The 69455-nt window shown below is 46.9% G+C and overlaps 1 protein-coding gene across 1 annotated transcript; it reads right to left on the bottom strand.

Annotated features, from left to right (window-relative positions):
- Window positions 1-9282: 9282 nt before the first annotated feature.
- On the bottom strand, window positions 9283-64483 carry Casq2 (calsequestrin 2). Its single transcript, XM_057793594.1, has 11 exons — window positions 64108-64483; window positions 45995-46079; window positions 42732-42832; window positions 38954-39065; window positions 34871-34944; window positions 29011-29141; window positions 27771-27816; window positions 21086-21140; window positions 12615-12715; window positions 10646-10720; window positions 9283-9696 (listed from the first exon to the last, which is right to left on the bottom strand). The coding sequence occupies exons 1-11, from the start codon at window positions 64381-64383 to the stop codon at window positions 9469-9471; spliced, it is 1284 nt and encodes a 427-aa protein (XP_057649577.1). The 5' UTR covers window positions 64384-64483; the 3' UTR covers window positions 9283-9468.
- Between the last annotated feature and the right edge of the window lie 4972 nt (window positions 64484-69455).

Below are 69455 nucleotides of genomic sequence, written 5' to 3'. Positions count from 1 at the left end.
TACTGAAAACATTGTATTTTGTCACAAGGGGAAGAGTGCTGGCACCGTCCAGGGGTGCTGAGCCAGGATCTGCAGGTTGTGTACCCCTGTCCTCCCCGCAGGGTCTTAATTAGGGATCCTTTCATTTGCAGGTGACAAAGAGATGAGAGAAGAGACTTGCAGGGGACTCTTGCCTGGTAAATGGGATTTCAGACACATCCTTAGAGCCAGGTCCCTCTGCCCACCCTACCCTGGAGCAGGAGCTCAGTGGTTTGGCATTTCTGGGTGTGGAGGAGGGACCTGGAGACAACCACCGTGAGTGGGAACCTGAGGCGGAGGATTCCTCGGGAGAACGATCATTTCTTTCACTTTGTGTTTACCGTTTGGTCCTGTGGGAAACTTCTCCATGAGGCTGACCCACTGGGATACATAATGGGAGGAACTGAAGAAGCCCCTCCTCCCGGGAGAGCCCTAACCTGCTGGAGTTGAGCTGCTGTGGCATTGCTCCCTGCAGCCAGGGCCATTTCCCTCCAACATCTACTCCCCGCTGGACCAGAGCAAGAGGCTAACCTGGGCCTTGTGCACAGGGACCAGAGCTGGCTTTTCTAGGTGGGAGGGTCAAGTTAGCCCAGCGGGGGTATGGGGATGTGGTGCTCATGTGGTCACTGCGCTGGGAGTTAAGATGAATTCCCAAGGGTAAACAAGGTGAGAAAAACTACCGAATGAAATGAGAGCCTAGGACACCGAGACCCCCATTCTGTCCCTTTCTGCCTAGATCGCCCAATTTGCTTTACCATGAAGTGCACCTCTTTGATGAACGTTTGTGGAGTGGAGTTTCTCAATACCATAGAGATTCCTGGAGCCTGAGGCAATGCAGGCAAGGTGGCTTTCTCAGAAAGGCCAATGACTTGTTCTCACCGAGACGAAATAAAGACACTTTTGTCTTAATTCCTGGGGACAAATGTAACAACCTCCCAGGCTTTTATCTTGAGTCTCTGATTCTTTTGGCCCTGAAATGACATATGGATCACAGCATTTGAGCATGTAATTTGTCTGGTTTTGCTTGTGTTTCTCTGAGCATTCAGGCATAGCCAAGTACATTCACTGTGAATTTACTTACCGTGCGGGAGAGTGATTCTCAGCCTTCCTAATGCTGTGACCCTTTAATACAGTTCCTCATGTTGGGGTGAGTCCCAACTATACAATTATTTTTGTTATGACTTCATAGTTGTAATTTTGCTTCTGTTATGAATTATAATGTAAATATCTGTGTTTTCCAATGGCCTTAGGTGACCCCTGTAAGATGGTCATTAGATAAGCCTCCACAGGTCACAATCCACGGGGCAAGAACCACTGATGTCGGAGTTCTCTTTTTTTAATTATTATTTTATTACTTAAAAAAATACCAATCCATATTCCCACTCCCCTCCTCCCACTCCCTCCACAGATCCTCCCACTCTACCCCTCTCCAATCCTAAGAGAGGGCAATGCACCCCACCCTGTGGAAAGTCCAGTGCCCTCCCTACTACATCTAGGTTGAGCAAAGTACACATCCAAAGATAATAGGATCCCAAGAAGCCAGTACATGCAGTAGAGACAAATCCCAGTGCCACTATCAGTGGCCCTCAGTCTGCCCCAACTGTCAACCACATTCAGAGGAACTTGGTTGTTCCCATGCTTGTTCACTCCCAGTCCAGTTGGAGTTGGTGAGCTCCCATTAGCTCAGGCAAACTGTCTCAGTGGATGAACCCCTCATGGTCTTGAATTCCTTGTTCATACTCTCACTCCTTCCACTCTTCAGCTGGATCTTGGGAGCTCAGTCCAGTGCTCCGATGCGGGTCTGCCTCTGTTTCCATCTGTTGTTGGATGAAGGTTCTATGGTGATATTTAAGATATTCATCAGTCTCACTACAGGGTAAGGACAGTTCAGACACCCTCTCTATTGCTTAGGGTCTTAGCTGGGGTCTTCCTTGTGGATTCCTGGGCATTTTTCTAGAGCCAGGTTTCTTTTCAAACCCCCAGTCTATGAAAACATCAAATGACAGACCTCTGTCCAGGGGATTAGTTATGGCATTGAGACACCTGACCAATGCTGACAAGTTCAGTTCAACTTGCATTATAAATAATGTAGCCGGAAGCATGAGTTTTTTTGTCATAGAAGCCAGGAAGGGAGATGTGAACATCACTGTCAGGTGCTATTGCCCCTCAGTTCTAGTCTTAAAAGAATAGTCATTTTGTATAAATGTGGGCATAAGAAAATCCAGTGCTAATAATCTTATTTTTATGATGGTTACTCCAAGCTTTAAATTGTCAGCTCCTCTGGAACCCCCAAATTATGACCTGCTGAACCAAAGTTCATTTCTAAGCAGCCACTGATGAGAACAACTGTTTCTCAGAGCGCAGGAAACCAGTAAGGATGCAGCAGTGACAGACACTGTTCCATCAGGGGAAATGAACTGAACTCTGGTGAGGACCAGAGTCCTTATCTGTCTGGGCCAGGCCTTAGAAGATGATATCTGACAGTTGCTTTTGTTAGCAGTGATTTTCATCTCTGAATTTTGAACCCAGCATCTATCCTTATCTCGTAAACAATACAAACCATGTGGCATGGACCATATCCTTTTTGAATAGTTAGTATTGTCCTTTGTAACCAAGAAGGGCAGTTTCTGCCTAGTCTGTATCTAGGGTTGCCAGATACCGTGTGTATATGACCATGGTGGTTTGAAAGGAAATGATCCTCAAAGGGAGTGGCACTGTTAGGAGGTGTGGCCTTGTTGGAGTGGGTGTGGCCTTGTTGGAGTAGGTGTGGTCTTGTTGGAAGAAGTGTGTCTCTGTGGAGGCAGGCTTTGAGGTCTCACATATGCTCAAGATACCACCCAGAGTCTCAGTCTACTTCCTGTTACCTGTAAGATGTAGGGTACCCAGCTGCTTCTCCAGCATCATGTCTGCCTGCATGCCTCCATGATGCATCATGACCATAATGGACCAGAGACCTCTGAACCTGTAAGCCACCCCAGTTAAATGTTTTTCCTTTATGAAAATTGCCATGGTCATGGTACCTCTTCACAGCAGTAGAAACCCTAAGACAGTGATGATGCCTCAATGCACACCGCCACATTGATTGGGTCCCGTGCTCTAACAGGACATTTCTGAATATGTAACTGAATGAACTGCATGACTCATAGCCATGTACACAAGTCCTGTTGTTTCTCTAAGGTTTGTTTTGTGAAATGCCCTCTTGTGTTGATGCTGGTGACAGGGTTGGTGTCTACTACTGACTGGAAGCTCAGAGCAGTGAGCTGTCACAATCAAAGGGACACTGCTGTTTGTTACATATGTCCAGTGTTATGAACACATTTTTCCTATATAATTTGTCATTAAAAATTTATCTCTTGCAGGAAGGTGACTCTAGTCCCTCGTAGGCCATTTGGTCTTTCTGTTGTTTGTACATGCCACTGGCTAACATACCCAGGAGAGAAATCAGAAGCCATGATTGACAGTTTTCTCCCTCACATAGCAAATCCATCAAGACTTGTCCTTGCCCTACAACTTTCTCAATTTAATTACCTCTCTCCATGTCCATGCATAGCACCCTAGTTCAGGGCTTGGCTTCTGCAATGACATTAGCTACCCTAGTTTCTCTCCAGTCTTTCTTTTTAAAAATTTTGAAATAATAGCATTATTGTTATTATTAGTATGTTTACACATGATGTGTATGTGACCAGTGCCACACATGGTACCTAGTAGCTAATGTTATTTGGGTTTTTTTCGGGTCCCCCATCAGTGCCCTTATCCCTTCCTAATTCACTATAAAACATTTTACACATCAGGTATGCTAAAAACTTGGAAGATAAATTGAGACCCCAAGTTGCGTATTGTCTCCCTTTCTGATGTGACTAGTTCAAGTTTAAGCTCTGCGATCTTTTTTTTTTTTTTTTTTTTTTTTTTTTTTTTTTTTTTTTTTTGGTTTTTCGAGACAGGGTTTCTCTGTAACTTTGGAGCCTGTCCTGGAACTAGCTCTTGTAGACCAGGCTGGCCTCGAACTCCCAGAGATCCGCCTGCCTCTGCCTCCCGAGTGCTGGGATTAAAGGCGTGCGCCACCACCGCCCGGCTCCTCTGCGATCTTTTCAGGGAACATTTTTTTTTTATCTTGATTTGATTTTCTGCAGCCTCGCGTTTGTATGAAAATCAAGTGGAGTATGAGAGAGGAGGAAGGGCAGTGAAGGGCGATGATCACTGTGTCAACCATGAACAGTCACTGGCCAATTTATGGGGAGGAAAAGTCTAAATGAATACAGAATGAAAGATGAAATCCTGAGGCTGCTCCAAAACCTGGAGAGGAAGCCAACTTTTCGAGTAAATCGAGTAAAAAACCATATTTGAGACAGGAAAGTGGGGGGAGGGGGGAACCGTCACACCGTGGATAGGGGTGAGAGGCACTCAGACAATTGTGTTTGGTAATTGGTTTTAAATTATTGACTTACTTGAGATGAGGGAACTAGATTATTTGATGAAAAATGTTGATGCTTGCTGCTCTGCATCAGCTACCCTTCGCTTGCCTGGAATGTTGATAGCGCACAAATTCCTACCAGTTGCATGGACGGGGATCAGAGAAAGCAATAGATTCGAAGATACTTATCGTATAGATTAATGATAAGCTATTTCCTTGGGCCACCAGCCCAGATGTTCACAGTTCAGAAGTTCACAAGCAAACCCTGCTGGGGGAACAAATTAAAGCCACATGCAGACAGGGGCCAATGGCTGTAGCTGCAGAGCGTGGAGGAATCTTGAGAAGGCAATGTAATGAGCATCAGGGCAACAGTAGGTAAAGAGCAAGAGCATGAGGCTGGACCGGCTGGCGGTAGACGGCACAGACAGGATGCCATTCCCCGTTAGTGCCAGGATGGTGTGCGAACATCCTCTCGTTACCCAGGCTCATGTTGCCATGGATTATCCAAAATGATAGTTGACTTTTGGCTCTGCTGCCTGGGTCCATGTCCAAATGTGTTTCTGTGGTCTCAGATTTCATATTGCAGGAAATATGAAGATGCATTTTTCGGAACTGAAGCTGGGCACGTCAAACATTTTCCCTCTATCGTTTCTCCGTTCAGCTACCTGCTCATTCTTACCTTCCCTAATCTACGTGCAATGAGGGTTAGGGGTCTATTGATCTATAGACTATTTAAAACGTCTGACTTTTTAATGAGTGAGTGAGTGAGAGCACAAAGTACACTCAACACCAAAGCACCGACGGCAAACTAATCACACGTGATTATTTAGGAGTGTTAGGGGCTGATCGGGGTCCTAGAGTTATCCCTCAGACTTGAAGTTATCGCTAAAGATTTCAGATTGTAAAAATATCACATTGATTCTAAAGATTCCTCTTAATCCGTCTTGCAAATATTTCGGTCTGCGAGGTAGCTGTGGCCATTTCATCCCCAGACAGCACGGCACTTCCATGCTCGTTCCCAGGATGCGACTGTGTCCCTTGCACGAGGGAAAAGATCTTCGTGCACCACAAACGTCCTCACGGATCCAAGGGTATCGTATGGTCCTGTTTCTGTAGTAGGTGGCTCTCCTAAGCCAATCCAGGCAACTGATACCATGCTGCCAAAAGCCCTTTGGTTAAGATTCCCTTTCAATCATCACTAGGTTTATTTTGTGTATTCTTAATATGTTAAAGTCGATGTGTATCATGCTTGTAAAGTGGTCTTGAAATTTATAACTTGTCTACCCAAACTTGGGCAGAGGAGAAATGAGTAAACAAGTCTCTCTCCTAAGGTTGCTATCAGACCTATAGGTGAGGAACCCATGCAATGAAAGTGAGAGGTCATTTAGTCTGCTCACGACATGACAGTGACTCCTCACCGGGTGACAAATATGGAGACTGGAGAGGCCACAATCTCTCCTAGAAAAGACGAGCACTTTTCAAGTCTAAGATGGCATTTCATTGACTTACACCGAAAAGGATTCTTTGTTCCAGATTCTACATTGAATCTTCCTCTTTTTTCTTTTAGCAGAATAGCAGATCTTGTGTTTTTAATTAGCCCACATTTCTAGTGTCATCTGAGTTGGTTATGAACTCGGGATGGGAAGTTGAACAGATTCATCCAAGCAATAAAATCAGTTGCGGGAAATTCGTGTGAGTCTGTCTTTTCAGACACGCTCTGGGGGAAAAGGAATGCAGTGTTTTGATCTGTAATGTCAATCCTTTTAAGTCGCAACTACAGTTGTATCTATGTCCCTTCAAAGTGTTTGTGCAATCCTTGAGCCCTCTGTGTCCTTCTGTATTAAGGACAATAACCAGACGCATCTCCTAATCTGCTCTAAGGATTAGCTGCAGTCACATATGTAAAGCACTCAACGTCATGCTCTGGTCATGAAACAAAACACTCCATATGTATCCGCTCAGAGGGTTCCAGCTGCTCACTGAACTGTCCAGGCAGAAGCAGCTGGCTCCCAGGGATGCTAAAACAGGAATACCAGAGCACAGTTTCAGATGTGCATGTTTCTAGGTCTTTGAGAACAGCACTAAACTGAGAAATAGATTGTGTTCCCATCAAACCCCCACTCCTTGGCTACTTCAGAGCTCAGCGTCAGAGACTTCTTGGGACAATCACCTCCCCAAGAGTTTGCTTGAAGTGTGACTGGGCCTGGGTGGGTGGAACACACAGCACAGCCTGCTTAGTTTTGTGAGGGGAGAAAATTATACTGAGGCCCTGCATTCTAGACTGAACTGGGCACCCCCAAGATCATAAGGAAGTGTTGACTTCTGATATAACTGCATTTGACGACAACACCCTTTCAGGTGACAATCAAAGTCAAATAAAATCATATTGGTGAGACCTTAGTTTGATAGGACAGGTGTCCTAGAAGAGAATCAGAACTCCTGTCTATTATCTATCTATCTACCTATCTGTCTATCATCTATCTATCTATCTACCTATCTGTCTATCATCTATCTATCTATTATCTATCTATCATCTATCTATCATCTATCAATCATCTATCATCTATCTATCTATTATCTATCTATCATCTATCATCTATCTATCTATCTATCTATCTATCTATCTATCTATCTATCATCTATCTATCTGTCTATCATCTATCTATCTATCTATCTATCTATCTATCTATCTATCTATCTCTATCTATCATCTATCTATCCATCTCTATCTTCCAAGTGCAAACAAGATGAGAAGCCAGGAAAAGAGGCCTCAGCAGGAACCAACACAGCTCGCAACTTGACATCGGACTAAACTCTGGGAAAGCAGACTTTTTTTTGTTGCTTAAACCTCCCAGACTGGGGCTTTCTGTTATAAGACAGATGTGAATATCATCAAAGATTGAAAGTTCCATTCTCAATTCACAGGTGGGGCTTTGAGAGGTGACTGGATCACGAGGGTACCAACCCGTCTTAGTCCATTGATGAGTTCATAGGTGCGTGGACTATTAGGAGGCGGGAAAGTATGTCACCAGAGGGAGGGGCAATAGAGGATAGTTTGGAATCCTGGTTCCTCCCTCTTTCTCTAGGGTTCCTGATGCAGAGAGGCCAGAAGTTTCCTCTGCTATAAATGCTGCCACCATGAAATTCTTCCTTAACTCCAGCCCCAGGCAATGGAGACAGCAGAACTAAAACTAAAGATTAACACTGATACCGTGAGCTGAAGTGAAATTCCTTCTTTTAGGTTGTTTCTCTTGAGTATTTTGCTATGGCAACAAAAGCTACCTATTACAGTGTGGGACACGTGATATGCTACCCAACACACCCGGGTAGGCAATGACCGCTGCTCTGACTGGCCAGTTATGCACATATTAACTAAATAAATAGGATGCGCTTAGTGACAGGCAAAGCACCAAGTGCTTGGGATACAGAGATAAGGACATGGCTTGTTTCTTAAAGCCTGTATCTAGTGGAAGCACAGCTGTGCAACATGTTGTCATTTGAATGAGAAGTGCTGTGACCACAGGTGTGCCCCATGGCATGGGAGCACGTTCAGTCAGCTACACAATTACAGAGCTAGTAAAAGCACTCATGGAAGCTGGGACTTCATGAAAAGGACCAGTGTGTGTGTGGGGGGGGGGGACGAGAGTGGGTTCAGGCTTTGTTGTGTTGAGTTGAAGTCCTCAGCTTGCGTGCCAGTGGATCAGAGACCAAGGTCAGAGCCCAAAGATCAAGGTTAGAGACCCTTCGTGGAGGTCATGAACACACAGGTGGTAGGTGATGATGGCATACATGATAGTACCTGGAGATGTGAACGGAGAGACCCCGTGAAGTGCTGGTCATGGAAGGGCAGACAGAGGAGCAGAGGGCTAGAACTGGAACCCAGCAAAAACAAACAAACTCTGAAAGGCCAGGGTAGGATTATCAAGACAGCCTCGATCTTTTCAAAACACAAGTTTAATGTCCGTCGGTTTATTACTATTCCATAAAAGGACTGCCCCAGTTTCAGAAACAAAGCCACACAGAGTGTTCTCCACATTAACAGATTTTGAAAATAAATTAGAACACTTACTTAGCAACGAAAACTACCAAGCATAATGTTACTTTCAGACAATTCAAAAGGCACTTGGGGATTTTTTTTTTCCTCTTTGCCTCAGGGCATCGTGAACTCTAATTATCGCTGCCCTGGTCAACTGCTGAGTGCTGATGAATGGGGAGCTAATTGACCGTTGGATAAAGCAATTCTAACTCAGAATGGGACAGCTCACTAGCAGGGACAGAGAAGGGGCATTCAGTTCCCAGATCACAGGAGGCAACCAGCAAACTCTTTCAGAGACCCAAACTGTCTCCGTCAGAAAAATGAAAAACCTTCAACCTTCAGCCTCTCCCTACGCTCCCTGCTGGTGAATATAAGAGGCTTGCCAACTGTTGGGATGCTCAGAGAACTAACTGACCCACACACCAGCATCCTAATATTCTAGAAATAATGGTGATGCCCACACATTTCAAGGATTCTAATTGCCATCTAAAGGCTTGGATTCCCCGAGAGATTCTGGGTTTGGGGACTGATTTGAATAATCATGTGTCCTTCCCAGGCTCTGGTTAGAAATCCTCTCTCTGCTTGTGAACTAATAGCAAGCTGTCAGTTCTGTCAGTGCCAGAATCAAAGACAGTAAGTAAACTTGAGTAGAGGTGTCAGGAGATATGATCCCCAGACTCCCAAACTTCCATGACCACCCGCCCCCCCCCCCCCCCCCCCGGACGCTCTAGCAAAGAACAAGAGCTGTTTGTTCCCCGATGCTTAAAGAAGTCAGCATGGGAATTCCTCCCCCCCCCCCCGCCCCTGCTGAGTGGGACTTCTGGGTTTGGGAAGGCGTTCACTGAAATGTACCACTTCTGCCAAGAACCAACTAGAAAAAGATGCTGGAGAAAGGAAAAGAACTGGCTGGGTGTGGGCACCGCTGCTTGCTGACCCCTTGGGTTGTCTGTACGGTAGGGAGTAGTTGTGATGTCGTTCTCATCAGATGCACTCAGGTCTGGAGCTATTCATCATCGTCATCATCGCTGTCATTGTTATCCTCATCATCAGAATTATCATCATCATCATCATCGTCGTCATCATTGTCGTTATCACCATCATCATCTTCCTCTTCAATGTCATCATCTTCAGTGTTGATCTTTCCAGAAAGCACATCCTCGATCCAGTCTTCCAGCTCCTCAGCTGTGGGCAGGTCGTCATCGTCTGGGATCTCCATCCAGACACTGTCAGCCTGCAGTGACACACAGAATGAACCAAGGCGTGAATGGGTAGAGGGTGAGACACACCAGGACTTTCTAAGGAGCTCTGTTGAGTAGGCCTCCAAGTCTCTCACACCTATCAGGGATATGTACAGATAGACAAACGGAAATGCCAAACTGCAGAACACTCCTGTGCAGTATTCTGTTTTAATAACAGCAAAAGAAATGGGCGTTCTACTACCCAAGAGAATGTAAATGTGCATACACATAAATTAATGAATGAATGAATCAATCTTCTTTCAAATTTCAAAAGTCAAGAAATGTAGAGATTGAGAGAACACTTACCACACGGCAGCAAAGAGACCTTGTTAGCTGGCCTTTATTCACAAAAAGAGCTGTGTGCACTGGGCTGCAGTGGGCCCTCGATTGTGGCTCCTCCCCACTGTTAATGTTGTTGAAGCTGTCCTACTTCTGTCTTGTTATGTATTATATGTCTGGACATCTAAATTTTTTCCCACTCTGTCTGTTCACCCCAGTAGCCCTTCCCACCCTGAGTTCATCCGTGCTGAAACTTCTGTCATCGGGGTCTCCTGACTGGGTGGCTGACTGCTAGCATGGGTTTCTGGACATCAACCTCTCCGTCTCTCTTAGGCAATGGTAGCTCTAGACATGAGTTGCCTGTATAAGAAGGTCTTGTTCTTTGGCTTGGAAAGTGAATACAAGAGAATGTTCTTGGGTGGATAGTTCAAGGTCAATGAGTCAGGTTGGACTAGCTCCATAAGCAAAGACATACACTCCTCGAGAAGATTGGGACTGGCTTGAGCCCAGGCTCAGGCTATACCAGCAAGCTCCTAGAGTTTGGGCAAGACCCAAGAGTTCTACTTGCAGCTGTAGACTCCTGACTGATCTCATAGTTGAGGTTGTATAACAGCCAATAGGGTGGCTGAGACCGCCTGACCAGGATTTGATTGGGATACTCACATCTGTTACATTCACCACCCCGATCTGTGGCTTGAACAAGTCAATTTTGAAAGTCTTCTCCCAGTAAGCGACAAGCTGCAGCAACAAAAAGACCAAGTTAGACAGTGGGCGGAGGGCTGGACTCACCTGCCAGCCTGCTGTAGTAACCCGGTTGTGATTGGTTGAATGCCTTTGAAACAATTGCAGATACTTAGGAAATTGAAGGCTAGCTCCATCTCTAAAGCACTTTACGCCTTAAACAAAAGATGCCACAGCATGAACTATAACAACATCAAACATAAATGCTTCCACCACTCTCAGGGAGACTAGCACAAAGATGGCCAAGGCCAACCCCCAAATTATAACTTGTTGGTAGTTTGTGGGTAACGAAAGAGCCATTTCTCTCTACCTCCCTTTAAATGTTCCATTCTTAGAAGCCCTTATCTTGTGCCTCTCTGTCACATGAGATGCCTGGGAAAACATTGATAGGCTGTAACTTGGCATAAGATGCAAACACAAGCCAGGTTTCTTCAGCGCAGTGTGGGCTCCGTCTGGACAGATCTCTGGCTGGGGCAGACCAGTGGAGCTAGTGGAGTCCATGAAGCTAAGAAAATGGAGCTGTTCAGGGGCAGAGGCTTCCCTAGTAAATGCGGGGCCTGCACGGAGTTGGTGTTATGGATCTGGAAATTAGAAATGCCTGGAAATTGCTTTGCAAGTACCCAGATAGATGCAGAACTGACCAAAAAAAATGACAGGTCATCTACAAGTTTGCATAATGAGACAGTCGGGGTAAACTGGAAATAACCCAGCAGAAAACAAACCAGCAAAGCAATGCTGTGTGCTTATACGGCCATGGCTTTCTTATGTTTACCCAGAGTTGTGCCATTGACCTTAAATGTTATGGAAGTCTCTGCCTTTGGTTCACTCAACCCCTGTGTGTATAGGATTTGACATTAGTGTTTTCTGTCTAATAACCAGTCATTGCCTATGCAACTCATAGCCAGAAAATAACCAAATTGGTATAGTTACCAGCAGTTAGCCATACCAGAAGCGATCAATAGACCAAGCTTTAACTTTATTATGGGTCTCAGTGGGACTTCCGCACCTGCTAGGTTTAGTTTAGCATCTAAGTGTTGCCCTTTCTCAGTAGGATAGGGGTTGTAACAACGCCTGTTTAAGGAGTGAGCTATGAGGACATTTCAAACAAATCTCTGTAATCTAGTACCTATGTGTTAGTCTTGAAGGCTCTTGAAGAGACTCAAGTTCAACCCCATGTAGTGTTGGGGATCCTGGCTCTTGGTGCAGCATTGAACTTGGCCAGTAGAGAATGTTCATTACAGTAGAGAAATAGCTTCCTGCGTTGTTATTATCACTGGGTTCCTATGTGGCATGAATTCTGTATGCTTTGTTTAAAACTAAGAATAATTAGCGCTTTCTTGCTATTCCTCATTGACAGAGATTAGACTGGGGTGGTAAAGTCACTGTGCCTTCCATGTGTGGTAGGCATGACGCTGAGTCTTAGAGAACTTGTGAGTAGCAAGCCAGGCATGGTTTCTGCCCTCAGACAGCACGTTCCTTTGCTTCATCAAGTTCTTAGCTCTACAAAGTGTTCACTTCTGACTCTATTCTCTAATAATTTAGGTTGTCTCTGGAGGCTCAGGGAGAGGTGGGTGGCGATACAAAAGGGCCATATTGTTGCTTAAAGAAGGAATGCTCCCAGCTCCCCTGGATGGGCCTCTCCAAGAGTAGTCACCTCTTGGCATCTCAGAAGTGTGGATACTGGTAAATCTGGCCACTGCCATGATTACATGAAGCCAAGGTCAATGCTGTCCTAAAAGCTTATGCACCCACTCCACATGCAGTGGCCTCTGGGTTTCTTCAAATGTCTTCTACTCTTTTAGTTTGTCCCTCACACTTGAAGACACTGTGCTAAACACAAATATGGATGGTGAAGGCCAACAGGGATGAGACCTTGGCCTGGGCCACTCACCAGTGGGAAGTCATCTGGGTCAATCCACAAGATGCTCAAGTCAGGGTTGTCAGTGTTGTCCCGGGCAACCTGTTTCAGGATCTCCAGGAACTCATAGCCATCTGAATAGGGTTCAAGAAAGTTGAGTCACCCAGTGCATGCAGCACTCCTCACGTGGAGTACAAGAGTATGGTTTTTCCATAGAGCTTTCATGGCCATCTGGTGCGTACCCTCAATTACAGAGTGAGTCTATAAAATGAGTCAGATGAAGAGCCACAGACATAAAGGAGCTCATACAAAGAAAGCCAGGGTAATTTTAAGCAGAGAAATTGAAAGGCACAGGGAAGTGGGCCCCTTTCTAAATGAAGATTTACCTTCATTCGTTCACCGGGAGATAAAAACTGAGTGGCCTTAGTGACAAAGGTCAGTCCCAGAGCAGAGGAAGCTCTATGCCTGTCCCCAATAATCCTCTGTTTTAAGCATGTGGCGTCCCTGGGTTCCCCACATCTGCTCTACGGACCGGGAACAGCCTGGAATTCCCAACGCCTTCAAACTGGGTCGGCCTCCCTCTGCTCCACAGCCCACTCCGGCACAAGCTCTGGTAGCGCCAGCTCTTCCTGTCCTCTGTCAGCAATATTCTCTGCCCCAGAGAGGGGATGAATCATAGGAAAAGCAGGGGCAGGCCTTCTGCACTTTGAGCCTGAGCCCCACAGCACACAGTTCTTTTTTCCATAAGCAAAAATTTTGCAAGAACATTCAGTAAGTGATACTGGAAATCCTGAACACACCCCCACACAGAACTAGAGCAGAGACAAGTGGTCTGATCCTGGCAGGTTCCTGACAAAAAAACACTGAGTGTGTGTGTGTGTGTGTGTGTGAGTTTGCACATGTGAGGAACATACGTCATATGTGCACATAAGTCCACATGAAGACTCTCTGGAAGTTCAGGGAATCCAGAAGAGAACTAATATTTTGTTAAACAGTTAAATTAAGGAAAATGAAAAAAAACTCAGGGAAGCAATCGTGAGCAACCAACGGCCAGTCCATCTCAGAACCTGAGCAGAGATAAGATCATGGTGGCAAATCTGGTGACGTTGTCTTGCAGGTGGGAGGAGAGGGCGAGTGGTGGTGACCTGCTTGGAACAAGGACCACAGAGGCAACAGGACAACAGACTTCTCGACAGATGCCAGTGTGTACAAGTGACGGTGATCCCACCCAGCTATGTGTGGGTACCACAGTGGCTGGGTGGGGCTAGAGGACTAATTGTAGGGTCAGCTCCTAGCAGGCAGTGATACACAGCTCAAAAGAGACATTTTAAGTTTGGTTCTAAACAAGCAAGCTATCTGTGATAGCTGAGTTTGTGGCCTGAGATTCACACCCCCGTACAAACACAGGGATTGTGCTTTAGAGCACGCGCATTTGCAGTTTGGAGGGTGGGGATGGCAAAAGCGTGGTTCTTATCGCCTGCATGTGGGCATCATTGAGAAAGCCAAGCTTCCCTCCTTGCTGCCCAAATGTCCTTGCTGCCGTCTGGGTACATTGTGGCCCCTCTTCTGAGCATGTGGTCATGTCTCAGCGGAAGAAAATAAGGGATTTCATGGGAGAGTTGTCTGTGGATTTGTGGATCCAAATGCATAGACCAGAAGAGAGAATTCCTCCCAGACACCGGCAATTATGACTGCACATCTTGGAGAAGAAAAGGACAATAATTGAGGTGACATGGCCAGTTCTCTGGAAGATGAAATGAAAACGGGAAAAGGGACCTGGGCAGGTTTTACAAATCACAAAGAAAGTGAGGTCCAACAACACAGACCTCGTTCAAATAGCTCAGTAAACGTGGACTGGGTCTCCTAGAGGGAGAGCAGAGATTCCCACGCCAAGGTTGCAGAGGGCCCGGCCAATGACCAGACCTACAGATGCTGCCATGTTCTCATGGAAAAGCTCACGTAATGCTGAGATCTCATTAAAGGAACATTACATACAAGATCACACCGCCCCTGCTGTCTCTATCCTAGAACAGGTTCAGCGATAGAAAGAAAAAGGTAGATCCAGTAAAAAATTGGGTTCTGCAAGAAAAAAAATACATTCAAATTTGTGTTAACCAAAAGAATTCATAGATGTGGCTTTATTTCCATGTTAAAGATTGTGAAAGGTTTGTGTGTGTGTGTGTGTGTGTGTGTAAAGAGAATATTCTTCATGTATAGGGAGAGCAAGGAAAACTCAAAAACCATTTCTTCCCAAACAAAATGAATAAAATTGACTTTAAAGGCACAAAGCTTCATCAAGTCCCACATGATTGGGACACAGCTGGAGGCAACTGAGCCAGGAAGGATCAAATGACTGTTTGCTGTATCAGTGACCTAGCTCAGAGGCCTTAGACTGTGACAGGCCACCTTTCAAAGCCAAGAAACATAATCGGTACAAGTAGATAGGAGTAGGCTAAATACAGACTCTTAGGCTTGAAGTTGTCTAGCGCAGGCACTGGAGGACTAGGATACCAGGGAATCACCCAAAAAGGAGACCTAATGTCCCCAGTAACCAGGCTGGTGAAGAGCCCCAGCCGGAATCCTCTGTCTCTCCCTTTTATTTCCAGGGTAGGTCCCTCTGCCCTTCCTACAGTCTGATCCCGGAGCTGTTGATCCTAAGAGGCACAAATCTCCATTTCTACACTAGCTCCTTTCTTGACAGACACTGGGCATTGCTCTTTATATGCAGAGTCTGCCACCTGCCACTCAGCCTTCCTCTCAGGGGCGCATTTGCACTGAGCACTCACTGGGTCCTGAGGATGCTTGCATTTCATCTTCCCATCTAGGCTGCATGGAGGATTTTGCTACCTTCATTTTTCCAGAGAGCTTGAAGGAGGCAGCTTGCCCCTGCCGTCTGTGAGTAAACAGCAGAGCCAGGAGTCGAACTCAGGTCTTCAGTCTACACACCTACAGACAGTTACTATCCGTCCTCCCTCTGAGGTCTCGGTATTCCTACCACATAGCTGCCATCTTCCTTCCTCGCTTCTATACCTGAGTTTCCCTGGATGTGAAACTTTGTCCTCAGGAAGATACAGGCCAGGTGAGAAAGGAGATACAGTGTGGCCTCTCTCCTGGAAGTGGGGGTGGGCTGCCTCTGCCCTTCTGACAGAAATTGGAGCAAAGCTCCTGTCCTGCTTCTGAGCATGCGCCTGAGGCCTGCCCTGTCTGCGGGGTCACCTCAGTGATGCTTTAAGTAAGCCTAGAGTCTCCAGGATGGCCTAAATAAAGAAGGCTGTGAGAACAGCAGGCCCTTCCCAGCCCCTAGACTGCAGGTCTGGAAGTTCAGGACTGAGGGCTGGGGAATGAGTGTGGCGCCAGGTTTCCCATGACAAGCAACTGGCCTCTGGGAATTGTATCCCTGTGTGACAAGAACCCAGTCATTATCCTTTCCTGCTTCCCTGGCAGAGGTTGGTGGGAACAGGCCTGCACCAGGCCCTAGGGGACCAGGTCTAGGTCACTCACAGTCATCTAGAGAAAGGCCCCATTTGCAGACGTGATTGTGTCTGAGACCGAGCTACGGCCCAGGAGCAAACAAACCTATCGTGCTGCCCAGACAGCCCCTTCCTCGCAGCCTCCTCCTGGCTGCTGGCTATACTCAGTCCATGGAGACTGAGGGTGCTCTTCCTGACTCCACACGATGGGCAGCTGTGGACTGAAGGTTCTCTGCCTGGGCTTAGGAAAGTTGTGGCCCTACAGTGGCCTCCTGCCATTGTCCAAGTGGAAGTGGGCAGCTAGGCAGGCCAGAGGTGAATATCACCCAGCTTGGAGGCTGCCTTCAAGGATGCTCTCTTTTCCTTAGGCGTGCCTTTGAGTTTCCATATGCTTCAGACCCAGAGCCAAGTTGAGACGCATAGGCGAATAAATTGCAAGAACCCCAGGGAAAGCCCCATGGGTCCTTGGTTGTATGGAATTCTCCAAAAGCAGAATTCTCCAGACTTGGGTCTTGTGCGAAGACCGTGAGGAGGTCACAAGGCTGGGAGTCCCTCCCCCCATTTTCAAAGAACTTCTATTGCGGTGAGACAGCCACTCAGAAGAAAAGACGCCACGGGGCCCGTGGCTTTGAAGCAGGTCCTGCCATTTTTTGTTCTTTGGATCCCAGAATTGGTGGGGAGAAAGTCAAATGGTACATTTTCACAATTCAGAGACACATGGAGATAGATAGAGGGATGGATTGCTGGGTCATAGTCCCAGTTTGACCACTTACTATTCATGAGAGCTGGGGATGATGTTTAACTTCACCGTACTTGTGCCCCCTCCTCTATATACTGGAGAATATGGAGTAACCGTTCCTATCTGCAGAGTTGGTGTTTGCTGGGCTTATAAGTAGCATTCAGCACCCAGCAATAATCAAATAGTGAGGTTGATATATCAAATTTAAATTATAGAGCTCCAAGAAGCACTTAGTGCTCCTATTTGAGACAATTGGTCTCTAACCCATTTTTGCAAGAACCCCAGGGCAGAAACAGCTCAGGGGCAGCAGGGCTTGAAGCCTCCTTCCAGGGCCTGCTGCTAAATCTGCTCAGGGTTTGCAGACGGCAGCCATCCTTGTGTTTCTAGCTTGTTAGTGTGAATATTCCCAATGCCCTTAGAGGGTTTCCATTCAGCACGCACTCATGTAGAACCGCTCTCAGCAAACCTTTCATCAAATATTGTAAAGAAGATGTCAGCCCAATGCAGACGCATCTGGGAACAGCGAGGAGGAAGACTCTTTCCTTTGCAAACCTGTCGTGCAGCTCTGCTCTGAGCAGCTTAAGAAAAGATGTGGGCAGAGGAGGGTGAGGTGCAACAAGCAGCTGGCATGGATGGAGGGCACGAGAACATCCTAATATCCTTCCCAGCCAGGCCGGGGAAGCTCACAGCAAGTGAAGACTCCAGGTCATGATATAGGGCCAGAGAGCAGATATGGATGCCCGCCAGGGAGACCCTCCTGCGCTCAGCCTTCTGCCGAGGGGAACACAAACTCTGGCTGTAAGGAGAGTTCTTGGGGGCCAGGACACTGAAGAGACCAATGCTGCTGCCCCGGAAGTTCACAGTCTGCCTCAGGGACTTCCGTGGACCCTAGGAGGATGCCTTGTTATTCACAGGACCCTCATGCTGCCAAGTGACTCAGCTGGGGTCTCACTTCCTTGGTACGATCTTTTGATTTCCCAGCCCTGACCCCTTCCCCACCACCCTGCAGCAACACCAGCAACACCGCACAAGCTTGCAGCCTCCAGCAGCTGGGTGGCTGTTGAGAAGGGCTATCAAAAAGAGGACCCACGAGGAGCCCTCAGCAAAGATAAACCCACTTTTCTGCCGTACCTCTAGCCCTGTGATTTCGTGCACAGCACTGAACTGGCTGCGTCTCTGTTCTCCTGTGGTTCAAATGTTGGAGGCAGAGGGGTGGAGAACGAGGGAGGCACTCCGAATGATCGCCTGGATGTCAGATGCCGCCTGAGAGAGGCACAGAAGTCTGCCTGCCTTGTGGTTAAGGGTGTGGACTGGGAAGTCAGACAACCCTCACTTCATAACCTCCCTTGGCCTCTGCATCCTCAATTGTAAAGGGAGAAGAACAATTAAACTTTCCTCGTTGGATTGTTGTGACGGCTATGGTCATCATTGCCACCTTCATCATACTCCTGATGCATTTGGACGTCACGAGGGCTGGCTGCAAGGTTGGCCTGGACTTAGAGACCCTGGGCAATATGGACCAGTCAGTGAGCCTTGACAGCTCACTTCCTCCCCTGACACCAGGATGATAAGAATAACCGGCACACACGGATCACAGAGTGGCTTCGGGGTTAACATGGCTGTTTCCTCACGGCTCCTCAACACAGACATTCTTTCTCTAAGAAGCAACTGCTATCCTGGACCCACCACCTTCCTCTTTCAGAAAGTGGGTGCAGTCTGGTTAGATAAGCCTTCTAGCGACCTGTTAGTCAGACCATAGGAATCTGAGTAACCAGCTGCAGGAATGCACCCTCCAGGATCTCAACCCAGCCTTGGGCCCCAAGCTGTACCTTGCTGCCCAGCAGGTAAACGCTGACTGACCCTAAAGTCAGGGACTTTCATTAGAACCCCGCTTCGGTTAGAGCCCTGAGTGCCAAGGCAGCCCCTGCCTCTGAAAGATCACGTTCCTGACCTCCCCTCCCAGCGTTGCTCTGTTCCCCAGAGACAAGCCCTGGCTTGGGATTTGGAGAGAAGGAAGAGCTTCAGGGCCCAGGGGTGTTTGCACAGGGAGGAGGTGGACGTCCTTGCAGAAGCCTGATTCATTAGGGCAGCAATCTCTGTCAAACAGGTTTCTGCAGTTCAGGGAGACCTCTTTGTTCTATTGTTCCAGACAGCCAGACAGGCCTCCCTGCAACCCTGGGAGGGGGCAGCGGGGCGACAAGGAAGCCCCCTGGAGTCGTGCCAGCAGGCAGCTGCCAGCAGTAACTCTGATCACACAACACCAAGGATCCGATTCTGTCTGATTATAGCCTGTAAACCTGGGGGCTGAGGGTAGCCAGGATCTGTAAAAAAAAGCAGCTGACACTACAGGAAAAATAAAAAAAAAAAAAAAAAAAGGAAGTCTAGATCCCAGAAATACTTGAGGAGGATTCTCAGCTCTGCAAGTTTATGGTGGGAAATTCAGCCTAGCAATGGATACTTAAGAGACTAGCTTTCAAACAACTTGACTTTGACGCAATAGAACATTACTCAATCTTAAAAAAAAATAGTCAAGATAGATACTATATAGTGGGAATACACACACACACACACACACATTATGCTAAAGACAAGATGCCAGATGCAAAAGGTTATATATGACTCCATTCACATGGAATGTCTAGAACAGATAATTAGACAGACAGTATGCAATTGGTGGTTACCTGTGGAGAGGGTCGGTAATGGGAATGACTGTCAATGGGTATTGTTGGTAAAGGGCTGGAATGAGATGGTGCTGACCTGCACCGCCTTGTGAGGATAAAATCCCCACTCTAGCTAGCTTTAAAGAGTGGCTGCTATAGGGCATACATTGTGTTGATTTCCAGAATCACATCATTAAGAAAGGTCTAACTACTTGCTCCGTAAACATCTGCAGGCACCTGCCCTGTCCAAGCCACTGAGGAATCAGGCTTGCACTGATGGGTAAGCCAATAGGTCCTTTCTTCCCAGCACCCTTGTGTTCCCTTAGACTGGGTTGAACTTCTCTGAGTCTCTGTATCTTCGTCTGAAGCTAAGATCTGCTTTGTTGACGTTGGTTGGCTGGCTAGTTTTGGGTTTAAGGTTTTTTGGGTTTTGTTTGTTTGCTTGTTAAATTTGAGACACGGTTTCATGGAGTCCAGGCTAGTCTTGGATTTGACACATGGCTGAGGATAGTCTTGAACTTCTGATCCTTCTACTTCTACTGAGATGACAGGCCCGCACCACCACACCCAGTTTTTGCAGCACTGTGGACAGAGCCCAGGACTTCCTGCACGCTAGCACTTCCCAGTCCTAATCTCTAAATAGTGCACCATGGCAATGGAAGTTCTTGGCAAACATATAATTCTGCATTTTCTGGAGCAGTGGTCCCAAACTTGATGATCCACCATGATTTGCCTCAGAGCAGAGGCCCATAAAACCACAGATTCTAAAGGTCTTGTCTGAACCAGCCCAAGAGGGCTTTGCTGTCAAGTTCAGGAAACCCTGTTCCAACTCTTTATGGCCAAAGCCTGGCTGCTAGGCATCCCAAATGACTAGCCTTGACTTCCCTGACTGCCTTCTGGATTGTTCCAGGCCTCCCCCACACGCTCCTCCTATCTGCTCTTCCACCTCCCCTTGAGAGGCTGCCTTGTGGATCACTGTTTTGGGGAACTAGCATTTTGACTCTTACAAAATTCACTGTTCTCTCCTTTCTCTTTCCATTGGTGTTGATAAGATGGAAACCAGGGAACGTTGCCCACAGTGCAAGAATAGCTAGGTTACCCTTCCAGCAGTAGAGAGACTTGTACTCTAAAAATGGATTGTTTGCCCTACCTGTCCTCTCTGTTTGGCAGATTTCTCTAGACCGTTCCTATGCACATGGTGCTTTCCAGAGGAAGACAATGCATTTTATCATTATGTTAAGGTCGGATTGGTTTATATAGGTTCCATCATAAACTGACACACACACGCACACCCTGTAAGACTAGGATGTTTTAATGCTCTCCTTGTGGGCTCATTCCCATTCTGAGTAGCTGCACACAATCAACACAAGCTGCCCACGGTCACCTTGAACTGCTGACGCTCCTTTCTCTTCCCCAGAGCTGGGATTACTGCCCAGCTGTGTGGCTGACAGTCTTTGCAGTTCTGCCCCCCTGGCTGAATTTGCTGCTGAAGACTCACTCATACCGACCGGGTGACCACTAGAGGGCGTCAATTTCTTGCAATCGAACTGATACTGAGAGGGCTTGGAAGCCGGTTCCTGCCAATGGCTAAACAGATTGGTGAGGGTGGGCATGGTGGCTGGCTAGGTACCCTACCTGGGTCACTCCTCTCTGCAAAGGCCACGATGTGGATCCCGTTCAAGTCATCTTCCTGAAAGAGGAAAGAATCAAAGGTTCATCTCAAGAGAAGAGATATATAAACGAGTGTGTCAGGGACAACAACATGGAGGCTGGCATGGAAAAGGGGCAGGGGACAGAAATGGACACTGAGGTGCAAAGAGGCAGGACAGGCACACGCAGAGGAAGCAGAGGCTGATGGGTGACTGGCAGGGCACATGGAACTTTGATAAGGGACTCAGATCAGTGGGTTTCTAAGACAGGACAACACACACAAGAGTCAGCAGTAAATAGTTCTCACGCCTGTGGTCTGGCGAGTCCCGAGAGCAGCAGCAGTGGGAAATTGGAAAGCGTGTCAGTCTGGCTTATCAGAGACTCCGAAGCAACAAAACTCTGGAAACAGCTCTAGCCAATCTAACAGTTTCAAGACAGTTCTGCGAAATTGACAGTTCTAATGTTCCCCACCAGGAGATATCATCAGGGATAGATCAGATTACAGACTCCTGAGCATGACTGGTGGATCCTGAACCCCCACCTTGAACAGTAAAGAACCATCAACTCAACTAGGATTTGGGTCTCTGGTGCCCACCCAAGAAAAGGGGAGAAGCAGAGCCCCTGGAGCAATTCACTACGTGAATGCATGGTATGAAGGAGGCCAGAAGAGGGTGTTAGATCCCCTGAAATTAAAAGTAGAGGCAGCTGTAAGGGATAAGCTGGATGTAAGGGCTGGGAACCGAACTCAGGTCTTCTGCAAGAACAGTAAATGGTCTTAACCATTGAGCCATCTTCCCAGCCCCTGACAGGAACATTTCTATGAATGTGGGAGACCCTAAGGAGAATTTGGAATTTGGGACTATGGTGGTTTTAGGGTGTTCCTGGGAAGGGGGAGCCAGAGCAAGGGAAGTAAACCTGAGGACATGTCAGATAGCAAAGAGCATTTCACAGATGTACGTTTGGGACAGGAAGACTCCCTGCCTGTCCCGCCTTCCTGTTGATTATTACTGGAGAAGGAAGAGTGAGGGTTTTGAGCAGACTCTTGTATAACAAATGTGACCCTCTGGAGACTCCATGCTATGAGATGGAGAAAAAAAGTCCAATGTATACCAATGACAGTTGCCAGGAGAGAGAGATTCACTGGGAAACCTTGTGTCATATCAGAGTTGTCCTATGGGGGAAGGGGACTCTACCTCCCCCATCTTCGTTTTCCATTTCGATTGCTTCTAATGCTGCGGCAATCCTATCTAAATGCTAATTTTTCCCCTTTGAGTTTGGCATGAACAAAACCTCCAAAAAATCTAAGATAGATTAAATAGAAAATATTATTATTAAAAACAAGAGAGTGGGGTCGGCGTCGGCCGGGTTCTCTGGGGAATTGAATGTTACAGATATATATGTGTGTGCACCAGGTTATTAGGGAAACCGACAGCGACCAGAAGGAGACTCTGACGTTCACCACCGTTTGACAATCACGTCCGTTTGCTATGATCACCAGACAGACTCCCCCGGTCAGGTCTCATTAGGCGGCCCCGTGTCCCTGTCACCTGCCATCAGTTGGAATTGAGCACCCGTAACTCTGTGCAGCAGGCTTCATTTCTGCCTCCCCTTCTAGAATGCACTTGGAAATTGGTTTTAGAATTAAGAATCCATATTCATTTTCTGACAGGCTGCTCCAGGTAGGCCTGTCACTATCGTTAGCTGAGACGGGCCCTGGATAGAACACTATCAGAGGGACAGGGCAGCTCAGGCATTCGGGGCATGATCCTGTATCGAGCACCTGTAGAGAGATGGGGAGGCCATGCTAGATGCTGAGAATTTTCCTCAATAAACTGTGGAGCAGGAATCCACGTGCAAACCATGAGTCAAATGCACATCATATTCCCGTTCAGTACTTAAGAATCACTTAAGGAATCTAAAGCCGCAGAGATGGTGGCGACCTAAGTGGGACTGATTGGTTCTGTCTAGCCCAGAGACCCTGTGTGCTAGTCCACCCTGTCCACCATACTGAAGGGACGTAAACTGACAGCTTATCAACAACAGGAATCAGGGAGACTTATCTCTCACTGTTCTGGGGGCGGGAAGTCCAAGGTGCCCTCAACAATGAATTCAGTGTGGGATAAGGGCTTGCTTAGTCTCTGGTCTTTGGCCCCCCTCCTCCTTTCTTTTTCTTTTGCTTTTCTTTTTTAAGATAGCAACTCCCTACGTAGCCCCAGCTGAATTCACTATGTAGACCAGGCTGTCTTCAAACTTACTAGCCTCCTTCTGGGAGTACGTGCATGATTCACCAAGGCCAAATTAGGGCGGCTTCTTCTTCTTCTTCTTCTTCTTCTTCTTCTTCTTCTTCTTCTTCTTCTTCTTCTTCTTCTTCTTCTTCTTCTTCTTCTTCTTCTTCTTCTCTTTTTGGTTTTTCAAGACAGGGTTTCTCTGTAGCTTTGGATTCTGTCCTGGCCTTGACCTTACAGAGATCCACCTGCCTCTGCCTCCCAAGTGCAGGGATTAAAGACTTGCGCCACCATCTCCTGGCTGGGGCTTCGTTCATTATGGCAATTCCAACTATAAAGGCTCAGTCATGGCGGCCTGTCACCTTTCCAAAGGCCCCACCCACATGTGACATCACGTTTTCAAAACATGATTTTGGGTGAGATACATATATAGACCATGGAACCAACAGCGAATGACAGCGCAGTTTCTCTGAAGAAGCTCATTACTGCTGCGTGCGATGAACGTGCTTAGAGAGGTTAAACTCAGCCTGTGCACTCAGTGGCCATGCCACCGACCCTAAGGAGGAGGGGTGTGGAACCACTAGTCAACACCCTTCTGTTGGTCCCTCAGCTTTTTGTCTGCTCCTGCCTAACAATAAATGTCCTGGCTTCGGGTTGTGGATGGTGAAATTACTATTATTGTTATTATCTTATTTATAGTTATGATAGTGTGTTATTATTATTATTGTGCGAGCACGCGATGGGGAAGGGAGCGTGCCACAGCAGGCATGTGGAGGTCAGACAACAACTGTGTGGAGTCAGGTCTCTCCTTCCACTTTCATGTGGGTTCTTGGGGGTTGAACCCAGGTTCCCTGGCCTTGCGCAGCAACTACCTTAACTAGCTAAGGCACTTCCCCTTCCCTGAGGCGTTAAACTTTGAGGCTATTTCTCCTACATAACCCTCAACATTAACTCTGGGTGAGCAGCATTTGCTTGAATAACACTCTTGTTAACACAGAGTAACAATGTAACACTCTTGTTAACACAGAGTAACAATAACAATGTAATGCAACATTCACCAGTTCAAGGAAGAGCCTGTCTGTAAACCTCTCCTTGGCCGGGGGGGGGGGGGGGGGGGGGGGGGGGGGGGGGTATGTAAACCTCGCCCTGCCAAGAAGAAACTAGTGTTATCTACACTGGCAGCTCTGTTGCCACCTCCGTATTTTGTCCAATTTCCTTCACCTCTGTGGAACTTTCTAAGAATGAACAGACTTAAAGAAAACAAGGCATAGCTCCCCAAGGCAGGGGCTAATCGAAGGCTCTTCAGTCCTACCTTGGAAAGTATTCTGCGTTGCAAGATTGAAAAGCATCCTTCAGAAGAGATTACTGGGACAGAGGAGGTGACTCCCTAGGTAAAGGCACTTGCCACTAAAGAGGTGACAAATTCATTGGGACCCACATGGTGGAAGACAGGAAAACCAACTGCTACAGGTTGTCATTGGGCCTCTACGTCATCAGACATTGGTACCATGGCACACATGAACCCCACACACATACAAAATAAATAAAATATAAAGTAATGTTTTTAGATAAGTCGCTGTCCCTTATCCCCTGTGGGCAGTTGGCAAGGACTCTGGCTATTGACACGCAGTCTCAGAAGAATGGCGAGCCAGCACTAGGTTTCCATAGGCTCCCTTGCCTCCAAGTTCTCTGAACCCTAGAAACTATGGGTTCCCCTCAGATTTCCACACAGCAAATGCCACTAGCCAGCATTTTCTTCAGTGCTAAGGCAGGTATGGCTCTTTGTGGTGGGCTACTGTCTTAAAACTGGCACAACTGCAGAGAGCTAAGGGTAAACTGAGTGAGGCTGGCTCATTCCCCTGTCATGTGCAACTGTTTTGTAAGGTCAGGGGGAGTGAATTTAAGTGAAGGCTTGGAAGTCCGTGAATTGGTCCCTATCGGCAACACCTGTAGTTTAAGTTGTTGTGGATAAGTGGCCCGTCAAGATACTGCTCTTTGGAGTGGTACCCCCCAGCGTGGGTACAGGAGCTGGGAGGGACATGGACCTGACTTCTCACCAGTCCTTCTGACCACCTGGTGTCTGCTTTTCCTTTTCAAAACTGCGAAGATGTCTAGAAGGACCTGTGCTACCCTTTCCCTCATTTGAGGACTTGAATGAGCCTGGCCAGATCTTGTGACCAGTCCAGAATGCAGTGTTTGAAAGGAACAAACCGCTCTCGCTCTCTCTTCTTTGTTTTGATTCAACTTATTCAGTGAAAAACAAAACACTAAAAAGAGGTAGTGGCAGCAGAGCCAGGCGGACACATCCTGCCCACCTTTACCACCTCAAGGTGATAAATGTCTGTGTGGTGAGGGAGGCGGATTTCAGAAGCTCATAGGCTTAGGGGCAGGGAGGGGACACAGGCGTGGAGATCCCGGTCTTGGGTGTGACAGGGTCTGTGAGCAGAGTCTGGGAGTGGGGATGTCTCTGCAGCTGTGTTCTCTCCCTTCTCAGAGCCTTGGTGATCAAGAATGGCCTCAGGATAAATAAAAGAAGGCCCGAAGACACCACAGACAAGAAAAAGCAATATGTGTTCTCAGTTTAAAATGGTATTTTGGGTTCTGGAAGAAAGCCTGGGAACCTGTTCTAGGGTCAAGGGCAATGAAGAAATCTAACACCCAAGTGCAAGTGTCAGAATCTGCATTAGATGCTGGGCCAGGGTAAAAAACTGTATTGCTTTCTCTTGCAATAAGATACTAGTGGGACTCCTGGCCACTGTGAGTAACGTTGAATATTGATTTCTGGATTGTTTCGTTTTGTTTTTGGAGACAGGGTTTCTCTGTGTAACAGTACTGGCTATCCTGGAACTTGTTTTGTAGACCAGGCTGGTGTCGAATGATTTCTGGATTTTTATCACTATGACCATGAGAGAAAAGCACTTAAAATATATTGGGATTTTTATGTCAGCTACAGAACTCTCAAAAAGCACAGAAATATATTTACATATGTGTATGTACTTGCTTATGAGCATGTTCATATATATGAGAAGAGAGAGAAAAAAAACCAAGAAGGTAAAATATCAACCTTTGAGGACTCTGGGTGGAGAGATAATAGATTTTTCACATTATTTTATAAATCTGAAATGATTTGAAAGTAAAAAGAGTTTTTAAAAGAAATACTTGCTTGTCCAACTCATAGCCCACAGATCAGGCCAAAAGATTTATAACTATGAATGAGGTCCGAGACAAAACCATAAGCTTTCTGAAAACATTATGAGATTTATTTGTGGGGTGTTGTTTGCTTTTTTGGTTCGTTTTACTTTCAAATTTTTAAATTTGATCATGTGGTTCTAGGGGCTGATCTTTCTAGATGACGTCGTGTCAGAATGTCAGAAGTCTGGACAGCGTTAAAGGCGTTTGCCATCCCTTTACACTCAGTAACAAGTCCTTGAAAGATGAGTTGCCTGAATGTGTGCTGTGCTTTCAGAAACAGAAGCAAGTCCAATGCTGGGCGTGTGAGTTCCTCCCTGTGCAACCATGGTGCCCAACTATGAGTTTATAATTTTAAGTAAGTAAATGTTTTCATTTTAATGCCCAACACCACAGAGGTAGCCTGTGGAGACATGGCCACTTTAGGGAGGGAAATGGAGAAAACATGAGATTTGGGTCCAGATAGCCTTGCATCCCAAGAACTAATGCTTATTAGTTCTGTATCCTTGAATAGTTAACTTCCGGCTGATCATAGTTTTTTTTTTTTTCTGTGTAAAATGGGCTAAAGTGGTATTTGTCCCACATCAGAGAGCTGGCGACTCTAAGTGAGACACCAGCAATGGCCTAGAAAACACCCCCAGACTCTGGTTGTTTTTTGTCCATAGACTTGTAGTGGAGCTGAGGTGGGAGTGGAGGTGCACCCCCAAAGCCTGTCGATTATACTGTTGGAACCACCTGACAGTCTATGACACAGACCTAGAGGAGGAGCTGCCATCCTCAGCTTCTAGTGTCTCTCTCTAGTGTCTATAGCTGTCATTAACCAAGCACCTGCCAAGCCCCGAACACTCCATCTCACTCATCCTCGCCAAAAGTCCCCATTTTAACTGGGTATAAAAGTCAGAAAGACCACGGGACATGCTATAGATACAAGAATACTCAGTGGCGGATACTGGACTTGAATCCAGGTCTCTACGACTTTGTAGACTGGGCTTCTTCTACTGTGCCGCCCGACCCAGCTGGTGGCATCTGAATGGAAGCCAACCAATAAGGGAAATGAATTTGAGCAATATTTCCTAGAGATTAATACCCAGGAGGATTATACTGGATCCATGGACATTTGGGCTTTACATGAGCATGAGGCTATCCATGTTCCCAATACTTCACTCTCTAGATGCTCAACCTGGTCAATAAGAGTTGGTACTCAGAGGATAGCCTTCTCGAGGGACACACACCACAGGGTTTTGGCATTTCCTTACCCAGGTTTCAAACATGTCCTCCGGGCGCAAGCGACGTAGGGTGGGTCTGCAAAAGAGAGGAGTTCCCTTGAGTAGGGATCACCATAGGAGACACTGAGTCTCCGCTCCGTGCAAATTAGACACTGGTTCCTAAATTCACCTCTGCCCCAAGGAAGTAGAGCTTTCCCACCTTCCCTGTCAGGAGAGAACTAAGCCCAGCCCACTCAGCCTAGTCAGACTTGTTAGATCCAAGGCACACCAAGTACATGGGGATGGGTAAGAGGGAGCAGAGATAGCTCCTTCCTACTATCCCCTTCTCAAAGAAAGGGACCACTCCCGAGAACCCAGAGTCAATCCTGAACAAGAAAATGGGACACACAATAATTATTCCAATGCAAAAATGCCAGTTTTTAAAAAAACCTCAACAATAGGCATCATGTTACCCCTCTCCCCCAGTGCTGTCTTTCCTTAGGGACTGTCTAGGTGTCGGGGTCCTGGTGCTTCAGGGTCGGTGAGCACATTTGTTTGTGTCAGGGAGGAAGGAAAGGTGAGACCATGGACGCACTACTGGGGCCTGTGTTCCCAGGTGGCTCCAGAGGCAGAGGATTCCAGCTGGTGGGCCAGACCAGACCAAAGCCTCTTGTTTGTGTGACTAGACCGTGCCCGGGACCACTGCCACACCCATTTGTTTACATGTGAGCGAGGGTTGCTTATCTGCTCCAAGCCCAGAGCTGAACAGCTGCGACAGAGGCCGTTTGACCCCAGAACTGTGTAAATATTTACTATGTGGTTCTTCAGTGAAAAAATTTTGTGGATCTCTGCTAGAGATACTCTGAGTCCCAGCAGACATTCCTATCCCAGGAGCTGCCTGTAGAATTGGCCCTGGCTATATTATTACTTAATCACTCAGTCCTACCTGCTGTCTGAGACGTTGGGAGAATAACGACTCCAAGGTTGGAGAGTGGCCAGAGTTCCTCCCATAAAGCACCAGGAATGTTGCTCTACACAAAGGAGTTGCCATTATAACTGTGGAGTTTTGTTCTTCTCTTACTCTGGCTTGGGTAGTCTAGAAGGAGGTAGTCTAACCCTACCTGCAAATGTAGAGCCTCATTCAGAAGTGGTAACATCCTTGATATTGGTCAACGAATGCCAAAGCCACAGTGGCCGGTTCTGTTCTGTTGGCTGTCTTATTCTACGCTGTTGCTCTTGGTGGCTCTGGCTCTTGGCCGTTACCCAGACTCACCCCGACCTCCACATGTACCTTTGATGCTCTGTCACAAACTCTACAATCTCCTCTTCGGTGTAAGGTTTGTTAGGGATGACAATGAGCTCATCCATGAATGGCTCGTAGAAGCCAACTTCATTCATCTTCAAGGACAACTTCTTTGCCACCTGTAACCGGCAGAAATCAGACAATCACTCACTGAATGCTAGCCTAGAGTAGCAGGGGGCTATCTACCCAAGAGAGGGTGCTTATCTTCTCTGGTAACAGCGTGAGCGCTTAGGGGCAATTTTAACTTAAATGTTTGAAGTAGCAGGGGCTTGTAGTCTGGGCTGGGTTTAATCTGCGATCAAAGAAGACTCAATAGAAAAGGACTGGAGAAGAAGCATGAATTGACCAAGTGGGGAACACAAGTGTGTGGTTATCTTCCCTCTGCTGCGTTTGCCAGGACCGGAGGAGCGAGCCTGCTCGCAGAGTGGCTTTAACTGAAATAATTTGGATGGAAAAGGCAACTGATGGAAACAATTATCGTACACAGGTTCACAGAATCAAAAGCCAGGCCATTCATCTGTCCTTGATCCGCTCATAAACTCTGATTACTAGTGGAGCTGCAGCATGGGACTTACGAGGGCTCAGTCTCTGTCCCAAGCTTGCTAGGTGTTTTGTTGGGCACTGAGAACTGCCCAGCCATAAGACAACTAGCTGCTCTCCTTTGCCTAAGAGAGAAAGGCTCCCTGGGACCTAGAACTTTCAGTGCTAAAGTGCAGATTGTTCCCAGGAAGCCAGGATGAGTAGCTCACCCTATAACTAAGCTCAAAGAAAGCGCCCGAAGCCTGACAGATTTTTTCTCTCTTGTTAAAGGGGCCACACACCAGTGCTTTGTCAGGGTAGAATGGTTGCTGTGTTTGCCTGCAAAGTTGCTGAGCTCAGGACCTCTCATTGCGACATGCTTTGAGAGGCCTGGAATGTGCAAGGCTCAATAGGAAGCCAAATGCCATTCTCCGGCTCCGAGCCATGGTCCAAGAAAGCACAGGATAGAACAGTGGCTCCTTTTAAACTGCACACCACTGCCTAGGAGCTGACACCTTGTGGTGGTAACCAGAGCGCAGTGACCCAGTAACCCAGGGATTGGGACTACTGGGGGAAGAGTGGGTGTTACACAAGCTCTTACACAAAGAGGTCTATTCTGTGGAAACACTTCTGTCCATAAGTATCATCACTTGCTATTAATTCCAGGTCGCTACATTCCAAAAGACAAGCTTTAATTCTGACATCCTACGCAGGGTTGAAGCCAACAGGCCACAAGAAGAGTTACAGTCAGGCTGGGCCTTGGTGTAAGCCCATAACCCCAGTCCTAGGGAGGCTGAGGCAGGGGAATTGCAATTCAACATCAGATTAAACTAGAGTGAGTTTGAGGCTAGTCTCACTTATGAAGATCTTGTCTCAAGATAAAGAGTGGGCTGAGGATGAAGTTCGGGGGACGGAACTCTGTCTAGCGTGCGTGAGGTTCAGTCCCCAGCACACACACACGGGGGGGGGGGGTCAGAAAGCAGGAGAGAGTCTTCCTTACACCTGATTGCCTCCCCTTGGGTGGGTACAGTGTAAATGATCAGGGCCTGTATTGACATAATTCTTTGCACACCTATGTACGGTACAACAAACTTGAAAATGCCAAGTCCTGCTTTCCAGGTTCACTCGCTCACTCATGTTCTAAGAGCCGGGCTTCGGGCTGATGAGAAATGATTACTTTGAACAAAAACTGTAATACTATCAAGCATGTGGCCTGCTTACTATGTGCTGGCCATGGCTACAGAGAGCTTTAGGTTGGTTACGTTATGCAGTGCTCGCTATGAACGTGGCCAGAGTACTGCTCTGCTCTGTTTTATATACGAAGAACAATTTGGGTGGGCGATTCATCAGGATAAGAAGGGCAAGTCCACGTCCACACTCAGAGGGAAAAGTAAGCGCTCCCTCTAGTTTCTCATATTCCAACATCCTTTCCTTTTGAGAATTCCCCTCTCCTTGACCATGTAAAGAACGGAATCTGTAGATATTCCGTAAATAACTACACTGGCAGCCTGCATTTTAACGAAATGTTTTGTTGTAGTCTGTCATGAGTTCTCATTAATCCATCCTACATCAGGGGAAGTAATCGTGACCTGAAGGTGAGATCTGCTCAAGCGGCATGTGCATGTCTGTGTGTGCACAGGCGCCTGTGCACAGGGTCTCCGGACCCTGGATGCTACTGCCTTAGTCTGCAATGTTAAGTCTTTGGATGTAAAATTGTATTGTTGAGGCCTTAAGTTCTAGTCTGGAAGAGCCTAAGATTTCCAACAGTCTCTTGGCTCTTTCCTTCCTCACCATCTGCATGGTAGCCCTGTACTTCTCTTTTTTTCCAGCCTTGGATGATTGCATTTTGGATAGCAGGGACTGAAGGAGAGTTGACTGGTCAATGGATTTATTAGTTCAGTTTGTCTGTAAGTATTTAGTAAGGCTTTCTTGCTAATTTCTTGTCCAGGGCAAGACTCTAGCAAAACCTGGCTCACGGGTGTTACAATTACATAATGATGCATTGTACTCTCAGATACTAGAGAGTTCCATAAAAATAAAATTGCTCTTGGTTTTCTTTTTTCCTTTAGTTGGAATAAAGCTTGGTACTTTCAAGCAAACTACAAAAGACAATGAATATTTTTCTGGCTTTTGCATACACGGGGATTTTGACTGTGACTTCGCTGCAGTTTAACAGGCCAGTCCTGTGGTCAGCAATGAAGAGTCAGATGAGCAGGAACCTGGATCTTCTCCACATCTCTCTTCTCCAGCAGCTCCTTCAGGCCCTAGTGTGACTCAACAGACTAAATCTTCATTTCACTGGTCCCCAGGAAGAAGGAGAAGGGCAACTTTAGGGTAGCCTGATCTACACCACAGGGATCCGTGTGGGTCCCAAACCCGTGTGTCCTGTAAAGTTCCCTGGGAGGAGTTTTTGTTTTGTTTGTTTGTTTGTTTCTAACTTTAGAGTCCTAGGGCCAGAAGGATGGATCAACAGTTACAAGCATATACTGTTCCTGCAGAGGACTGGATCAATTCCCAGCACCCATGTTAGAAGGCTCACAGCCACCTGTAACTCCAGTCCAAGGGGATCCGATGCCTCTGATATCTGTGGGGTTCTGCACTCTCATACACACATATACACACACGCATAATTAAAATAAAATAAATATTTCAAAAACTAATTCACATTCCTGTGTTCTGACACAACCCTAAAAAAACAAATTTCCTAAAATAATTACATAGATTAAGGGTTTTTCTTTTAGTTGCTTTATCATATATATATATATATATATATATATAGAGAGAGAGAGAGAGAGAGAGAGAGATATGATATGTATAGATAATCATTTATATCTGTTGTATGTGTGTTCGTGCACATTCATGTGATATGCCTAGTGGGTGTGTATGAAGGTCAGAGAGCAACTTATGGGAGTTAGTCCTTCATTTCACCATGTGGGTCCCTGGGATTGAACCCAGGTCATAAGCCTTGACGGCAAGCCCCTTTCCTGCTGAGCCATCCCGTTGGCCCACACTAAGACTTTTAAAAGCTCAGTAGAGGAAAGAAGATGAATTGACTGCAGCTGGGAATGCTGACATCGTCAGATCTACTCCAGCAGCCTTGTCCTCTTTACGGGCCTCTTGAATTGTGTTACTACTGGATTCTTACTAGTTTTCTGCCCTTTGACCTCTCTCTCCCTGAACTCTAACTTCTACGAGGCCAATCACATGTCTTGCTCGATGCTGTTGAGTCCTGGAAGCCTAGAAGTCACTCGGAAAATAACTTGCTAACTGAATGGATGAATCCACAAAGAAAAAGAAAGACCACTGTGTCGAATGTTTTGTCATTGTGTGAAAAACTGGACCCAAACCGATCTTGTGTTCCTAGCAGCTGCTTCTTCCTGGGCTTCGTAATGGCCTCGGTCGCTTCGAGGCTGTTTTTTTGTTTTGGGGGGTTTTGTTGTTGTTTTTCCAGATCAGATTTGCAATCTCCGATTGTTTGAGGATTCTCTCTGTTGTCATGGTCAGATGCCCTTGCCACAAACTGGGCTGTCTTCCTCCCGGGCTTTATTACTTTTTCTGCTCTTCAGCTCATTCGCCCTCTGCTGGACATTGTGGAGGCTGCAGGCGCGCCTTGTGGATCCCACCACCAAATCCCAGGTGGCATTCGCCTGGTCCCCGGTCTGTGTTCCATAGGGAGGTGCAGAAACTGCCTCTCTCTTTTCAAAGAGTGTGACCCTCACAAGGCCAAGTGAGCGGCGACACTTAGGACTCTGTCTTAGCTGGTAGTAGAGCAGCTTTGGGGGTTCGCTGGTCTCCCTGTCTTCATAGGCACAGACACGGAGTCACACTCTGGCTAGGCCCGAAGGCACTTCTAAAAACAAACTGCCCTGAACTCTGAGCACACTGCCACTCTGAAAACTAGGGACCTGGTGATTAGCCACGCCCATCTGCCCGTTCTTCCCTTCACACGAACCCGCTTTAATTAAAAAAAAAAAAAATTACACTGGGTCACATCAGGAAATTTTCATGCAACTGTGTAATCTCTCCATACTTCCCTTTTGTTTTCCTAAGAGAGTTTTACTTCTAATTTCATGTCACGTGTATTACAGGGTTTTGTATATAATACAAAATATAGAACCTATGCATTACAGAAAACATGATAACTGTGTTCCTTAGACTGACTCAGTTCACTCCATATGATGACCTCCAATCACATACATTTCCCTGCAAACAACTTCATTCCTTGTGGCTGGAAAATGGTCATTATGTGTACATATCATTTTATAGATTTTGTTTCTATTTTATGCGCGTGGATATCTTATATATGACTCGAGTTCCTGGTTCCTGGAGAGGTCAAAGAGGGCATGGAAACCCTGGAACTGGAGTTACAGACAATTATGACCCACTTCATGGGGCCTAGGACTCAAACCTGGATCCTTGGAAGAGCAGCCGGTGCTCTTGACTGCTGGGCCGTCTGTCCAGCCCCACATTTCCTTTAACTACTCCTCTGTTGATGAACACCAGTTCTTTTCTCTCCGACGGGGTTCCGCATACCCAGGCTGGCTTTGAACTCCCTGTGCTGCTGAGGACGACCTTGTGCTCATGTATGCAGTGCTGGAGAGCAAACCTAGAACTTGGTGCACGTTAGGCAAGCACTATACCAACTGAGCACTCAGAGCTACAGTCTTAACCCTGGCTCAGCTAAAGCAGAGGCCAGTTACGGCTCCAGCTCGGCCTTCTGTGTTCATCCTTGCCTAAAACACTGTTGTGACCGCCCCTCCTCCTAGGTCTAGATGCCTTTGGTTAACATCAGTTCTTATAGCTAGCTAAGACATTTGCGATGGCCAAACTCCAGCCACACACTCCACCTGTGGCTTCCTTCTCTGAGCACAGCTGTACAGAAGAGCATCTTTGACATCAGGTGAAACTCATACGACAGCCAGCCTTACCTCTCACTGACTGTGAGCAAACCCATTTATCACTCGCTCCCTGCCTTGTACAGGGAGAATACTGGCTCCTCTTGTAGGCCTGTGAGAAAATGGGAATGCCCATTCCTGCTCATAAGAAGCACTTAAGAAGTGATCATTATCACCCTCTTGCTGCTTCTGTTCAAAAGTTGTCCCAGTTCTAAACCTCAGCCAATGAGTGCAAACTGTCTTTGGATTCGGGTTACATTAGATCCAGTAGTTAGCTTTTCCTTTTGGGTTATGAGCTTGAATATAGGGACCACAGCCTCAGAAGTGCTTTTCCAGACTCTTCTAACACTTGTGGACAGAGAAGTAAAGAAGGATGAGGGGCTTGAGTTGTCCATGCGACTGAACATGTCTAAATGGTTCTCAAAGGTACTTACCCCCTTGTCAAAGGTGGCAAAGAACTTGATGTAAGGCTGGAAGTGTTCGGCTGCCTCTTGGAAGGCTTTGTAGTCTAGGAGGGAAGCCACAGGAGAAAGGGACATTTGCAGGAGGCAAACTACACACTTGGAGAGAACTGTGTTAAATAACTATTTAATACCATCTCAAAAGTAGTTGGAGCTGAAATTGACAGGCATCCTTCTCCCACAGGTTCATGAACAGAAAGCAAGAAACGGGAAACTGAGGAAGAGGAAGGGAAAAAAGACATGGAAAAACCCCGAATCAAACAAATCACATGGAAAACTCCAAATCAAAGGGAAAAGAAAAACTGAAAACCTTCTTCCACCCAAATGCAGGGAGTTACAGCTGCACCACAGAAGATGCAGCTTCTGCATAAATGAGCCCATAATCGGAAGGAAACTGACAGCACTGAGCTACAGTTAAAAGACAGACAGGACCCAATGAAGCATTTCACGCTTCTCCAAAGAAGGGCTCCTAGGCTCGTCTTACGGTTGGTTTTCCTTTTTAAAAGCAAGTTGGTTTTCGCAGCCCTCCTCGCCACCCCCCAGCTCTTGCATCCTCTCTGCCCCCTTTTCCTTCATGTTCCCTGAGCCCTGGGGGAAGGGCTTGATGGTAGAGATGCCACCCCTACACTGAACACTCCCAACGTCTGCACTGAGTCACAGCCATGAGCAGCTTTCTAGCCAGGCTTGGGAACTACACAAACCTCTGGATATAAACTTATGTATTTATTTATTGGTTTGTGTTGATTTGTTTCTTGAGACAGGGGTTCCTCTGTGTAGCCCAGGTTGTCCTGGAACTCACCCTGTAGACCAGGCTGGCCGTAAGCTCATAGAGATCCATTTCCCTCTGCCTCCCAGCTGCTGAGGTTAAAAGCTTGTGCCATCACACTCGGTTAAATATAAATATTTAGAAGGCAGTTTGATAATATGAGATATGATAGGGGGTCCTGGGAGGAATTCAGGGGAACAGTCAGGGGTGAATATGATCAAAATTGTGTGTGTGTGTGTGTGTGTGTGTGTATGAAATGTTCAAAGACTAAAAAGAGGTTTAACTTTTAAACCCTGACCCTCTAAGAAGATTATTTTAAGTCAAGCCTATTCTTGACTCTGATTTCAAACATCCAAATTTGTCACGGGAGGAGGGAACCACACCCATGTGAGAACCCTGCACTTTACTACACCTGGGCAGGGACTGCGCAAGGTGTCTGGAGTCGGGCCTTCCAGTCAAGGATGGGAAGGGTGGTGCTAGTAAATTGTATAACCCTGCAGTCCCGCCGTGATGGACTCTTCAGAAGACTGACTTCCTCCCATCTCACTGGATCTTATACTCTGGAATTAGGCAGATTTGTATAAGATTCGGTCATAGATTGTTTCAGAATAATGCTGGCTCAGCAATGCCCAGGTAAAACAGACCAACACACCAATGTGAAGAGACTTTTGTTCTGGGAAGAGCACGGGGTTTCAGGAACCACAGCCTGGGGAAACATCTCAGTCAGTTAAGTAGCTGCCTGGCAAACTCAAGGACTTGAGTCTGGGATTCAGTACCCAGAATCCAGATAATAAAACCCCAAAAGAAACTGCCTTCTCTGAGGAGTGGATGGGAAGTGGGGTGGAAAGAAGGTATTGGGGGGAGCAGGAGGAGGGGATGGAGTGGGAACTGGGATTGGTATATAAAATGAGAAAAGATTGTTTTTAAAAAAATAAATAAAATTTAAACAAACAAACAAATAGATAAAACCCAGCAGGGTGACAGATGCTTGTCACTTCAGCGCTGAGGAGGCAGAGACAAGTGAATCCCTGAGGTTGCTGGCCCCTACTTGGAAAATCCCAGGCCGGCAAGAGACTAGGTTTCTTAAAACAAAAAAAAAAATTAAAGGGGAGAGCTGGGGGGGGCGGTCAGAGGAAGGAGAGGTAACTGTGATTGATATGTAAAAATGCATAAAAATTAAAAATAATAATAAAGTTTGTTTTCTGTTGCACCCACATCTACATGAACACACTCTCACACACACGCGCGCACACATGCATGCACTCATATGCACATACAAACAGGTATACACACAGGCTGAGCATCTAACTAAGTTTAACTTTAAATTACAGGGTCTCCTGTAGCACCAGCTGCTGCCCTTCAACATCCTGCCTCTATACTCCAAGCACTGGAACTATAGGCATAAGTTACCACAATCAGCTAGTATTTAGATTTTACTAAAATTACAAAACAAGTTGGGCCATGTCTATGTATGCATTCCTAAGTAAAAGCATCATTTATTTTTTCATACATAATATGCTATGGAAAGATATGGTTGGGTTTCAATCCCACACCTGGTCACAAGAAATAAGATTATACCTGTGACCAAGAAGAAGAGTCTGTTATCTGGATGTGGGGAGGCTTGGGTTCATGAAGAGCAGGGACCAGACTGGCTAAATTGTGTCCAATGATGAGAAAAGAATGTCAGCAGTGACAGAAAAGGTGATGAGTGTAGCCCGTTCCTCTGCCACCATCCAGTGTGTGAACAAGTCCGTTACCAATGGTGGTTTTCAAGGAACTGAAGAGGCTGGTGCTTGAAGCCATCCTTGGGAATTGTGTGCCACTGTTATAAGCCTTATACCTGAAGTCACAAAGCTGCCTTCTTGGAAGTGACTCGAGTCTCCTTCCAGATCAGAAAACTATATGATTTGTTCCCCATCTCAGTTCCTTTTGCTACCATTACATAAGAGGATTAATAAGTAAATAAATAATAAATTCAGGAAGCCCAGATCCCTTGCAGGTTACCCTCATTTATGCCTACATGCATGATCACATCTGCCACCCCGACAAGGCTAGCAAGGCCTTGCAAGCATAGCCCACTAGTTAGGGGTATGAGCACTAACATTTACATCCTGGCTTCTGCATCCGTGAGTGACAAGAGACAGTTAATCAGAACTTTGTGTCCCACCCCTTCACCATCGTTAAAATGCAGATAACTGCTTGGACAGAACAACCCCACTTGCCTGTCACGAGGCAATCTTCTAGGCACAGGCCCTGGCTATCACAGATAGTTATAAAATGGGGTCGTTCTGGTTTTTGTTGGAGTGGCAGAGGGGAAGGTACTGGAATGCACTTTCTATGCTGCTCTTGGCCTTGACCCCTCCTGAGCTGTCGTATCCTGGTTGGTGAAGGAGAGGGAGGGCGCAGGGTAGGAACAAATGGAAAGGGAGAACTGGAACAGGAAGCAGAGCTGCTCTCAGCTCACGTGTGCCAGGGCTCAGGTAAGGCTTCTGCTCTGTTTTGTCTTTTAACGACTCAGAAAGTTACCCTTCCTGTTCTCTTCCCCATGCGTCTCTAGACCTCCACTCTCCAACCTCTCTTGCCTGCACACCCACTGCCGTGATGCTGGGGAAGGGCCCTTGGCTCATACACAACCTGGCCACAAAACCTTCATAGGAATCTGCCCAAGGGTGTGGTGGCATCATAGGCACGGATGGATGGCCAGCTGTGGGCTCCACCAGAGATTTTCCATGTTTTCTAGCAACTACTGAGCCCATCCCCACCCAAAACTCAATTAATTCTCTCCAGCTGACAGGGAAGCTTTCCAGCTACTGACCACAGGAACTGCCAACATCAGGAAGATGTCCACTGGGTGTCCCATTTTCCAGGAGACCCTGATGGGGAGGCAGACAGGTGGGAGAGTAGAGGGAGGGAGAAGGCAGTTTATTCTGTAGAGCACACCCAAGATAACACATACACACTTATACACACAATAACATACATGCAAAAACATAGTACACTAACACACATAATAACACACACAATAATACACATACACAATCAAAATGCAATCACACACACACACACACACACACCTTCAAGACTAGAGAACATGGCCTGCCCTTAATGTTCTTTTCAGCTCACCTCCTATTTTGCACAGTTTCTGCACATGTCCCTTTGCACAGGCAACAAGAAGAAATTCAAGTTCTACTCCCCTCAGCAAAAGAGATGTTAAAGCCACACCCTCTTTTGGGATAACCTAGCACCCTTGTTAGGGCTAGCCTTCAGACTTGTGTTGACAGAAAACTTACATTCGGAGTCCTCATTCTTGAAAAAGCCGAGGAGCTTGATCTGGTCCTCGATGCGCTCGAAGGCCTGGACTTCCAGCTTGTTGTTCACGATCTCCACTGGGTCTTCGATGAGCTGAAATCACACCCACAGGCACAGACATGGTCACAGACACACATACACACACAGAAAAATGTTCAAATAAGAGAGATCTTCTCTCTACAGTGGAAGACAGAACACTTTGGAGAGAAGGGACACTTGGTCACGAACTGTGCAAATAGGCAATGAGATGAAAAGAACACTAAGTCAGGCCACGTTCTCTAGCCTGGAAGGTGTGTGTGTGTGTGTGCGTTTGTGTGTGTGTGTGTGCGTGTGTGTGTGCGTGCGTGTGTGTGCGGTGTGTGTGTGTGATTGTGTGTGTGTGTGCGTGTGTGTCACGGTATGTGTATGTGTGATTGTGTACGTGAACACAAAGGTCTTGAGTTCACATCCCATCCTGCCCCATTGTGCATAGCCGCAATTCTTCTGTCCTGGGGAGGGGGTACTCTATTCCTTTTGACAGTTTTTTAAATTGTATCTTAAGTTATAAATTGACAATTATCAATATATATAAAATGTGTATACACACACAGAGGGAATATGTGTATATTGAGAGAGAGAGAGAGAGAGAGAGAGAGAGAGAGAGAGAGACTGTGTAGTGCGCCCAAGTGAGTGTGTGAGATCTGTGTGCTCAAATGTAGAGATCAGAGCAAGGTCTCAGTGTCTTCCTGTATCTTTCCCTTGCCTCGAGGCAGGATGTCTCACTGACCCGAGAGCTCACCCTTCTGGCTAGGCTGTCTGGCCAGCCGTCTCTCAACACTGCCTGTCTCCTTCTCCTGGGTGTGCAGGCCGAGGAGACATGGCAGGCTTTTCACATGCCTGCTGGGGATTCAAACCCAGACCTTCAGATGACTGTTCTTGCACAGCAAGCACATTAACCCACCAAGCCATCTCTCCAGCCCATAAGTGTTCGTATTCCTGGAACATAAAGTGCTAGGAAATATGAATAAATTGTGAAATAGTTAGCTAACATCCATTCCTTCGGATACTTATCATTTGTGTGATGAGAACATCATCTGAGTTCCCTCTTAGCGAATCTGAAATGCATGTTTTTATTTGCTGTGCTGAGTACTGTCTCAAAGGAGGGAAACCCCACTTATTCCTCTTGCCCGCTGAGACTCTACGCCGTGGATCACAATCTCCTCGTGTTCGACCCCACCCCTGACTCTGGTAACTGGCATTATATGGTCTTTCTGTTCTATTTTTTTAGAAGACATTCAATTAGCTAAAATTCTACCTGTAAGGAAAAACACGCACTGTCTTTTGAATATGAAATGTCTCTCCCAGTCCAGTACTGAAGGCTTGGCCCACCTTGAGGCTTCACTCACTGAGATGTGATTAGGTCATGAAGCCTGTGACTCCATTGCGGGGTGAATCCACTGACAGTGTTAACATCTGATGATGCTCTTGGGCCCTGATGAGGATTAGGAGAATGTGGGTCACGGAGGATGTGCCTTCTGTGTATGCCGAATCTGGTCCTCCCAGCCTTCCTCTTTTTCTCTCTGCTTTCTGGCCAGCAATGTGTAGTGTTTGCCCTTCTGTGCCCAATCTCACGAGTGTGATGCTCTCCAGTTTCATCCTGGTTGTCTTGGAAACAAGACTTTTTTTTTCTTTTTTGCCAGTTGAGTTGCGCTAATTCTGTAACGTTTCCTGACACTTGACTGGAAAATGGAAAAGTGGCCTCCTTCTGGATCCGTGGGGACATGTTTGCTAAAGGTCTTGAGAAAATGATTGCCCATTTTTAGGAAAATGATGGGAGCAGGTTTTCTTCCCTCCACGGATATGGATAAGGGTGTGTGATAAATGGGTCCTGATACAGCCCGGCTCATCACTAGCCTCAGGGCACCCACCTTGAAGACAAAGGCCACGTGCCGGCTAGTTATATGCCAGCTTGACTGAGTTATCATCATCTGAGAGGAAGGAACCTCAGTTGAAAAAAATGCCTCTGTAAGATTGGTTGCAGGCAAGCCTATAGAGTATTTTCTTAATTAATGATTGATGTGGGAGGGACCAGCCTATTGTGGGTAGTGCCACACAGGCTGTGGACCTGGGTGCTATAACAAAGCAGGCTGAGCAAGCCATGAGGAGCAAGCCAGTAAGCAGCACCCCTCCATGGCCTCTGCATCAGCTCCTGCCTCCAGGTTCCTGCCCTGCTTGGTTTCTGTCTTGGCTTCCCTCACTGGACTATGACTCAGGATATGTAAGCCAAATAAACCCTTTCCTCCCCACGTTGCTTTTGGTCATTGTGTTTTGTCACAGCAATAGTAACCATAACTAAGACAGATCACATACTGAGAACAGAATTATCCATGGTTTATGGAAATAAAACCCCAATTTGATAAGTCTAAACACCGCCCTAATTCTTGTTTACTGCTTTTGTGGGTCAATCACACTGTTTATCGTTTAAAGGGTGGAGGCCTGCTTTGAGAAGCCTCCTCTTAGCTGGTAAGTTTGGAGCAGTAACCATGCTGGTCCAGACTTACAATGTTGCTTTTCCTGAAGTTCCCTAGGACTTCTGTGTTAATGAGACAGATGAGCAGAGACTGTGGACACTCTATTTGGCAGCCCCTTTCTGTCCTTTTCTGGCTGAGAGTGTAGAGAGAAAGCAATAGTCTGCTGGGTGTCTGCTGGAAAACTGCCAGTGTGGGTGGTCAGCTGTGAGCTCTTTGTGTTATTGTTGCTGTTTGTTCTAAGGACAGAGTTGCCCCGCAGAGCCCAGGCTGACCCCACAGAGCCCAGGCTGACCCTATAGAACCCAGGCTGGCCTTTCATGCACAGTCCTCCTGGCTCAGCATGCCTGGTGCTATGGTTACAGGTGGATCACCATTCCTGGCAGGATTGGGTTATCTGTGCCGAGCACAGGTGTCAAAGCTTTTAGCCTCATAGCTGTGACTGGCAGTGTAACTTTATGCATGGCTAAAATATTTTGTAGTGTTGGAACTTATGGGTTTGAGGAAGTAATACCTCATTTGCTGAAAGTGAATGTCGTTGTTTTTTGTTCTCATTTGTTGTTGTTGTTGTTGGTGGTGGTGGTGTGTGTATGTGTTTGAGGGGGTATTCCTTAGCTCTGTCTTTCCTAAAATACACCTTTTTTTTTTTTTTTTTTTTTTTTTACATTTCCTTCTTTTGTATGTGGGAAGGTGTGTGCACACCATTGTGTGTGTCGGTGGGGGGTGTTACAAGACAGCTTGTGAGAGCTGATTCTCTCACCCCATGGGACTGGGGAATTGAATACAGACTACCAGGTGTGACGGTAAGTGTCTTTACCTTTTGAGCCAGCTCATCAATCCGCTAACTTCCTTTATACAACTCAGAAAACTCAGGAAGACTAGGCCTGTGGGTCCCCACTTCCATCTCAGGTTCACCCCCTCTTTCCCCACTTCCCATAGCTGTCTCTCAGTGTTGCTATGCCAATACCAATAAAACGTCAGTGGCTATCAGTGTGTAACTGGTAAGAGAACACCGTGTCACTTTTTTTATACACACACACTCCCATCACTTCTAAAAATTGGTTCAGTGACTTAAAGGCCTGCTTCCTGGTAGAAGTAGATTCCGCGATAGTGCAGACACCCCTTGTTGTTTTGTGAAGCCCGAGAAAAGCCTTATGCCACGCCAGGATCTCCAGCTCCTTTGTTTCTGCACCCAAGGTGTAGCCTCTCCTCTGTGAAACAGCAGCACTCAGGCCGCTCACTAAATACTCACATCCAAAAGAAATTCCACTAGGACGTCCGCAGCGAACTCCCCATCAAACTCAATCGTGCGATCGCCCTTCAGAACGTACAGGCTTCCTTCTTCATTGAGACCTGGGAGGGACACAGACCCAAGGTCAAGGTCATTCAGTGCAGAAAAGCCTTCTAGGTCCTGAATGGCAGTGGGGTCAGGATCAGTGGAACTAATATTAACGCAGACAGGTCAGGCTGCCAGGGTCAGCCGTTAATTTGAAATTTCCTCTCAGTTCCACGACTGCTTTAGTTTCCAGAAATACTATTGACCCCTGGCATTGTCCTTACCAGAACCTGTACTCGCCACTACTGTCGCCTGAGCCCGGCTTCAAGCCCCTTGATCACCTAATGCCAGCCTTACCACTCCGCCCACCTTGGCCAGACCAGGGCTCCTCATCCCTGGTCCCATTCTTGTTACTTCTGCGCCGTATGGTGTTAGGAAAGGGTGTGTCCAGCACGAGGCACAGGGCCAGGCTTTTACTTCTCTTTTCCTTTTCTCTAAAGGTAGAATGACCTCCATCCCTGACTCCATCTTGGTTACTTCTTCTGGTTCTGGCTTAAAACCCATTTTCATCTAAGGTCTCTGCAGCCGCCCGGGTCTTCCACTGTTGCTCTCAGGGCTTGAAGGTGCTCACTCTAGTAAGACAGTCTCTACCAATAGGGGTGTGCTCTTCTCCAGGGCGCAGCCTCTCGCACAGAGCTGGGTGGGCGCAGCCTCTCTCACAGAGCTGGGTGGGCGCAGCCTCTCGCACAGAGCTGAGCGTCTGTGTGTGGACAACTCTGCCTCACAGGCGTCTTTACTCGGGCCCCTGGTTGATGCTGGGAGGCAAACAGCAGCTTCACCTTTGCCCCAGTACCCTTGGTACAAGGCGCCGTACTTTAACAAATCCTTGCCAAGATTGATATTATTGCAAATCCACCACATTATTAATTCTTCAGATCGGTCGTTTTCAACTCTTTTATCCAGGAAACGCTGTCTCCTAAGGAACTACAAAGGACCCTCGAGAGCAGGAGGGCTGGGCCACAGCCTGCTGCCCTGAACCCCATCTGAGGAGCTACTGACACACCCCAGCATTGGATACACAGAATATTCTTGACTCTGGTAGCATCTGATCTTGAAATGTGCCCCAGGAAGCATCGGTCAGCATCTTGTTTGGGATTTTGTCTTGAGTGAGGCCAAGTAAGGCTTCACATCCCATTGTAGCCATGACCGAAGTGAGGCAATAAGGAGAGGAGGGTGAGGGCGAAGGGGCGGGTATGCAGAACACAACCACATCATGAAAACCCCAAGTATCCAACACCTACATTGCAGCTGCTTTCATCCCACCACGGTGACCCTAGAGGAAAACATATTTAGATAGACAAAGCCCCATCATGCCCTTGGCCAGTCTGTTCTTGTGAATTCTTGTTCAGCCTGTGCTGCCTAGGTCTGAATATTTCTAGGGCACTAGCACTTTTTAAAATTTTACTAAAAATTCTTCCAAATACCACCCACTCACTAAAACAGTAGCAGGTTGGGAGCAAGGCTAACAATCAATGAGCTGCCAGGGAAAGAGGTAGAAGTCATTAAATATTTTTGACTCTAGGAAGAGTTGAATGTATTTTACCTCTATGTTCAGGCTAGAAAAGGTATTTTTAAGACATCTCCAAGGAAATCGATATGCCAGTCATTCTCAGTAAGTCGTCATGGGCATGAGTTCTTCCTGTATCAACTTAAGTAGTCTTCTCTAAAATAAATCTTACCTTTTAAAATGTCTGCTCTTCTAAGAAATAAAACAGTAAAGAGTGTTTTGTAATTTGCTAGGATAATGCATTTGCATGTACCTGGGATAATGCATCTTCATGGACCCAGGATAATGCACCTGCATGGACCCGGGATAACGAACCTGCCTGTACCTGGGATAATGCATCTTCGTGGACCCAGGATAATGCACCTGCATGGACCTGAGATAATGAACCTGTATGTTCCTGCGGCAATATATCTGCATGTTCCTGGGATAATGCATCTGCATGTACCTGTGATAAAGCGTCTGCATGTACCTGGAATGATGCGTCTGCATGTACCTGGGATAATGAACCTGCATGTACCTGGAATAATGAACCTGCATGTACTTGGAACAATATATGTGCATGTACCTGGGATAATATATGTGCATGTACCTGGGATAATATATGTGCATGTACCTGGGATAATATATGTGCATGTACCTGGGATAATATATGTGCATGTACCTGGGATGATGCACCTACATGTACCTGGGATAATGAACCTGCATGTACCTGGGATAATGAACCTGCATGTACCTGGGATAATATATGTGCATGTACCTGGGATGATGCACCTGCATGTACCTGGGATAATATATGTGCATGTACCTGGGATAATGCATCTGCATGTACCTGGGATGATGCACCTGCATGTACCTGGGATAATGCATCTGCATGTACCTGGGATAATGAACCTGCATGTACCTGGGATAATAAACCTTCATGTACCTGAAGATATCTATTGAACCACCACAAAGATTTTTTTCTTCTTCTGTACTTACTACTCCAAATGCAATTAACCTTTCTTCAAAGGTTCTGTTTCATAACCTCCTGCTATTTTTAATAGCCATTCTCCACTGGTCATGCAGAAAAAGCTAAATGGACAGTGTTGGGGTGGTATTTGGAAGCCAGCGGGGTTCCTTGTGTCCTTTCTCCTTGGGATTATGGAATGGGGATCTTAAAGGGCACTTGGTCATGACATATTGACATGAGAGATTACCGTTTTCTCTGCCTTGTCGCTTAACCGTGCCTCACCTAAATCCATCCAGGCTGAAATTTTCCAGCTGGGGTTCAGCCTTAACTTTGGGACTTATGGAGACTCTGATGTAATTGCACAATGTGCTGAGTGCTGCTGGAATGTTCCCAGAGAGCCCAGAGAAGCCACTGAGGCACAAAGATACAGAAGCTGGGCTTCTAGATGCTGTGAGGGCTGTCAATCAAGGCCCCAGAGCCTTACATCACTTTCTCTCTGCCTGATACTGATACAAAGATAAATTAAATGATTCCTGCCAAACAATTAGATCAAGGCCTAGGTTTACTTTTATCAGGCTCTTCTCTGACCCAGAATGGTGTATGCGCTATCATTTTATGTGTTTGGAAATAATCCAGTTACCATGCAAGATAGATATAACTGTGTTTTTTTTTTTTTCCAGACACATTTGTTTCTTCCTAACGGATTTCAAATAACAAACTTACCCAGTCTCTTGGCAAGCTTGGCTTCTTTCTTGGCATCCACCATCACAAAGCCTATGTTTTTATGTTCCAGAACCTGGGCCACGAGCTGGAGACAAACAGGTAGAGGAAGTGAGTTAAGGGAAGAGTGACAGTAGAAGCCATCCCAAGCATCAGGGCCAGCACTCTGCACATCCTGCTACTCAGACCTCTGATGAGTCAGTAGAATGCTGAGAATCTGAGCAGGGGGCTAAGGGGAAAGATCTGGAAAAACCCATCCATAACCACAAGCCCCTTTCTGTCCTCAAGAAGACAAAATTGGGCCGCAGAGAACCCAAAAGGAGCCAAGGGTGCTCAAACACTCAGTGGACACCTGGTATGGAGCCTTGAGCCCTTCTGCAGTTGTCAAACAAAACTGTCAGGGACACATCTTTGAGTGAATGAGTCCTGAGGCCTGGAGGCCTCCTGCCCCTGGACTGGCATGGTACAGGTGCCCGCTGGCATCTGGAGGCTTCCTAAGCCCATAGTGAGGAAGAACAAGAGGAAGTGTCTGAGGATGGAGGTACCATTGACCCTAAAGTTCAGGAGGATGCATCAGTGCCTTGGACAGGGAGGTGGCAAAAACAACAACAACAACAACAAACCACTCTAGCAGACAGCAGCATAGGAGATGAATGTAATGCTATTTTATTTGTATTTTAATAAATAAAGCTTGCCACACTGGCCAGACTGAGAGACCAGACAGCAAAGGCACACACCTTTAATCCTAGTAGCCACAACGGCACACACCTTTAGTAGCCACTAGTTTGTCATAGAAACCAGACGGCATTGGTGCACACCCTTAATCCCAGAACTAGAGAAGATTATAAAACAGGAGGACACAGCTCTCGCATAGTCTCATTCTGAGATTCCTGGAGGCAGGATCGCCATTTCAGACTGAGGTAGAGGTAAGAGCCAGTGACTGGCTGTTTTGCTCTTCTGACCTTCAGGTTGAATCCCAGTTTCTGTTTCTGAGTTTTTATTAATCGTGCTTCAGATGAAGCCATGTGTAAGACTGACATCCAACTAAGCTTCCTGAAACTCTCAAATGTCAGAGTGCCATTTCTCTGTCATCTTGCCATCTCACCAAAAAGGGTCTTGACAGAAATGGGGATACCATGAAATACGAAATGTCCGGAGATTGAACCTGGGTCCTTACAAATGCACACCGAACCATTGTGCTACACTTTGAACCTGAATACTACTTTTAAAACATATATATTTGTTAGGAATATTTCCTAACGTGAGCTCCCTGCCAACGCAAAATTCCCAACCAAGTCGAATCAAAACAAGCCAAACTAAATATTTGAATTTTTTCACACTATGTTGGTATATTTTCAATTTTCACATCTGTGTTTTCACTAGTATGGAATATATCAGTGTATTTTTATGTTTTTCTTATAGCTTATAACCTTGAACTTATTTATTATTTCTTTTTCATATTTATTTATTTATTTATTATGTATACAATATTCTGTCTGTGTGTATGCCTACAGGCCAGAAGAGAGCACCAGACCTCATTACAGATGGTTGTGAGCCACCATGTGGTTGCTGGGAATTGAACTCAGGACATTTGGAAGAGCAGGCAATGCTCTTAACCTCTGAGCCGTCTCTCCAGCCCCTTATTTATTATTTCTAAGAAATTTTTCTTTCTTTGGAATTCTTGGGAAATGTCTGGGGTAGATAATCATGCCACCTGCAAAGGTTTCTCCCTTTCCCATTTGTCCAATTTTCCATTTCCTTGTGTTTCTGCCCACTTTTCATTCTGCCGGTGAGCACTCTAGTCCTGCATTGAAGATGGTACCTTGTTTTCTTACCTGTTCTTTTTTATTTCATTTTGTTTGCACCTCAGTCTTCTGTATGGAGCTGTTTTTCCTTTCTGTCCTTTTCATTCTGCTACACATTTTACAGGTTGATCCTATGTATTCTACAGTCCTTTGGGGAGTTCTTGTTTCCCCCAGAAACTCGGGGGCTATTTGGCTCTGCGGGAGCTCTTTGTTCCGCTACCCTCTGTTGTGTGGCTGTTCTATCGCTCCATCCTCGTTCCTGTGTCTATCCCTGTTGTACCCCCGCTGTCTTCTTCCTTCCATTCCCTTTCCAGTTAGACCTCCTAGGTCCTCTGAGGTGAGCGCAAATCTGTCCTGGCCTAGTCACGCTTCCTTCTCATCTGTTCTTAGTCTTTTTCTTTTTCTCTGGCTCTGAACCAACCCCTCTTTCTGAGACTAAGGATCCTAACAGAATGTCGATCTGCTTCAGGCATGCCCGGTGCCTGCAGTGGAGAGAGGACCCCAGGAACAGGGAACCACTGCCACCCTGAACATCCCAGAACGTTTCTCTTTTCTTGGATTTTGTCTGGGACTGGAAAGGCTGGGAACGCCGCATCACTGCTGTGACTCACCATGAGGTCCCCGTGCCAATTGCTGCAAAATCTCTCGGGTGTAGGCTATTCCATGCAATCCATCAGACCATGCTGTGTTCTCTTTTTGTAACAAATATTTTTTTTCATTGCAAGCCACCCTGTCCTATTTACAGAAGTCAAAATCTTAAATGAATGTCCCCCTGTCAATCATTCAAAGCCACCACACCCAGCTTTGCAGTACAGTAAATTCCTCCCTCTTCTCCAGCATGAGCCTCCACAGCAGTCCTTAAACTTCAGTTGGCACAAGAATGACCCGGGGCTCTGTTAAAATGGGGCTTCTTGGTCCTCCTCTACTGAACTGAGAAGCTAGAGCTGGGTGGGGCTCAGGAATCCACACTCTCATCCACCACTGCGCAGCCACACCCCGTGGTTCTGAGGCCCGGGCTCTCAAGTCAGTCACTCTCTGGAAAGCACAGCTATGAATGACTGGGCTTCCTCCGAAAGTCACACGGCTGTGTTCCAGCTGTGGGCTCACGTTGGCTCTTTTGATCTCTCCATTTAGTGTGGGAGGTACTACTAATCCAGGGAGGCATGGAAACGGTCCACTGAGCACTGGAGGCCATCACCACCCAGCTCTCACAGCCTGCATTATGTCCATGTAAAGGTGGAAAGAGAGCTGACTCCACGAGATTGTCCTCCTAAACAGCTCCATAGGCGTGCCGTGTCATGTGCGCCGCGACAAGCATGTACCACACGCCCACACCCCCCAACACACACACACACACACACACACACACACACACACACACACACATATCAGGAAAGAACACTTCATAGACTAGTGACAAAGTATACAATCCAGGAATTGGCACTAAGTCCCATGCTCTTCATCATTGGGGTCTAACAAGTATAGGTCTTTTACTCATTTAAAGGTGTCACTAGTCTGTGCTGTGACTTCAGTGTACAATGTAGGCAGTAACAATATCTACACCACGGGACTCTTTTAAACTTTTGAAGGTCAACAGAAATAACAACTATGAAGTGTTTGGCATGGGTCTTCACATACAGTAGATGCTTAATAAGTGTAGATTTCCTCCTTAATAGTATGAAGGCTGGGCCGTGGTGGTGCATGCCTTTAATCCCAGCACTTCGTAGGCAGAGGCAGGCAGATCTCTGTGAGTTCGAGGCCAGCCTGGTCTACAAGAGCTAGTTCCAGGACAGGCTTCAAAGCAAAACAGAGAAACCCTGTCTCGAAAAACAAAACGAAAGTATGATAGCTGAATATGGTTCTGGATTGTGTGCTGATCCCCAAGTATCAAAGCTCAGGGTATCAGAATGGAGAAAGAAGTAACGATCGTTAGCTAAGGATGAGTTAATGAGAGAGGCAGCCAAAAGAGCAGGGCAGATTTAAAGGCTATGGAGTCTCATGAGAGAGAGCTTGTGGGCAGGAGTGGGAGGCAAACCAAAAAGAGCCTGGCAGGCCATGAGGAGTGCTGTGGGATTGGTTTCCATGAACTTTGGGTGTGTCCAAATATCCCCCCATAACCACACAGCCCTGCATGGTGGGCCCTCTGCCTCTTCAGCTTAAAGGGAGCCTGCATCTAGATATGTTCTCCGGTCCATCTAGAAGGTTCCCTTCACCGTTCTCCACCAATTCTGTTGTCTTTGCAGTGTACCTGGACATGCTAGTTCTCTAGAAGGTGACCCCTGACCCCTGCTCCCAACTCAGTGCTTACAGGGGGACCCTGAGATTTTCCTCTGCAACTTTCCCTTGGTTTGGATATGATGGTTGTGATAATCACCTCTCTACTGCCGGTGTTCAGGCAGTCGGCTCTTTGTCTATGTCTGCCTTTCTCCCATGCTAGCTCCAGCACCCAGGAGGGTAGCTGAACGGACTCCCAAATTAGTTCCTCAAGTAAATGAACCAATTAAAAGGGAGACTGCTTATGAGAGCAGAGGCCAGTGGGACAGTGGACGGGCAGAAGGAGTGAGCACATCCACAGGGAATAAACAGTGTCAACGTAGGTTTGAAGGGGGACATGTCAAGGGCTGGACCAGAACAAGCTAGCTTAGTGGAGCAAGTTGTATTTGGAGGAGCTAGGAAGTGTCCTGTGTCTAAGATGTATAAGAAAAAGAGTGAAGGTTTGAACCCTGGGGTTGGAAATTATAATTTGGAGTTGAGTAGAACAAAGAGACTGATCTGAGTTCAGAGAGGGTAGACCCAAGGACCCAGAACAGGCAGAGGAAGGGTATGGAAAGGAAGGGCATCCAGGTGTCAGGCAGGCATGTGGTCTGTTCGAGAGATGACTCTGGTCTCAGACAGAGGTTGGGACCATGAAGAAGCAAGAGACTTACATGGTGGCTAGTATGAGCAGAGAGACAGCATGAATACCAGCGAGGCCCAGGCCTTCTTCCTTGGCTTTTGACAGAGAACAAAGGAGAGAGAACAAGCAGAGGGGTCACAAGGTGTCTTAGGGTCTCCAGCCAAAAACCAGAACAAAGGACAGATGGTAATGTCAGGAGAATGTTCCAGAACTGGGGTTAGACTCCCAGAACTGGGGTTAGACTCGCAGAACTGATAGGAGTTGCAGTGAATTCATGGTCACAGAAAACACTTCCCAGAGGAACTGAGGGTGTGAGAGACTGGGCCACTTGGGGACCTGGGGCATGACAAAGCCTCAGGCCAGAGCTGGCCATGTGAGAGGCGTGTGAAGCAGATGCTCATGCCTGAAGAAGCACCCACCCCATGCAAGGAGGAGCTGCTCAAAAGCCGAAAGGCATGAAAGGATCACTATGGTGCCCTGACTGCAGAGTCACTAAGACCTGGTGTCCCAGGGAGTCCAGGAGGGGCAGGACCCCCAGCTGGTCTCCCTCCTGGATTGGTAAGCCATGGATGACCTTGTAAAGAAAAGTCGGGACAGACGCCAAGCCAATGAACTGGACAGTCGAGTGGGTGGCAAGGACAGGCTGGAGCAGGTGTGGCTTACTTGTTCCAGAAGTTTGTCCATGAAAGGAAGTCAGTGCACAAAGGAGTGAGAGGGACAAGTGCCCCCTACTGCCTGGCTATTGCCCTGGGCCTCAGAGGTCAGGGCATCCAATAGGTCTGTGCGTGCCTCCCAAGTCCCTGCATAGGACTGTGTGTGCCTCCCAAGTCCCTGTATAGGTCTGTGTGTGCCTCCCAAGTCCCTTTATAAGACTGCATGTGCCTCCCAAGCCCCTGTATATGTTTGTGTGTGCCTCCCAAGTCCCTGCATAGGACTGTGTGTGCCTCCCAAGGCCCTGTGTAGAATTTATCAGCTCTAACACAGGGGGAGAGGCTGGAATTTCCTTCCTGGATGGAGGCAAGATGGGAAAGAGGTGAGGGGCAAGAACTCTGGAGAGGGCCACTTGAAAGAAGCAGCTTCTGCAAGCTCAAGAATCTGCAAGCATCAAAACCAAGAAGCCTGGGGAGAATTCTGCAGATCTCTGCTTAAAGTCGCTGTCCCTCAGGCCAGCCACTAACAGTACCCTGGCTGCACTGCTGTTCTTTCTAAGCGATCCAGGAGCCAGAGAGCTCTGCTCTCCCTGTCCCTCCCCGATGCCATCTGGCAACATGTCAAACTACTCAAAACTGTGTCCCCTGAAACCTGAGAGCCCGCGTTTATCTCTGGTATCTCCTGTCGCTTTTGGCCACTCTCAAGCAAGTTCTGGGCTATGTATAGCCTGGCAGTTGGCACACATTATGTCCACCAAGGAGGCTGCTGGGGACGAGGACAGCTATTTATGAGAATCAAGCATTTACTTAAGCCTTCTGAGGCCGGCGGTGGGTAGCCCTTGAAAGTGCTGAGGGGGGAGGGAGGCTTCTTATTTTCTTGGCACTTTGGGGACCTATCACCTCACCCAGTGCCAAAGCAGGAACCCAAAGGCTGATGTTGTGTGTTCGCTGCATCCCTCCAGGCTGAAAGTCTATAAAACAACTGCATAAAATACCAATTAGGGAAACGTGTAACGGCTCAGGGGGAAAGGCCCTTGGCACTGAACTTGACAACCTGGATTTGGTTTCCAGTACACACGAGGTGGAAGGGAACAGCTGACTCCATAAGGTTGTCCTCTGACCTCCATACGTGCCGTGGCATGAACATACACACACAATTAATTAGATTAAAATGTTAAAAAGATAGTACTGAGTGGGTATTCACTATGCCAACCATAGCACTAACTGCCTTGTGTGAATTTTCTTATGGAATCTTCATGAGGGGCTCCCAAGAAAGAGCTCTGCAGATGAGAAAACAGAGGAACAAGAGGTTAACCAACTTGTCTGCCACCACAGTTTTTAAACAACCCCACTGAGAGTCCAGCCCTGACACTGCTCCAGAATCGGAGCTCTCCTTCACTGCAACCCACTTCTGCAGAGGGAACCAGAGGGACCTGAGCCCACGCCCTGGCTCTGCTGATGGCCAGCTGTGACCTGAGCAAGTTATAGCTTCCTCGATCGTCAAGTTTCTATTCAAAAAAGAAGCGAGAGCCAATTGTTACCAGCACGACCTATATGCAAGTCAGTGGAGGTGTATTCCCTGTAAAAGCCACTGCGGGGCAAACCATATTTTAAACCTTGTCCTGACCACAAGCATACATGGGTGTCTCCTGCAGGGAAAACTGGTGCTAACACAGTCCCGCAAGTCCACCCAGCGCTTCTCACACAGCAGGTCTGGAATGGAACCCCAGAGTGGATCTTTCTGCTCTGACCCCATGCCGCTAGCCCTAGGCCCACATACAGTGAGAATCTTTGCTCCACATAGCTTCTAACACGTGAGCACCGTCTCTCACTGCACAGTTTTGGGTGATATCCACTGTGACAGAATGAGGGAGGCTGTCCCTGGAGGTCAGGGCTTTCGTTTATCCATCTTACACTAACAAGAGCATGTCATGGAATAAAAAACAAATGGGTTTAATTCCTAGTAACTCTCTCTCTCTCTCTCTCTCACACACACACACACACACACACAGAGAGAGAGAGAGAGAGAGAGAGAGAGAGAGAGAGCGCACTAACAACAAAATTAACCCTAAGGCAATATTTGGGTCTGGAAGCACAGTGATAGAACTTGCGTGAGCAGAGCTCTGGTTCAATCACCATATAAATAAATAAACTGATTAATTAATTATTTATTAACATGGGGCTAGGCCGTGCCCTTTCCTAATGTTCTTAGCAGAGTTCTGTTCTCAAGGGCTTGTGGAGATGCAATCTGGCAGGAGACTCCCTGAAGCCCTCCCCCCACATACACACACTGATAAGAACCCCACACACGGTGCCCAGACCTTTTGGGGGTCAGAAAGAGAAGGCTGCCCTCTACATTCACTTTCTCTTGGTTAGTATCATCTTTTATTAGAAAGGGGAGGAGAGGGTGCCCAGCCCACGGAGAGACCTCCCTAATGTGCACGAAGGACTTGGACTTCTCTGTCCTATGGTGCACAATGAAAACCAGAAGCCTGGTCCTCCTTGGCTGAACTTTATGAAATAACTGAGCAGGGCTAGATCCAGCAACTCAGGGGGCTGGGGCGGATGGGGCTGCATTGTAAGCGCAAGGTCCCCCAAAACAAAACAACAACGAATTCTGACAAGAAATATTCTGATCACATCTACTAATGACAGCAGAGGCTATGGAAAACTAGTTTGTGTGGCGAGGGGGATGTTTTATGGGATGTCACATACTGGTGAGTTCAAAAGCAATCTGTAACTGTTCACCAAATATGTGTGGGTCACTTTACATGTGTCTTGTGTCTGTTTTACAATTATAAGATTGTCTGGGAAGAAAGTACATATTGTGGCCGTTGGAATATTTTACAAAACAAGCATTCAGCCTTGGAAAATCCCACCCTGCCTGCAGCCACACGGCTAGCACACAGACTCAAACTCATTTGCTTCATAGGTAAATTGAGGGTGTGTGGTCAGCTAATAGCTTGATATCCTGACCTAGGATGCTTGTGGGGAAGGGGTGAGACAGAGCCAGGTGAGGGCCAGCCCAGCACACAGCAGATGATGGGGAGGAGAGGGTGCTTGGCTTGGGTACCCAGCAGCAGGAGGGAGCTCCTGGAACCAGGCACCCTGAACACTCCGATGCCTTGGCAGCCCACATCATCGCAAGATGGCGTGCTGGATCTCTTCCTGAGAGGCTGTCCAAGCAGAAACAGCTTGGGTGGATAATTCTGGCCTGCTGCATGTAGCTTAGACTCTGCAGAACCTTCTGAGACATCTTCAGTCAGGCTAACGCTGCGGGATGAACTGGCTTTCTAGGGCGAACAAGTCACATTAGATGTAGACGGAGACTGACGCTCACACGACAAGCCCCACCCCAACCTGCAAAGCACAAGTTACCAAAGAGCCGCGCTGGCGATGGGAATAAAAAACCTCCAGCAGATTCCATGTCCTCTTTCTTTTACTGCTTAGTCGTGTAAGCGTCCTTACTGTATCTCCATGGTAGCTCATGGCCCCATTTAAAAATGGGTGCCCATGAGAGGATGTCTAACCCCGATGATACAAGATGGTGTTCCTGAATGGAGAAGCTTCGAGATGAACAGGGTAGGACTATTTTTATTATTGTACGTGCTCAATGTGTCGGGGGCTCATGTGCTGTGTGGTTCGTGTGTCACACAGAGGGCTCCAGGGATCAAACTCGGATTATTCGGCTTACGCGATAAGCGCCCTTACCCACTGAGTCATCTTACCAGCCCCTCCATTTGCGAAATCTTCACGTCTTCATTAATTCTGTACAGAGAAGGCTTAACTACAGTCAACTGAACCCACCCTCCCCTGCCCCCACTAGCTTCTTGTTGTTTTACTCATCCCAGATCACCTGCACTGTATAAAGTGCCCAGCAAAGGCCCATTCTCCAGTTTTGGGGCGCCAGAGCGTCACATGAGCTGGGAGCGTGGGGAGGGGGGAGGATGCTTCTCCTGGAACAGCCCGGGTCCTGTGTGAGGACTCTCAAAGCCAAACCAAAATAAGCCTGACCTCATCTGGTTTTTCTCAGAGTGGAGCAGGTGTGAGACTGAAGAGGCCGTCTTTGGGTGGGGAGCAGTTGGACAACATCCCCGAGTCCTGCGTGTGCTGCTATTCTCTGCCCAGTATTCCCACATCATCCCATCTGCAGATTCACTTGACTCCAGCAGCTTCATTCTGCCTTGGGGTTTGGAAGAGCAGCCTCTGGGACCTGTGCCAGTGCTAAATGGGCTCGGATTGCAGGGTCGGCCTGAAAAAGCTTGGGGCTTCTTTCTGTCCATGTGCACAGATACATGTGGGACTGAGAATCCCAAGGTTTGGGAAAAAAAAAACAAATAAACAAACAAAAGCATGTTTTACCCATATTCCAGTGGGAGGAAGCAAAGGAGAACACACAGATTTTAGGATCACACAAATTCAACCTCTTTTCTGTCCTGTACTTAAAAAGCAAAGCAAACAAACACACAGAAAACCTTGAGCTGGAGAGAAGGCTGAGGCTGCAAAGATCCTTGCCACCAAATCTGTTTAATGACCTGAGTTTGAGACCCATGGCACACGTGGTGGAAGGAAAAACCATCTTCAAAAAGTTGCTCTCTGGCCTATGCATTACTGGCGCACATGCCTTCCACTTCACCAAATTATGTAATTCAAAAAAAAAAAAAATCAAGCAAAAGTGTTTTTGCAGTATAGACAATGTGTGTACAAATTCCATCCTTTCCTTTCCCATCTCTTTCCATCTATTCGTTCATTCTTTCATTGTCATTTATCCATTAAAGTCTAGCGAGGTGTTAAGTTTCTGCCCATTTAAATACAGAAACCGCTTAGGAGCCACACAGAGCCCAGCTGTAGAATTCAGCATTGCTAGGTGTGGGTGAAAATCCCGAGTATCAAGACACATGATTTCATCACTTGGTACTGCCTACAAACCAGAAACTCTGCGGGTCAACTCTTCAGTTGTACAGTGGAAGGAGCGTGCTACCTGAACCAAATAGGTATGGGTTCAAATCCTGCTTCACGCTGAATTGTCATTTCCTAACATTGTGATTTGGACAATTTTTCCTCTACTCTCTGACTTCCTTCTCTGCGATATGAGAATATCAGAATTACATAAACTATCATATGCAAGGTTTCTGCAGTGGGCCTGACTCACAATACATTCAGTAATACCTACTGTTTCCCTTCTCCTCCTTTCCTTCGATATTTGTTCAAAAAATATTACAGAGTACCCAAGTGTCAGACCCTGTCCAGATTCTGAGACCTGTGAGTAGGACAAAGTCCTGAACTATGTAGATTTCACATTCTATAGAAAGTGTCACACAACATGCAAGATATAAGTTACCCAAGTGCTATGGAAAAAATAAGAAGGGTAGAGGAAAAGAAGCGGCCTTGGAGAATATATACTATATACATATATATAGTATATACATATCTCATATATATAGTATATACATATCTCGTATATATATTCCTCTATCCATATATATATATATATAAAGAGGTGACATCTTTGATAAGGTGACTGGGTTGGTTTGAAGAAGAATAACCCCCTTAGGCTCATATATTTGAGTGCTTGGTCATCAAGGAGTGGCACTACTTGAGAGAGAGATTAGGGGCAAGTGTGTCACTGGAGGTGGGCTCTAAGGTTTCAAAAGCTCACGCCTGGCCCTGTCAGCTCCTTCTCCATCATCATGCCTGCCTTCATGCTGCCAGGCTCCCTGCTGTGATGATAATGGACAGAACCTCTACAACTGTAAACAAGCCTCAATCCAATACATTTTACACGAGTTGCTGTGGCTATGGCGTCCCTTCACAGCAACAGAGCATTAACTAAGATGGTGACCCTTAAACACAGATATGAAGGAAATGGATTTTTATCATTTGCGAAAGAGGAACATGGCAGACATCAGAGGCTGTGCCATCTGTCTTTGCAAGTAAGATGACTATTTGATGCACAGATGAAAGAAAAACTTAGTGTCACATTGAAGAACATTCTCCCATCTTCTCTGAGTCACCTTACCATGATTCCCATTGGCTATCATGGCTTCTGCATACCTTGCATCCATGTGCCCTCACTGTCCTCAATGTTGCATCTCTTCGGAAAGGAATAACAAGGTACAACAGTCAATCCGATGTGTCATCTCTTCTCAGCTAACTCCTGAGTCCTCCTTAAGTGTACTTTGTAGGTAACCCTCTGATTTGGTCTCAGAAATCCAATTCAACAGAAAACATTTCAAAGGGACGACACTCCTTAGATGCCCATATTATCCTCTTTTAGGAAAACCTTTCCAACCATGAGGTGTGAAGGTCAACGTGAGACAGCTGGGAGGACTGACTGAGTACCACAGCGGTCTTGAATTACTGAACCTAAAGACCCAGCTTAATCTATAAAATCAGAGGTATACCAGTAGACCAGCATCGTTCAAAGGAGTCCAGAAAGCAAAGGTCAAACAGATGCAACATGATGTTTGGCCATATGGATAATTTCTTCAGTCCAATAGAACCACCCCGTGCTTTGAGAACCATAGTATGCCTATCAGTCACCTGGGGATTCCATTTCAATGTGCATTCTGAATCTAGGATGGGCCCTGAGAACCTCCATTTCCAACATACTCTTGTCATCGTGGTCATGGACAGGGTTGGGGGGGGGAATGTTTTGATTCAAACCTCCACAACCTTTGAGACCCATCAATGATGCTAGGTGCACTGCGGTGCCTGAAGAAGCTATAGTCACACCAAGCTAGAGACTTTCCACTGACATACAGATCAAATGGGGACTTAGATTCATTCCTTTGAGTAAACTTAACTGTGAGGGATACTGAAGACTGAGAAATGACCAAGAGATGCATCTAAGAGCTTTGGAATCCCATTAGGTCCCCTACTTATATGTTATGGTTATTTAACTTGGGTTTTTGTGGGACTCCTGACAATGGGAGCGAGAGTGTCTCTGACTCTCTTGCCTGCTCTTGAGACCCTTTTCCTCCTGCTGGGTTGCCTCATCCGGCCTTGACATGAGGGTTTGGGCCTAGTCTTATCACATCTTGTTATACCATGTTCAGTTGATATCCCTGGGAGGCCCATTCTTTTCTGAAGGTAAGTGGAGGGGCAGTGGACCTGGGGGGGGATAAAAGTTAGTGGTAGGAACTTGGAGAAGCAGAGGGAGAAGGAGGGGAAACTATGTTCAGGATGCATTGTATGAGAGAAGAATAAGTAAAAAGAAATAAAAGACCTGTAGAAGCCTGGGATCCACATCCATCACATTCTGGTTTTGCCCATGGATCATAGAACTAGCTTCCCCTTTCCCCACAAAGTCTCATGGGAAATTGTGCTAGAATTGCCACATAAAACAATAGTAGACAGTGGCCTGTGTTGCAGTACTAGAGAATCAGCTATCACCATAGTTTTTCTTGCTCTACAATAGACTACTTCTAAAAATTATAGGTAGTAAACCATTTAATGTCCCTTTCCTGTCATGAGAGGTGCCATGCAGATACTACAGTAATGGCAAGCACAGTTTCTCAAAGGGTGACGTCTTTTTTTTATTGTTTTTATTGAGCTATAGCTATAGATTTTTCTCCGCTCCCCTCCTTTCTTCTCCCCTCTTTTTCTGCCCTCTTCCGTGGTCCCCAGGCTCCCAATTTACTCAGGAGATCTTGTCTTTTGTCTTTTTCTACTTCCCATGTAGTTTAGATCCATGTATGTCTCTCTTGGGGTCCTCATTGCTGTCTAGGTTCTCTGGAATTGTGATTTGCAGGCTGGTTTTTCTTTGCCTTATGACTAAAAATCACTTATGAGTGAGTACATATGATATTTGTCTTTCTGGGTCTGGGTTACCTCACTCAATATGCTGTTTCTTAGATCCATCCATTTGCCTGCAAATTTCAAGATGCCATTATTTTTTTCTGCTGTGTAGTACTCCTTTGTGTAAATGGACCACATTTTCACACCCCCACCGCCCATTGTTTTGTCATACTAACTATCTGTTGAGAGCAATAAATATTGGCCATATGGATGGAGATGTCTATCCAGGGATCCACAATGTTCATTTTCATGTTCTAAAGCATCCATTGACTGTGAAATCCCTGGGCTATCCCACCACTTAACAACTGAATTGTGGGTTGGTCTGTTGTTGCTCCTCACCTTCCAACCCTACCGCATAGGACACAGCACACAAAGCTGCAGCTCTCTCGATTTGTGTTGACACCACAATAGAAAATGAGAAAAGAGCATTGATAAATCATTATGGAAGAAAAAAAAAATATGTGAATGGCAAATAATGTTATTTTACGAAAAATCAATGCAGTCATGAATTTTCAAACTGGGCATGGTGGCATACACTGTCAACTCCAGCACTCACGAGGTAGAGATAGGCTTATCTCTGTTAATTTGGGGCCAGCCTGGTCTACATAGAGAGTTCTAGGGCACTAGGGCACTCAGAGCTATAAACTGAGACCCTATCTCAAAAGAAAAAAAAAAGAAACCAAAAAAAGTTCATTAAAACTTTGAAAATCTAAACAAATTAATTTTTAAAAACACTTTTAAAGTTGTGCTAGACTCTAAAAAATAGTAAAATGACTTTTTGAAATGTATATCGCTATGCCACGGAACACTGCGCTGGTGCTGACATTATGTTTATGAACATGAAACTGTTTAGTGGCATAGAATAAGGCAGGAAACTGTAAATCTGTAACTCTGGATGAAAATGCATGTTTAGATATAGGGAAAAAACTGCAAACATGTCAGAATACCAACTGTGCTCTCTTGGCCATGATGGGTTTTATGACATCCTTCATCTACCTCTTTCTTTTTATAATTTAATTTCTAAGAAAGCTGTGCTACATGGTTAATGAGGGGACTCAGCGGGGAAGTGAGCCTACCATGAAGGACATGCAACCATTCTCGCGGGAGAGAAGATGCTCCAAGAGAACCTGTGGCTCCTCCCTTTGGCTGTCAGACAGTTGAAACAATGAGCCCCAAGAAACTGGGATTTCCCTAGGGGTCTCAGGCTGGTGAAGGGGAAACACTGAAGTCTGCTGTCAGTCGTGGGAGGCTCCTCGGTCCCAGGAGAAGATTTCCCACAGTTCTGACAACCACAGGCAGGACAGGCTGGGACTCAGACAGTGATGACAGGTGGGGCCGCACGCTGACCCGGACTGCTCAGCTATGAACATCTCTTGCCTCTTGCCTTTTATTTAAACCTAAACCTCATGTCAGGACCCCAAGGATGGACTTCAGGGACACTGAATTACTCTTTTCAACGTGGACAGAATAAATAAATGTCCCTTTTCTCTCTTCATTATTACTTGTCTCTTTTATTGGACCCGTGAGAATAGGTGGTTGAGCCTAGGTTGTTATGGCTTTTGGGGCCAAGGCTCTGACCTCAACAACCCCAGTAAGAGTAGATATTTAAGAGCCCTCAGATACTTCCTCTCTCTCTGCCCCTTTCTTCCTTTCTGTTTTGCCTGGGAAATTCTCACTCACTTCCTGGACAAGTTCTTCCCTGTCATACTTCCCATGTACCCACACAAAGGCAGCAGGGTATTTTTCTCTTTCTGGGCATGCTCAGAAAGCCTTATACAGCAATCCCCTCTTTCCTATAGTCTCCCCTAATCTAGATAAGAGCCATACCATTGGTAAATACCAGAAATAAATAATTTTCAGTCTAAACTGTATGCCATTCTGAGTACTGGGATGAAATATTACACTGCTCCATCCTGCCCATGATTTCATTTAGGGTTCCCATGTCATGTATGCTACCTGCCCATTAGTTACTTCAAAGCCTTCTCAGAAAGTCAGTGCAACTCTTGGTCTTGGTCTGTACAGTGCTTAAAGTCAAGTAACACTTCCTTACATACAAGAGGCCTCAAGGGCAAGAGAGCTGATGCTGGCACAGGATAGGCTAGAGAGAGGCTGCAAGTTCTAAACAACTAAGGAACAAGGAAAGGGGTGTGCACAGCGTAGTGTGGTAGTGCACACACATGGCATTGCTGGAACTGTACTGTGGGTGTGAACAGTGCAGTATGGTAGTGCACACACACAGCATTGCTAGAACTGGACTGTGGGTGTCCATAGTGCAGTATGGTAGTGCACACAGCATTGCTGGAACTGTACTGTGGGTGTGAACAGTGCAGTATGGTAGTGCACACAGCATTGCTGGAACTGGACTATGGGTGTGCACAGTGCAGTATGGTAGTGCACACTCACAGCATTGCTGGAACTGGACTATGGGTGTGCACAGTGCAGTATGGTAGTGCACACTCACAGCATTGCTGGAACTGGACTATGGGTGTGAACAGTGACGTGTGGTAGTGCATACACACGCATTGCTGGGACTGGACTATGGGTGTGAACAGTGCAGTATGGTAGTGCACACTCACAGCATTGCTGGAACTGGACTAATTTTTTCTTAGTTGTAGTCATCTTTCTGTGTGCCTAACTTCTAAGTTAAACTTTACTATAGGCAAGAAGATACCTATCAGGAAAAACGTACTATGAAGATGTCACATATCTGTGACCCCAGCACTCAGGAGGCGAGGCCCGTGAATTTCCAAGTGCAAAGGAGAGCTCGGGTCTGCATCAAACACACATTCTAATAGACAGACTCGGGAGCTGTAGCCTGGCCTCTTGCCACTTCTGAGACTCGTCTCCTGGGCTCAGCACTTCTCAGCCCAGGTGTCACTCAGCTGGGACCCTCAGGCCTGGCCTGGGACTGGTAACTCTGTTCTGGGAAGGTATTTGACAGGATCCTGCAGAGGGCAGCCAGCAGCATCCTTCACACCCACCTGATGCCAGGACGATGCCGTGGGGGCTGTAGAAGCTCAGACTGCCTCACACAAATGAGCAAGGGCCAGTGGGCTACTTGGCCTCTGGGGGTCTCCTTCTGGGTGCAGGCTGGAGAGAGTGCCCATACTCACTTCACATGGTGACTGAGGACCAAGTCAGCTAACACACACAAAGGGCTTTAAGCACCCCCCCACACACACACCCAGCAAGTGTTCCATAAGCCATCGTCCTTATTGACTCTCCTGCACCCCAAGGGTTTTCTTTATCTTCACATTTGTATAAATGAGAAACTGAAGCTCTGAGAAATAGTTATCAGCCCCGGCTCGCATGTGCAGTAGGGGCAAAGCTAGAACATACACCCCCGAGCTCCTGGCAACCACTCCCATCTTCCCTTTCCTTTAGTTTTCCCCGAGGAACATCAGGCTAGAGCCCATGCTCAGCTTCCCATTACCAATCTCCGCTACTCAGCACCCTCACAGGAAAGGTATCTGGAAAGACGGAACCCCAAGGCCGTCCCTTCTTAGGATTTTTCCTTGGGACCCCAGAACCAAGTATACACAAGGGACATACTTGCAGTAATGTGTGCAAATGTACTATTTAATAAGACAGGTATTTAAAACTGGTCATCACTATGCCCTGGCCATGGAGGGGTTCTTCTGAGTCTGGCTTTAACTAGACAGGTGTGAACTTGCCGAATCGACTCTATGTGACTTCGCTGTTGTAACTGAGAACGATAGTTGTAATGCATCCATTTCACGGGCTAAGCAGCAGGTACGCTCCGGGACTGTTCTTCCAGCCTGTGACATTCCCCAGTTCTACAGAGGGACAGAGCCACCACCCTCGGCCCAGGGTGGGTGATGCCTGGGAAGACCTTGATGGCTGTGGAGATTTGTTTAAACGCTAGCACTCTTCTCTGATCAGGAGGCTCTTTCAACTCTCAAATGCTTTCTCCGTCTTTTAATGTTATTTTGATATATTCATGTGGCTTTGCTGGATTTTATTATAGTCATTTTTTTTGAGACTTTCAATCTCCCTGGTTTTTATGTGGTGAATTCGTTAATCGTATTATTTAATTAGCCTGAGTATCCCGAAACTACTGCCTGGTTAATTCTCAAGCAGCCCTTCCTGTAGCTGTGTGTGGAGCTGACCGTGGGGACGAGGAAGGACTCTTGGCAGCATGGGTATTCTTGAAGTGTTAGTGCCCTTTAGCTGTTCAGAGAGCCTTTCTCTGGCAATGGCAAAGGATTAGAAATGCCACCCGCCCTGTGCCAGGTGACCAGTAGGTCATGGAATACAGATAAAATAAGAAATGACTTCAGCGTGGGCCCCAAACTCACATCAAGAACTTTCTGAGAAAAGAAAGCATAGCCCAGAAAGGCACACATCCACACTCTAAAGTCGACTGGGAAAACGAGAGGAAGTGACCCAGCTGCTCTCCCTCTGGGCAAGGTCAAAGGACCTGGCTTCTCTAGGATCCAGGGCAGTGTGTGGAGAAAAGCATGGGGACTTGGCACTGAATGAATTCACAAGAAATCCCAGTTCCCTTTAAGCCAAGGGCTAACAACAGCTGGAACATTTTGAAAATGGACAGGTGGGACACGAACCCCTGACACATCAGGACATGTGAAGAAAGACCTGGAGCGTGGCCTCTGGGGCCTCCCATCTTGCTGCCCTGCTCTGATTCTGCAAGTCTGCATGAATGAGCCCCTGCTGTTTGTCCTCAGCAATGCTCACCCAGCTCCCTGGATAAAGGGGAGTCAGTGTGCAACCCCTCACTCCCTTCCACCTTAAGAATCTGTCCACTTGTGCAGAAAGAACAGAACAAAACAAAACGCAAAACAAACCTCTTCATCTACGTGAGACTACCTACCCCACACGAGACCTCTGGAAGTATTCTCCATGCCCTTGCTCCCACATCCCTGTGAAATGCCACACGGGCTCTCGTGCTCACTCAGACAGGTGGCCGCTGCCCCATTCACTCACCTCCAGGACTATCTCCTTCAGCTGGAACTGCTTCTGTGCCACCTTGTCTGACGATACCGGCTCGTGGTAATAGAGGCACAACACCTCGTACTTCTTCAACATCTGCTTGAAGCTCTTCTCGGAAAGGCTGACCACTCGGTCCTTCCCATCGTACGTGGGGAAGTTCAGCCCCTCTTCTGCCCTGCTGAAGGACAGCAGATAAACCCCCACCAGGAGCAGGAGAGTTCTCTTCATTGGGGAAAAGTCTTGTTTCTCGCTCCCGAGACTCGAGATCATGGGAGATGGGATGGAAGGCTCCTGGAGGTTTTGCTGAACCCAGCACGGAGCAAAGAGTCTGATCTCACCTCCTTGGGTCCTACAGCTGTGTAGTCTTGGGCTCAGGACAGACTGTGGAGGCTTAACGCACACATGCGCAAAGAGAAAGAGCCGGGCAGGAGGCTGGGAAGCCAAGCCCTAGATACCTTGCATAGCTCTCCCAGCCTCTGTCTCATTAAGAACTCCATTTTTAGGATGCAGTTGTTTCGGGCTAAAAATAAATCATGCAATGAATAATAATAAAATAAGTCAGATATGACACTGTTGAGGGATTTGTCCATACAGTATTACAGTGGTGGAGGGGCAGCAGGTGGGGGGGGCAAGAATAAAGATACTGTATGCCAGTGAAATAAGGGGGGGGGGCAAAGGCCAAAGAAGAGAAGGAAGCTCGTGGGGGCAGGTGGGAGGATGAGAAGAGAAAACAAGAGATGGTGCCAATAAGAACATGGAGAAATTAGGACATTAAAAATGCAACTTTTAGAGATGGTATCGCTCAGTTCCAGGGCACCCACGCAGCCCCTTTCCTTGGCTGCACTGTCCCACTGAGGAAGCGCGCGCGCACACACACACACACACACACACACACACACACACACACACACGCCTTTCTAGGTCCTCTTGGAATCCCAGTCCTGGCAACACCATGCCCACATGTCCTTGCCAGTCAGGGACATAGAAACATGCTTTCCTACTAACCCAGGACACAAAAGACCAGTTCGTTTTCTTTCCAGGTCCTGTGGCTGGGGGCTGCCAGAGGCAAAAGAACTGGTAATTATTTTAAAGTCACTTTTTAAAAGTTTTCTGGTCTCCACGGGAACATTCATGGGTTTTTCTGCCAAGGTTCTGCCATTTTCTTTCCTTTTTCTTCTCCCCTCCCTCACCGACCCCTCCACCTCACCCCCTCCACATCTCCACCTTCATTAACTTTTAAGGCATGGCTTTACCCTGTTCTTCATCAGCAACATCCTGTTCCGGGAGTTTATCCAAGTTGGGACAGATCAGAGTCGAAATCTCCACTCTGTCTTCTTAGTGGCTGGTAGACTCCAAAGCATCGCGTCTCCTCCCCCTCCAAAGCATCGTGCATCCTCCCCGAGGCTCAGATCCCTGCTGTTTAAAATGGGGAAGACTGCAACCGTAGTGTTTAGAACACAGACAGAAGAGCCTGGCGAAAAGCAGCCTTTGTATGTGATTCCTTCTCACTGGAGTGGGTGGAACGTGGGTTATTACAATAATTTCTCTACTTCTAATACTGTTTGTGAAGCTTATCTTGTCCGTTCTCACCATGCTCTCAGCTGGTCACTGTGCAGGCCTGATCCCTGATCTTGAGCTGATTGGGGTTGAGCTCTGGACCATGGAGGGCGGGTCTGGGATTCAGAGCTGTCAAAGACTCCACATTGAGAAGTCAGGGCTCTGGGCTGTGTGGCTTCTCATTCAACAGCCCCCCCTGCCTGTACCCCTTTGGTGCTTTCTTCTGGTCAGATAATGGTTCTGTTATGCTCTTCAGAGGGGATAGTGGTGCTTAGGAGTCTGGCCAATGTTTATCTTCTTTGCTCTAGAAAGCCAGTCACCGGCACCTTTCCCAGCGGCTGGAAGACAAAGCTAATCCCAGTGCTGACTGTGCTGAGGCCTTCTGCTGCCTCAGAAGCTCTGATGAGCCCCACTTTCATGTCCAGGAGACCAGGACTTTGGGGGAGCTGAGCACTGATAACCCTGACCTATTGTCCTTCCCAGGGGCTCAGTCCTTCCCAGGGGTGCTGTCTCTGTGCTGTTTAAAGGGAGTGTCAACAACAGTCCTTGGCAAGCCTGTGAGATTCCTCCTTCCTTAGAAAAGATTCTTCCTTCCTTGTCTTTTTGAGGTCAGCGTTGCAAACTGTTCCCAGTTGTCTAAATCTCCCTGGGTTACCTTTATTTAGAAGTCGCTCTACTTTTCTCCGTAAGTAACTGTTTCTTTTCTTTCCCCTCGTTCCCCTGTCACTGTGAAACCTTTAACATCAGAGTCTTTGCATTTTGCATTGACTTGTTATCAAACTTGGGTGTCGTAAGCCGTGTCCCAAGTCAGACCAGCATCTGTCTCAATAAAACAATTGAAAGCGTCAAATTAACAGAGCAGGAAACCGATCTATTCAATGCATGCACATTGTGGAAAGGGACAATGAGGTGCACTGACCTCTTCAAGTCTGTCTTTAGGGTTCTGAAGTGAGCTTGAAACTTAAAAGGGGGGCCAAGAGCCAAGGATACACCACCTAAGCAGTCCCAAGGCACCTCCATTTAAAGGTCACGCCTTTAAATGGAGGTGAGAATGCATGTGTTTGATAAGATAAAACAATCTGAACCAGAAAGGTAATGTTGACATGTGTGCATGCGTGTGTGTATGTGTGCAGCAAGCTGTTGGAACTGTGTAAAAATCTGTGGGAGGTGAGCTGCTTCTCAGGCTGTTGCCCTTCCTTCCTAGCAGAAAATTCCTGGGGAAATTCCCATCTTTTGGGGTGGGGCGCACTGTTTCACAGATGGAGAGCCACAGAATTTCTCTAGAATGTTTTCATTTCTGCCAACTCCACTACAGACAATACAATGACAGAACTACAAGGGCAGAGAGAGAATTGTTCTGTTTTTTTAAATTGACTTTAGACTTCCAGTCTGGCTTCCGGTTGGTGGTTCCAGTAAGAAGGTCCTGTCAACAGGGGACTCTGTGTGGGACCTGCCAGCCCACCCGAGGATGCAGTCTCTGACATACCCGTGATGCTGAGGGTCCGTGTGTAGCCACTAGTGGGTGGAAGTGGGGAAGGCGAACTTGTGCCCACCCGTTAGGGAGGAGCACGTTTTCCTGGCTGGCAGTTTGCTATGGCAGCGTCTCTCCCCAGCCTTTGTTTTCCTGGGGTCGCCTCTGGTTTCATTCCCCTCCAGACTTATGGGTTTTAATGAACATGATGCTGCATCCACCTGTGTGCCTCAGATCAGCTGTCTCAGTCCTGATCAAACCAGTGTCTGTGTGGGTCTGCTGTAACCTATGGGTTGTATATGCAGTTCATGGACATATTTCAGTTTCGCTACATTTGTTTTTTAACAAGAAGAAGAAAACAAACAAACAAATACAGATAAATGTTCCTCGTCACAGTGTGATACAAGTCCTTTGTAAGTGGATTTTTTTCTGTCCGGCCAGCCAGTTTCCAAAGAGACACAGAGACTTAATTATAAATGCTCAGCCAATAGCCCAGGCTTATTACCAGCTAACACTTAAATTTTAAATTAACCCATATTTCTTACCTATGCTCTGCCACATGGCTCGGCACCTTTTCTCAGTATGGCAAGTTCTTCTCCTGAGTCTCCTCATAAGTCTCAGACTCCTTCTCTTCTTCTTTGTACTCTCTTTTTGTTTGCAAGTCCCGCCTCACGTTATCCTGTCCAGCTACTGGCCAGTCAGCTTCTTTATTAACCCAATCACCATGACATATATTCACAGAGTGTAAAGGGATATTCTACAGCCCTTGGCTTTCTCACAATTTCTACCTGTTGTCTCTGTGAGCCAGCACATCTAGGATCCCCCAACCTCACCCCTTTCCACTTGTTCCTTGAAAGGTGGCAGATGATTTCAAGAGCATGGTTCAGGCTAATCTGCACAGTAATTCAGTTCTCAAGTAAACTGGGATTCTAAGCCATGGTGTGTTCTTTACTGGTCAATCACACAGATTTTTCCAGAGCATCTCCTACATGCCATGTTTTTGGGTACAGGGGGTAGACACACTGTAAACCTGAATTCATGAATTTACATCTTTGGGGAGAGAGAGAGAATGCATGTGCACTTATATCATACAATATATTACATAGGGAAATATGCTCTCAAGGACAGTTAAGACAAAAGAAGAGACAGTGGCAACATGCTAGTTGTTGGAAGAAAACAACTGGGGGGAGGCAGAGGCAGGATTGCTGCAGTTTCAAGACCATCTTGGTCTACACAATGAGTTCCAGGCCAGGGGGACAGAAAGAGACCCTCTCTCTCTCATAAGAAAGAAAGAAAGAAAGAAAGAAAGAAAGAAAGAAAGTCCCTTTTGTTACCAGAGTGAGGGCCGGAGTCTGTGCCCAGGCAGCCCCAGAGGCCTATGGCTGGTCACTTATCCTCAGCAGGCCGGTTAAGAGACATTAGTGAAAAGTGGAGAAAGGTTTACTCAATGTGGCCATGCCAGAAGAGAAGTAAGAGGGTCTGGGAACTCCCTCGTGCATCTTTGGGGTTCTGACCTGAGATGTGGGGTTAAAGGGAGGTCAAGAGCTGTGTGTAATTAAACAATCCTAGTCAAAGGGCGGTCCAGTTCACCGTGGACGGATGGACCCAGCAGCGCTTGTCTCCAGACTCTCCTGACAAGTGATCTCAGCGAGGTGTGAAGTCTTCCTGGGAGACAAGTTACCCCTCAGGTAACATCGGAGCTTTAACCTTTCCCTCTGCCCAACCCCCCAGAAGAGAAGTAAGAGGGTCTGAGATTACTATGGAAATTCCAATTGCTTGGGGTCCAGTGTCTCAATAGTCTGGTAGGCAGAGGAAGGAAGGCACATGGGTGTCTCTCTGGAATCTCTTCATTCTCTCAAGGGCAGTTACACAGTGAGGGTAGACGCTGCCAGAGCAGAAAGCTGAAGTGTATGTGTGTGTTTGAGGAGGAGGGGGGCTGAAGTCTGGAAAAAAGAGCGCAGGGGGCCCAGGGGCCAGCCTCACTCTCCACCTGCAGGCTCTCTCCAGCTCAAGCGCCCCCCCACCCCCACCCCCGCACCCCATGTCAACAGTCAACATTACAGACTGTCTTATCCTTTCAAACACAGACGTTGTCATCTACATTTAAAAGTCACACGTACACGCAAAGGCATAGGTCAGCTCCCCTTCCCCCTCCTTGGCTCTCAGTTTCCAAGTTGTGAAAATTAGCAACAGACATCCTCTCCCGTGGCCCTCTTCTGGCTCTAAAGTTTTCCTCTTAGTTCTGAACGTTCCTGGATGTAGGACAGGTCTCGGGCTTCTCCGGGGCTGGACTTTAGGAGGGGCGGCCCGCATT

Source organism: Chionomys nivalis, chromosome 18 (assembly GCF_950005125.1).
Source record: "Chionomys nivalis chromosome 18, mChiNiv1.1, whole genome shotgun sequence".
NCBI lineage: Eukaryota > Metazoa > Chordata > Mammalia > Rodentia > Cricetidae > Chionomys > Chionomys nivalis.
Note: the sequence above shows the minus strand (reverse complement) of the source record. Positions and strands in the feature narration are given on the sequence as shown.

What these genes read in the sequence shown, in the direction of transcription:
- Casq2 (XM_057793594.1), bottom strand. Translation starts at nt 64,383, where the DNA reads ATGATCTCGAGTCTCGGGAGCGAGAAACAAGACTTTTCCCCAATGAAG. An exon ending in TTTGTGACAGAGCATCAAAG is followed by an intron (nt 27,817 to 29,010) that starts GTACATGTGGAG and finishes TCTCTTTTGCAG; the next exon opens with ACCCACCCTACGTCGCTTGC. An exon ending in GGGTGGTGAATGTAACAGAT is followed by an intron (nt 9,697 to 10,645) that starts GTGAGTATCCCA and finishes GTGTCACTGCAG; the next exon opens with GCTGACAGTGTCTGGATGGA.